At 41.5% G+C, this 70,084-nt stretch overlaps 2 protein-coding genes across 2 annotated transcripts; both read left to right on the top strand.

Moving 5' to 3' along the window:
• Positions 1 to 22,253: 22,253 nt before the first annotated feature.
• On the top strand, positions 22,254 to 24,051 carry LOC110875463 (disease resistance protein RUN1-like). Its single transcript, XM_022123661.1, has 2 exons — positions 22,254 to 22,405; positions 22,929 to 24,051. The coding sequence occupies exons 1-2, from the start codon at positions 22,254 to 22,256 to the stop codon at positions 24,049 to 24,051; spliced, it is 1,275 nt and encodes a 424-aa protein (XP_021979353.1).
• A 2,342-nt stretch (positions 24,052 to 26,393) lies between these two features.
• LOC110874204 lies at positions 26,394 to 41,005 on the top strand. Its single transcript, XM_035976847.1, has 8 exons — positions 26,394 to 26,438; positions 26,941 to 27,006; positions 27,208 to 27,429; positions 27,538 to 28,254; positions 28,358 to 28,597; positions 28,657 to 28,954; positions 29,047 to 29,123; positions 40,787 to 41,005. The coding sequence occupies exons 1-8, from the start codon at positions 26,394 to 26,396 to the stop codon at positions 41,003 to 41,005; spliced, it is 1,884 nt and encodes a 627-aa protein (XP_035832740.1).
• Positions 41,006 to 70,084: the final 29,079 nt, after the last annotated feature.

The raw sequence follows: 70,084 nt of genomic DNA on the forward strand, positions 1-70,084 counted from the left end.
ACTATCCTCGGTTGTGAAGGATACTCACGTAAAACCTACGTGTATTTATACTTACTACTATCCTCGGTTGTGAAGGATACTCACGTAAACCTACGTGTATTTATACTTACTACTATCCTCGGTTGTGAAGGATACTCACGTAAAACCTACGTGTATTTATACTTACTACTATCCTCGGTTGTGAAGGATACTCACGTAAACCTACGTGTATTTATACTTACTACTATCCTCGGTTGTGAAGGATACTTACGTAAACCTACGTAAAGCTTGTACGTACTACTGTTCTCGGTTGTGAAGAACACTTATGTTTACGAATAGTCTAGTGGTTATACACATGGGAAGCCCCCATCAATAGAACGTACTATCGGCCCAGTAGAGCCACATGTTACAAACGAACTTACTATTACGCATATACTTTCTGTGAACTCGCTCAACTAGTTGTTGATCCTCTGTTACATGCCTTGCAGGTCGATAGATACATGGAGCTTGCACAGGGAGGAGCTGGTCGTTGTGGGCTTGGATCGTGATTGTCTTGTTAAACACTTATGACATTTGATACTTTATCATGATGGGTTTTATTTATACGCTTCTGCAAAACAGTGATAACGTACTTATGTTTTGGAACACCTTTCATATTGGTGATTGAATGGCATTTACTTTTATGTATTAATTACATGTTCAATATGATTGGTGGCTTGATCCTGGTCAGTTACGCTCCCAAGCGGTGATACTCCGCAGGTGGATTTTGGGGGTGTGACAGATTGGTATCAGAGCCATTGGTTATAGAGAACTTGGTTTTAATAAGGGGAAAATGTTTTTATTGAAAGCAGACTATAACCAGAACAGTGCTCTCAACGATCCACAACGACGCTTCGCTCCACGTGCAAGACTCAACATCCTAGGTAATAAGGTGTATGTTTATTACCTGCTTGCTAGAATTGCATAGAACTTTGCTCGTAGTATGCTAAGATTTCACTGCTCACTATTTGTTATTGCTTGAGAACACCTACGTGCTTACACTCTTCTATCATCGCATTATTCGCGAACCATTCACACTTATGCTACTTTTACTACTCGATCATGTTTGGACGTGTTAACATGACTCAAGCCAGTTGACGGCTCTCATTAACGAACAAGTTGCTGCGGCGCTTGCAGCCGCACAAGCAGGAGGTATAACCTGCAATTCCAAACCTATCCTAGGATGTTAGAATCCTACTCTCGTGACCCAACTCTCGCGCTTAACCTTGACCTATTTTTCCTTGCACAACGGGTCAGAACGCACAGCAACCTATCTGCAAATTCAATAACTTCATGGACTGTCGTCCAGGCACATTCAGTGGCACAGAAGGAGCTGTGGGACTCCTCCATTGGGTTGAGAAGCTCGAGTCGGTATTCGAGATGTGTGAATGCCCTGAGGCTCGCAGGGTGAAGTACTCCACTGGCACATTAGAAGGAATCGTGCTAACCTGGTGGAACGCGCAAGTTCAGATTTTAGGGTTGGCAGCTGCTAACGCCCCCCCTTGGAATGACTTCAAGGAACTGATTAAGCGTGAATACTGCACTCGGGAAGACATCCATAAGCTGGAGGATGAGTTTTATCAATTGAAAATGACGGGGTCAGAATTTGAAGCTTATACGAAATGGTCGAACGAAATGGCTATCTTGTGTCCAACCATGGTGGACCCTCCAAGCAAGCGTATCGAATTGTACCTCAAGGGTCTAGCCTCAAAGATTCAGAGCCATGCTACATCGGCTAACCTCGACAATATCCAAGACCTTCAGCGTCTTGCTCATCGCCTCACGGATCAGGCAGTGGAACAGAACAGGCTGCCTAGTTGTATCAGCGCTATTACTACCGCTACCACTTCTGCTACTCCCGCTACTCCTAGTGACAACAAGCGGAAATGGGATGGGTATTCCAGCAAGGGTTCCGCTACCGTTCAGTCTCAAGCACAGCAGCAGCGCAAGAATAGTGATCACCAGAGCCGAGTCAGCCAACTTCTGGTGGTCAGGGGCAGGGTGGATATCGGGGAATTCACCCAATGTGTAACAAATGCAACAGACACCACGGTGGTTAGTGCAACGAGGGACGTTGCCAGAGGTGTATCAAGATGGGCCATGAAGCTAAGGATTCAGGAGCCCACGGCCTGCAAATCAGAATCGCCAGCAGCAACAGCAAGCAGAAATCCTATGCAAAGAAAAGATTGTTCGCATTCCTCGTTCTGGCCAAGAACCTCTCGAAGTTCAAGGCGACAAGAGTGGTGCTGTGGTCGGCATCACCTCTTTCTTGAAGGCTCAGAAATGTTTCCGGAAGGGTCACACCGCAATTTTGGCTCTCGTTACTGACGCATCAACGAAAGAAAAGAAGTTGGAAGACCATCCAGTTGTACGCGACTTTCCTCAGGTGCTTCCTGAAGATTTACCTGGTCTACCGCCTCATCTTCAGGCCGAATTTCAAATCGAGCTCGCTCTAGGAGCAGCACCCATAGCTCGCGCACCGTATCGTCTAGCTCCATCAGAATTGGAGGAACTGTCAAAGCAGCTACAAGAGCTCTTGGAAAAGGGCTTCATTCGTCCAAGCTCTTCGCCTTGGGGAGCTCCAGTGTTGTTCGTGAGAAAGAAGGACGGTACCTTGAAGATGTGCATAGACTACCGCGAACTGAACAGGGTCACAGTGAAGAACCGTTATCCTCTTCCTCGTATTGATGACTTATTCGACCAGTTGCAAGGGTCGAGTTACTATGCCAAGATTGATCTAAGGTCAGGGTATCACCAGCTGAGAGTCCGGGATGAGGATGTCTCCAGGACAGCATTCAGAACTCGCTACGGTCACTACGAGTTTCTAGTCATGTCGTTCGGGCTGACGAACGCGCCTGCAGTTTTCATGGATCTTATGAACAGGGTGTGCAAACCCTATCTAGACAAGTTCGTCATAGTATTCATCGACGACATTCTGACCTACTCCAAGAGTCAAGAGGAACACAAGCAGCACTTACGTCTTATCTTGGAACTTCTTCGAAAGGAACAACTGTACGCCAAGTTTTCAAAATGCGACTTCTGGCTTCGTGAAGTCCACTTCTCAGGCCATGTGGTGAACAGGGATGGGATTCATGCCGATCCATCCAAGGTAGATTCGATCAGGAACTGGCCTGCACCGCGTACACCAACGGAAATACGCCAATTCTTGGGTTTGGCGGGGTATTACAGGCGATTTATTAAAGACTTCTCCAAGATCGCACAGCCGCTCACAATGTTGACACAGAAAGGTGTTACCTATCGTTGGGGTAATACACAAGAAACTGCTTTTCAGTACCTGAAGGATAGACTATGCAGCGCACCTATTCTCTCATTGCTAGAGGGCACGGATGATTTTGTGGTCTATTGTGACGCATCGATACAGGGTCTTGGTTGTGTATTGATGCAACGGGATAAAGTTATTGCTTACGCTTCTCGTCAACTCAAGGTTCATGAACGAAACTACACGACGCACGATTTAGAGCTGGGAGCTGTTGTTTTCACGCTCAAGATATGGCGACACTACCTGTACGGTACCAAGTGCACAATTTACACCGATCACAGGAGTCTCGAGCATATCTTCAAGCAGAAGGAATTGAACATGCGTCAACGACGACGGGTCGAGCTACTTAATGATTATGAATGCGCCATCAAGTACCATTCAGGCAAAGCCAATGTTGTGGCTGACGCACTCAGTCGAAAAGACACTTTACCTAGGCGTGTACGAGCTTTGCAGCTCACTATTCAGTCTGATCTTCCTGCACAGATACGAAATGCTCAGGTTGAAGCATTGAAACCAGAAAACGTCAGGGCTGAAGCCTTACGCGGATCAAGGCAACGATTAGAACAGAAGGAAGACGGCGCCTACTATGTAACAAGACGTATTTGGGTCCCACTTTATTGCGGTCTACACGAACTTGTGATGGATGAAGCGCACAAGTCTCGCTACTCGGTACATCCAGGTTCGGATAAAATGTATCACGACATCAGAACTACATATTGGTGGCCTAGCATGAAGGCCCACATTGCAACATACGTCGGCAAATGTTTGACTTGTGCGAGAGTCAAGACAGAGTACCAGAAACCTTCAGGCTTACTTCAGCAACCCAGGATACCACAGTGGAAATGGGAAGAAATTTCCATGGATTTTGTTACTGGCCTACCCAGATCCCAGCGTGGGAATGATACTATATGGGTGATCGTGGATCGACTCACCAAGTCTGCACACTTCCTGGCTATTAAGGAAACGGATAAGTTCTCCACTCTCGCAGACGTTTATCTTAAAGAAGTTGTTTTGAGGCACGGGGTGCCCACCTCCATTATTTCAGATCGAGATGCACGATTCACCTCAGAACTATGGCAAGCGATGCACAAAGCGTTCGGCTCTCGTTTAGACATGAGCACAGCATATCACCCTCAGACGGATGGGCAGTCTGAGCGCACGATTCAAACTCTAGAAGACATGCTTCGGGCGTGTGTTATCAATTTCGGCAACAGCTGGGAAAAGCACCTCCCTTTAGTGGAGTTTTCGTACAATAACAGTTATCACACCAGCATACAAGCCGCTCCATTCGAGGCATTGTACGGACGTAAATGCCAGTCACCTCTCTGTTGGGCAGAGGTGGGAGATAGTCAGATTACAGGTCCAGAAATGGTAGTTGACGCTACTGAACGAATAGCACAGATACGACAACGCATGGCGGCAGCTCGTGATCGCCAGAAAAGCTACGCTGACCTACGCAGAAAACCGCTCGAGTTCCAAGTTGGGGATCGAGTGCTACTCAAAGTCTCACCCTGGAAGGGTGTGGTTAGATTTGGTAAACGAGGCAAGCTCAATCCACGGTATGTGGGACCATTCGAAATCACTGAAAGAATAGGCAAGGTAGCCTACAGACTAAACCTACCAGCTGAACTCGGTGCAGTTCACAACCCTCATAGTTCCTTTTAAGGAACTCACTATCGACGAGCGGTTGCAGTTCGTCGAGGAGCCAGTTGAAATCACGGACCGGGATGTTAAGGTCCTCAAAAGCAAGAGAATCCCTCTTGTTCGGGTTCGTTGGAACTCCCGACGTGGCCCAGAGTACACCTGGGAACGCGAAGACCAAATGAAAGAAAAATACCCCCAGTTATTCGGAACCAATGCATCCACTACTGAGACTGAAGCTACTACTGCGGAATTTCGGGACGAAATTCCAAATCAACGGGGGGATGATGTGACACCCCAGGAAAACCAGTGAACGATACAGCTTACCTAGCTTCCTCAGTGAGTGCGTACCAAATTTCGGGACGAAATTTCTTTTAAGTTGGGGATAATGTGACAACTCGAATTTACAAGATTTCTATTTCGCATTTATTGCACGTTCATTGTTTTTGTAGCTAATTATTTGCACAACTGATTGCTATGGAATTGTATACGTTTTGATGCAATGAATCGTATTGTGTGATTGTGCATGGTTGTTTGTTAATTGTGATAGACTTGTCAAATAGGTGAACTTAGTGGTGAAACAGTGAAATTGTTGTGAGATGGTGTGCTTGTGTAATATATAATAATTCAGGGTGTATAGAGTAATTAGTAAAAATTTAATTATACTTAACCCTAATCCTTCACTAAACCACACAAAAAAATCCAAGCACGTAGTTTACATTCTCTGGCAATCATCATCAAATCATTGGCAAGACATTCATCACTTTGTTTCCACATTCTCTCTCTAGAATCATCCAAGGTAAATTGTTATTGATTGATTGTTGTTTTTATTCTTGATTCTTGATTATATGTTCATGAAAACCCTAGTTCCTTATGTAATATATTCTGTGATTTTGATTTGATTCTGGATAATTGTGATAATGATGATGATGATTGGTTGCATGCTTGATAGATTGTTCTTGTGATGATTGTTGTGATTAAGTATCGGTTGATTGAATTGATCTTGCACTATGAAATCATGAAATTAGGGTTTTCTAGTCATAAGAATGTAACTGTTGAATAAAGAAAACATAACTGCTTCGATTACAGAGAATGAATGATTGAATGTTGTCTGAGTTTGTGATGTGTAAAGGTCCGACTTTTGAGAGACATGGTTAGTGTCCGAGTTTTATAATCAAAGAATAATCAGGCCCGATCTTTATAAAGAATAATCAGGCCCGACCTTCTGAATATTAAGGGGTCCGAGTTTTTACTCCTTAACCTTGTCCGACCTTTAACAAAATAGCAGGGGTCCGAGTTCTCTTATACACAAGTGCTATCCGAGTTTTATTAGGGGACATGAATGTGGTCCGAGTTTGACAAATGACATGGGTTCCGAGTTTCATGAGGAAACCCCATGTCCGACCTTTGTGACCCCTACCCCCCATGTTCTATCCGATCTTTGTGAGTGTGATCTTGTCCGAGTTTTGGTGGGGAGCTCATGGTCCGACTTTTTGTGGTTATACTTGAGGTCCGACCTTTTGAATGAAACAAGATGTCCGACCTTTATGTGTGTTATATCTTGTCCGAATTATTACATGTTAACCTAACCCGAGTTTCATGCTTGAGGCATAGCTTGAACATTATACTTGATGAATGATCTGACGTTGTAGATGAACTGTCTGAGTTTTAAGTTGATTACATGATCCAGAATGTTTGTAATGATACATACTCTAAATTCTGTTTATACTTGAAAAGACTGTGTGATTGTGATGTAAGTTCAGAAATCTGTATGAGAAACAACACACTACTATACCCTACCTGTATGTGATTATATGATACTGTACGTTACTAAATGATACCGTTTGCACGAACGATCCTTATCATATCCTGCTGTACACAATAAACACACGGAACACAATTTCTTGGATATCAAAGATTTACAAACCCTAATTGGATGCAAACACTTACGTCAAATCATGTGCAATGTACATAGGTCGTGAGTAACGGACTTAAACACTAACTAACTCTAGAAGCAATAACATACCGAGCAAACCAAGGTGAGTTCACACCCTTACTAAGGCATGGGATTCCCAGGGTTTGGGAGTGGGATTGAAGGAATAAGGTTGAACAGATTCATACTGACACTACCACTAGACTACCATACCAGCGTCCTCGGTTGTGCAGGACACATACGTAAACCTACGTATGCTTATACTACTTACTGTCCTCGGTTGTGCAGGACACATGCGTAAAGCTCACATATGCATATGCTACTTACTGTCCTCGGTTGTGCAGGACCCCTACGAAAAATCTACGTATACGTATACTTACTACTATCCTCGGTTGTGAAGGATACTCACGTAAACCTACGTGTATTTATACTTACTACTATCCTCGGTTGTGAAGGATACTCACGTAAAACCTACGTGTATTTATACTTACTACTATCCTCGGTTGTGAAGGATACTCACGTAAACCTACGTGTATTTATACTTACTACTATCCTCGGTTGTGAAGGATACTTACGTAAACCTACGTAAAGCTTGTACGTACTACTGTTCTCGGTTGTGAAGAACACTTATATTTACGAATAGTCTAGTGATTATACACATGGGAAGCCCCCATCAATAGAACGTACTATCGGCCCAGTAGAGCCACATGTTACAAACGAACTTACTATTACGCATATACTTTCTGTGAACTCGCTCAACTAGTTGTTGATCCTCTGTTACATGCCTTGCAGGTCGATAGATACATGGAGCTTGCACAGGGAGGAGCTGGTCGTTGTGGGCTTGGATCGTGATTGTCTTGTTAAACACTTATGACATTTGATACTTTATCATGATGGGTTTTATTTATACGCTTCCGCAAAACAGTGATAATGTACTTATGTTTTGGAACACCTTTCATATTGGTGATTGAATGGCATTTACTTTTATATATTAATTACATGTTCAATATGATTGGTGGCTTGATCCTGGTCAGTTACGCTCCCAAGCGGTAATACTCCGCAGGTGGATTTTGGGGGTGTGAAATATCCGGCATTCATCACTTTTGCCACTACCATTCGAGGTCCGGCATGGATACCACATATTCCTTCATGCACTTCTTAGATCAGATAGTTCGCGTCGTCAGCGTCAACACATCTTAGCAGCGGGCCAAGATATGACTTTCGGTACAGTATCCCGTCTGCCATCTGATAATGTTCTGATTTGTATTGGATCTTTCGCGCCTCGGCTTTGTTTTCTGGCAGTATCCCAGACTGTAAGTACGTGATTATCGGTGTTATCCAGGACGTGGTTCCTATCTGGATGACGCTTACTTCTCTGAGTGGAACAGATGGGTTGCTTAAAACCTCTATGCGCACATCCTTTGCTAAGTGCTGGAAACTTGTTGATGCCAGCTTGCTTAAAGCATCGGCCGGCTTGTTTTCGCTTCGATTTATGTGGTGCACCTTGTAGGAATAGAAGGTTTGTAGCAATGTTTTCGCTTGGTTGAGATAGAGTGCCATTATATCGCCCTTGGCTTCATATTGGCCGTTGATTTGGCCTGCTACTAACATGGAGTCCACATGCGCTTCGATGTGTCGGACCCCCATTTTGATCGCCAATCGCAGGCCAGCCAGGAAAGCTTCGTACTCAGCTTCGTTGTTTGTGCTCTTGAAGTCCAGGCGTATGGCGTATGTGAACTCGTGTTTGTCTGGGCTCACTAGCCTTAGCCCCGCGCCTGCTCCGTCTTCGTTAGATGCACCATCTGTGTACAACAGCCATGGCTCTTCTGTTTTGCTTTTTCTCGGCTTTCTCCATCGCCTTACATTCTCTGTCCTTGTCATCTGGGACTTCCGTCATAAAATCTGCTAAGACCTGGCCTTTGATCGATGGCCGTGGTCTAAAAACCACATTATGGCCCCCCAGCTCTATTGCCCATTTAGCCAACCTTCCTGATATTTCTGGCCTTGCAAGGATATTCCCAATCTTGTAGTTTGTTAGTACGTGGATAATGTGATTGGCAAAATACCTGCGCAGGCGTCTTGAAGCGTAGTTTGTTAGTACGTGGATAATGTGATTGGCAAAATATCGGGTCTCTAGATCGGTCAAGGTTTGCGACACATAGTATACTGGTGTTTGAACACCTTGACGATCGACAAGTAGTACAGCCCCGACTGCCCTGTCGGAAGCTGACAGGTAAAGTACCAAAGGTTCTCCCTTGTTTGGTGCGGTTAATGTTGGTAGTTTTATGAGGCAATCTTTCATCTCGCGGAACGCACTTTCTGCTTCCGGAGTCCACTGAAACTGGCTTTTCTTCATGCAGTTGCGCAAGGTTTTGATGAATGGGAAGGATTTTGCGGCGTGGTTGGCTAGAAAACGATTGAGTGCTGCTAATCGTCCTGCTAGTTTCTGCATGTCCTTGATGTTTGCTGGTGAAGGCATCCTTTCTATGGCTTGGACCTTTTCTGGATTTACCTTAAAACCGTCTCTTGTGACTATGAAGCCCAAGAACTTCCCTTCTTCCATTCCGAATGAGCACTTTGCTGGGTTCAGCTTGATACTTACGCTGCGCAGCGTGTTGAAGGTCTTCTGGATATTTGCCAGCATCGCGCTCTCCTTCTTGCTCATGATTACCAGATCATCTATGTACACTTCTATGTACTTACCGATGGCGTCACTGAATGTTTCGTTCATCAGCCTTTGGTATGTTGCGCCTGCATTTTTTAAGCCGAATGGCATCTTGGTATAGCAATACAATCCTGTTGGTGTGCGGAATGCGGTTTTATCTTCGTCTTGAACGGCCATTTGAACTTGATGGTACCCTTTGTAGCAATCCAGAAAGCATTTCCACCGGAATGTTGCCAAAGAATCGATTTTCTCGTCTATGTCTGGTAAAGCGTAGCAGTCACGGGGACATGCCTTGTTCAGATCCTTATAGTCGACGCACATTCTCCAGCTTCCATTTGGTTTCTTTACCATTACTGGGCTTGCTACCCATGTTTGGTACCTGACTTCTCTGATGATTCCTGCATTCAGCAACTCTAACACTTGTTCTTTCATGGCATCGTGTTTGACGTCGCCTAGGTGGCGTTTGGCATGCACCACTGGCTTTGCGTCTTCTGAGACATTAAGGCGGTGTTCTGCTATGTGCCGTGGAACACCAACCATATCAGCTAGTGTCCAGGCGAACACGTCCATGTTTTCGTGCAGTAATTTCTTGAGCGCCGCGCGTGTCAAGTCAGACATGGCGGGTCCCAGGGTGACTGTTTGTTCTGGGTACGCGCTGTTCAATACCCATTTTTCTGCCTCTATGCGCGGTGCTGGTTTGCTTGCTTTTGCTGGCCTGATTTCGTCTGTTGCTAGCACTTCTTTGCTTGCGTATATCAACGCGATGCCTGTTTCGGTTGGAAATCCTACGGCGGAGTGTGGTGCAGAACAGATCATACTGAAATCTCCTTGTGATTCTCTTCCTAGGAGGATGTTATGTCTTGAGTGCGCCGGAAGTACCATGAATGTGACTTCTTTAGTCCTTGAATTTCTTCCGTCTGAAAGCAACACCGGGAATGATATTTGTCCTAGGGGAAAGACGGCTTCGTTGCAAAAACCAGTTAGTGGGTAATCAACTGGCTCTAAGCGCGCCTTGTCCTCTTGATCAAATTGGTTGAAGCATTGTTCATATATGATATCCGCGGTGCTCCCCGGATCAATGAAGATGTAATATGTTTGGTAGTGGCCAATCACCCCTGGAATGACTATTGGTCGCTTTTCTCTTGGACCTCCTCTAACGACTGGGAAGATAACTTGTTTCTCGCGCCATGAATCATCCTGCGCGCGCTTGTTGTAGTTTTTTCTCGGTCTTCGTGGAACTCCCTGTATCATGTGGGTTTCCAGCTTTCGGAGCTTCTTGTTGTCTGGCCCTTCATCTCTTCTTTGTATCTGGAGGTAATCGCGCTTTCCGCCTTTGACTAGGTGAGTGAGCTTTTCGTCTCTTAGGGCTCTTTCGATTTCTTGATTTAAGCTAAAGCAACCGTCGGTTAAATGGCCCGTATCTTTGTGGAATTCACAGAAGAGATTTGGGTCTTGACCCCTCTTGTTGCGCATCTGTATGGGTGGTTTGAACTGATGATTTTCTGTAGCTAGGACTTCAGAAGGTGTTTTGGTCAGTGGAGTCCATTGCTTTTCTCTGTTTTCTCGCTTCACTTCCTTTCGATGGGCTATTTGATTGTTTGTATGGCGTGCGTCTTCCCGTGGAGGGCTTCTTTCTCTATGCGCAGAAACCTTCCAGGGTTGATTTCTGCCTCTTCTGTTGTGTCGGTCATTATGGTTGTGCGCGCGCTGACGGTGATCGTCACCGGTCAACTGCCTGTCTGTCTGCGCAATTGTTTTGGCTACTTCTATGAAGGTTTCCCAATCCTTGGGTCCTCCGTCTCGCCCTTTGATTCTTTTAACCAAGTCGTCACACTTGACCGCTCTCATGAAGTGTGCGCGCATCATCTTTTCTGGTATATCTCCGATTTCTAAACATTCTTTGTTGTACCTTGTGATGAAATCCTCTACGCTCTCGTAGTCTTTTCTCCATATGTTTAAACAGTCACCAGGGTCTCTGGCTTGTCTTCGCTGTTGAGAGAAGTGTGCTAAGAACTTCTCTCGGAAATCGACCCATGATTTGATTTTGCCTGCTGGTAAGTTGTCGAACCAAATGCGCGCCGCGCCGACGAACGTCTGAGCAAACAGGTGGCACCATGTTGGTAAGTTCCATCCGCCTGTCGCCCCTGCGCCCTTAAACACCTGGAGGTGATCATCTGGGTCCGTCAACCCGTTGTATTTACCCACGTTGTGTGGTAATTTCGTTTTGTCGATGGCCGCGCATGCGATTTCTCGGATGAATTTTGAATTTTCAGCCATGTCCTCAGGACGATAGCTCAAGGTGTAATCATGCTCTGCTTGTGGGTTGTACCCCGCGCGCTTGGTTGGTTTGTATGCTTCGTGCTCCGGATGAAGTCTGCTAAACACTGTGGATTCCTCCTTGTAAGTTGGGTCGTCTTCTTCTTCCTCCCATTCCGTATTCATGTTGCGCGCGCCCAAACGGGTTTGGATCGGCCTTCGCTGTAGATTGGAGTTTTGCACGAAGTTGCTCTCTGTTTCAGCATAAGTATCGCGCGTGTCGTGTACGCTAGGTCTTCTTATATTTTGCACTGGTTCTCTTTCTGGGCGTAAGTTCCACGCATTTGTCTGCTGAGCCGTGTGTGTACTCAGAGACCTTGGTTGTGGAGTTGCAAATGCTGATTGGTTAGCCTGTGCTTGGAGCAAGGCTTGTTGTGCGCTGAGCTGCGTATAAACGAGGTTTATGGACGCCATTTGCTCGGCATACCAGGAAGCCAGAGTTTTTCCCTCGGGTAGCCCTAAAAGTGCAGAGTAGTTGAGTTGTGCTTGTTCCGGTGGAGCCGAAGGGCCTGCTCCATGGCTTAGAGCCTGCATCGGCGGAGGTGTTTGGTGTAATATCCCCGTTGGAGTTTGGAAAGCAGCTCCGTTTGTGGTTTGAGTGATGGTTCTTGCTGGTGTTTGGAAAGTGGGTCCAGTTGTGGTTTGGCTAACAGCCCTGGATGCACTTCCAAAGATGGATGGAAAATCGTTGTTCAGCTGACCCTCTTGGATGGTCTCGTTCCTTTGACCCCTTTGGACGTGTGCCGTGTCCGAAACGAGTTCAAAGGAAGAAACTTCTCCGTCGACTGGGTGTGAGTGATTTTGTTCTGCCATTTTCACGAGTGTTTTTTAGAAAAGAAAAGAGGTGAGAATGGTTTTGCAAAAAAACGGATGGCGCCAATGTTGAAACACTGGTTAACACAAGGACAATCAGTGGGGTTGTTTCTTCTAATGGGTTCAACCTCTTCTTCTACTCGTATTGATGGCTCAGGATCTGCAAAACAGTAAACACCGTTAGTCTCGTTAAGAGGGGGAAGGGGGTTTTCCCTCTTAACCAGGCTCCGGCGTGAGAATAAGTACTGTTCTAAGAGTAAATAAATAGTGTGTGCATAGAGTGAATAAGGAGAGTAAAGATCCTGAACCTGAATGATAAAGGGTCCTATTTATAGCCGGAGGGTGAAGAAGGAAGGAGCAGCTGTGCCAGCTGTGGGCGCATGCCAGTTGTCCGACCAAGAGGGAGATCCTTTTGGTCTGCTCTGTCATGGCAGGTGTAGTGGTGTACGTGGCGCTCTTGTATTCGCCCATGCTGGGTACCTCGTACTGGTACCGTCAGCCTTGCTCCCTGATTTGTCGCAGGCCTATATGGCATTCTACTAGTGGTGGAACGTGTTGTCCTTTGTGTCGGTTAGAGCATCTTTGGTGCCAGCTGTAAATCATCCAGAAGCTTCTGGAAGCTTCTGGAGTGTTTCGTTGGCGTGGATGCCTTGTGGGCACAAAGGTGGTGTGGTCCCTGCCATGTAGGCAGGGAATTGGGACCATACCTCTTCAAGTCCCCCCAGTCCAGTGTGCCTTCTAGTTGAGTTGATCGTCTAGGAGGGATTCTGGACTTATGAGAGTGGTTGTTTCTGTGCATCGCGTAGAGTTTGGTAAATGTAAAGTGAACCAAAATGGGCGCGTTGCATGTGGACTGGGGGGACTTGAAGAGGTATGGTCCCAATTCCCTGCCTACATGGCAGGGACCACACTACCTTTGTGCCCACAAGGCATCTACGCCAACGAAACACTCCAGAAGCTTCCAGAAGCTTCTGGATGATTTACAGCTGGCACCGAAGATGCTCTAACCAACACAAAGGACAACACGTTCCACCACTAGTAGAATGCCACATAGGCCTGCGACAAATCAGGGAGCAAGGCTGACGGTACCAGTACGAGGTACCCAGCATGGGCGAATACAAGAGCGCCACGTACACCACTACACCTGCCATGACAGAGCAGACCAAAAGGATCTCCCTCTTGGTCGGACAGCTGGCATGCGCCCACAGCTGGCACAGCTGCTCCTTCCTTCTTCACCCTCCGGCTATAAATAGGACCCTTTATCATTCAGGTTCAGGATCTTTACTCTCCTTATTCACTCTATACACACACTATTTATTTACTCTCAGAACAGTACTTATTCTCACGCCGGAGCCTGGTTAAGAGGGAAAACCCCCTTCCCCCCTCTTAACGAGACTAACGGTGTTTACTGTTTTGCAGATCCCGAGCCATCAATACGAGTAGAAGAAGAGGTTGAACCCATTAGACGAAACAACCCCACTGATTGTCCTTGTGTTAACCAGTGTTTCAACACAGAGACAATGATGAAATCGACAGAGGTCAACAACTCAAGCCCGAAATCGAGATTGCAATAATCGAATCAAGGGCTTCAATAGTTGTGTTGTCGGCGAACTATGCTAATTCTAGATGTTGTCTCGATGAGCTTTGTTTGATCCTCCAGCAAATGAAGAACTGCAATCATTTTGTTTTACCTGTTTTTTATCATGTGGATCCATCAGATGTTAGGAACCAAGCAGGAAGCTTCACTATTGAAAGGTTTGTCTGGACATCTGTTGCTAAATTGACTACCAACTTTTTAAAATGTCTGGCATGTTTGGGAATAGAAGTAAATGAAGAGTCAAAATGGACATAGGATAATATGAGGCGGTGGAAGGGAGCACTAACGGAGGTTGCTAATTTGACTGGCTTCGAGTTTTCACGGTATATATGCTTTCTCTCTATTCATGTCTTTAATTAAAAACAATTTTATCAAGTAATGCTATTAGAATTCATGGTGTCTGATCAATTCTTGCCAGTATAGTTGAAAAGTTCCAAGTCACTAGCATGTATATAAATATAAGTATGTGACCCTCTGTTGTCAAGGCTCACCACTTTTCAACCGATCGTGGTCTTCTCGCTTCTCTAAAAAAGCCCCGCTTTCAAGCACTTAGCGCATTCGATACGATCCAGAAACCAGCTGACCCAAAACCGCAAACCCGACCCGGTCGTAACCCAGCAACCGATTCAGTTAAAAAGGTAGAAAGTGGAGCCCCATGTCCAGCCGCATAAAGAGCAAGACTGTTGGATAATCTTGTTGTTTCGGGTTTGTTACGGGTCAAGTCGGTTAAGGTTAAATGGGTCTTGGAGTTAAATTCGAATGGGTTAGTGAGATAATGGTTAAACTCAATTAATTTGTGCAAGATACAAAGGGAAAATATATAGTACAACAGCAGCTAAAGTCTAGGAGAGAATGTCTCTCTCTAAATACAGAAATGATACAAGTATCACTAGGCTATGATTGAGGAGAGATTGTAGATCTTGATTTATGCTAACACCCACCGTCAATGCGAGCTTTAAGGTCCTAAGCAAAGCATTGTGTGAAACTTTTCAAAAAGCGGCTTCGGTAGACCCTTGGTAAAAATATCAGCCACTTGTTGATCCGTTGAGATGAATTTGGTGTTGAGGCGACCAGCGGTGACTAACTCACGAATGAAATGGTAATCGATGTGGATGTGTTTGGCTCTTTTATGCAAGATAGGATTTTGACTTATGAAGAGAGCACTTTTGTTGTCACATAGAAGCGTTGGTGGTCCCAGTGGAAGAGCATGGAGTTCGCGCAGTAGATGGGTGAGCCACATGATCTCTGCCGCCGTATTTGCCATGGCTCGATATTCCGACTCGCAACTTGATCTTGATACGGTTGGTTGTTTCTTGGCACTCCACCAGACATGGTTTCCTCCTAAGTAAATGCAATAGCCATAGGTAGATCTTCGAGTTTCAATGCATCTTGCCCAATCTCATTAGAGAAACCTAGTAACACAGGATTAGAACGACGATTAAATGTTAGTCCATAAGAGATTGTGCCTTTGATGTATCGAAGGATCCTCTTGACAAGTTGAAAATGAGTTGTGGTGGGGTTTTGAAGGTATTGGCTAGCTTGGTTGACGGCATATGAAATATCATGTCGGGTGATGGTTAGGTATTGAAGAGCACCGACTAGCGAGCGATAGAGGGTAGGATCATGAAAGGGAGAACCGGTGGAGTTGAAGATGTCTTTGGTTGTGAGTAGAGTGGAGACGGGTTTTGAGTCCAAGAGGCCGGCTTTGGTTAAAATATCAAAGGCATATTTTGATTGAGTTAAGAACAAACCGATTTTGGTGTGGGTGGCCTCTAGACCGAGGAAAAAATTTAGTGGACCAAGGTCTTTAATTTGGAACTCCTTGTGAAGGTCTTCGGTAAAAGAGTGAATGAAAGTTTCATTGTTACCGGTGACGTTTATGTCATCAACATAAACAAGAAGGTAAACAAGGGTGCCATTGTGATGATATATGAACAAAGAGGGGTCTGCCCTGCTACATTGAAAGTCGAGAGTGATGAGAAAAGCACTTAGTCGATGAAACCAAGCGCGTGGAGCTTGTTTTAGGCCGTAGAGGGCACGATTCAGTTTACACACATGGGATGGATGGGTGGTACTTACAAAGCCGGGAGGTTGTTCCATGAAAACAACTTCATTGAGATGACCATTTAAAAAAGCATTGTTCACATCTAGTTGCCTTAGAGTCCATTGTTGAGAAGTGGCAAGACTTAGGACCACTCGAATTGTTGATGATTTAACTACCGGGCTGAATGTATGTGAGAGTCGATACCCGGTACTTGAGGGAATCCTTGTGCCACTAGACGGGCTTTGTACCGGTCAACTGAACCATCAGATTTGTATTTGACACGATAGATCCACTTTGAACCGATAACATTTGTGTTTGATGGACGGGTAACAAGGCTCCAAGTGTTGTTGTTATGCAACGCTTTTAATTCTTCATGCATCGCATGATTCCATTTGGGATCTTTGAGAGCGGTTTTGATGCCTTTGGGTGGATGAGATGTGTGAAGAGATTTTTGAAGTTTGTTTGTGGAGAGGTGAGAGAGATTAGCATAATGCTTAGGTTTAAAAATGTTATTTTTGGATCGAGTCATCATAGGATGCTGATTTTTGGGCTGAGGTGAAGGAGGAATAGATGTCGAGTGGTGTGTGGCGGATTGGGTGGGATTTGGGCTCGGGGGTGGACTGGGAAGTTCCGAAGAGTTGGACAGGTTTGGTGTCAGTGGAGGAGTGGAAGGGAGTGGGGTCGATGATGGGCTGGAGACTGGAATGGGTTGGTTAGCGGCTGTTTCAGAGGTGGTGTTTGCAGTGGGCTGGACGGGTAATGGGCTTGGGATGGTTTGGTCAATGGGCTGGACTGTTTGAGGAAGGAAGGTGGGACAGTGGCTACACGGTTGGTGGGAGGGAGATGTGGAAGAATTGTGTTGTGGTGTAGTTGATGAGATGATGGGTGGTGTCGGTAAAGTGTCATCAAAATTGGTCATTGGAAGGATGTTTGTGTCGGATGAAGAAAGACTTTCTTTGAAGGGAAGAATGTCTTCATCAAATTTTGCATGGCGAGTAGTGTAGATGCGCCCATTTGTTGGATCTAGACACCTAAAACCTTTGTATTTAGGATATCTCCAAGAAAAATGCAAGGTGTACTACGCGGGAGGAGTTTATTTTTATTGTAGTCCCGAAGGTATGGGAAAACTCGACATCCAAAAATTCGTAGGTTTGAGTAAATTGGTGGTTGATGAAATAAAATTTCATATGGTGATTTGTTGTTAAGTATGGTAGTGGGAAGGCGGTTTATGATATAGATAGCAGAAGTGAAAGCATCGACCCAAAGTTTTGGTGGGGCATTGGCGTCGAACATCATGGCTAAACCGGTTTCGGTTAGATGCCGATGTTTGCGCTCCGTTCTACTGTTTTGTTCCGGTGTGTAAGGGCCAGACAAACGGCGATGTATGCCATGTTGTAAAAAAAATTGTTGCACCCATTGATTTGTGAACTCGGTGCCACCATCGGTTTGGAAAACTTCAACTTTGCACGAAAATTGATTTTGTACAAAATTTAGAAAAGCGATTAGGGTATTATAAAAATCCGATTTGGCTTTCAAGGGGTAGAATCAAGTAAAACGGGAATGGTCATCGACAAATATTGCATAATATAGATAACCATCCGTTGACGTTGACATGACGGGTGCGGGTCCCCAAAGGTCACAATGGATGAGGTCTAAGACATGTTGGTCACGTTTTGTGCTTTCATGAAAAGGTAAATGCTTCTCTTTAGACATTTCACAAGAAGTACATAAACCGTGTTTAGGCAATAATGAGGTAACAAAAACATGACCTCGTTTATTTAGGTTCGAAATAGTATCGAAAGACACATGTCCTAAACGACTTTGCCATTTATTAAAGGAGGCACGAAGGTGTGAAGCGGAAAGAGCGGCAACGAGCGACTTGTGACCTTGGGTGAGAATGTAGAAGCCATTCTCACAGATGCCTCTAGCTAGAACTTGACTCGTTTTTCGTCCTGTATATAAAAATAATTATTAGAAAATAATACGTCAACAGGTGAGTCGTTTGTAAGTCTACTAATTGAAAGTAGATTTTTGGTGAGATTAGGAACAACAATGACGTTTTGTAAAGTTATATCATTGTTTAAGTTTGAGTTACCGACATGTGTAACGGGTAATGATTGACTATTACAAAATGTTACATGTAAGTTACCATATTGTGGTTGAAAATTATTTAAACCGTTTTCATGACGAAGCATGTAGGTCGTGGCACCTGAGTCGGCAGTTCAATCCGGGATGTCCGAGCCAATGGTGCATTGAGCATTGAAGATGTGGGCTAGATTGGCATGAAGAGGAAGTTGTTTTTGAGCAAAAGAAACAAGGCTCGGACATGTGGTGGCATAATGCCCTTCTTTTCGGCATAATTGGCACATAGGAGGTCTTTTAGTATAGCTTCTTCCTCGGCCCCGAGATGACGAAAACCTGCCACATCCACGAGAGGAGCTGGTGGAACGGCTGCGAGTGGACTGATTGGCATAGAAAGCAGCTTCAGGAGGAGTGTTTCCATGGAGTTGTTGGACAAAAATCTCCTGATTTTCAGCATTTGCGAGAAGGTCACGGAAAGTCGGGGCTGGATGAATTGTTCTTTTGGAGGTAGAAAAGTTCTCATAGGAGGCACCAAGACCACATAGGAACCAGTGGCCTTTATCCTCGTCGCTTACGGGGTGCCCGATAGCGGCGAGTTGATCCGCAATGGCTTTAAATTTTTGGCCAAATTCGGATACGGTTGAGGTTCCATTTTGAAGGGTTCGAAGAGCATCTTTAAGATTGTGAATTCGCTCTGTTGATGCAGATTTTGTGTCCGATGCTTGTCGAATAGATTAGTTTTATTTTATGCTGAATTTGTAATAGTTAGTGAAACGGTCAAGCGAACGTGTATAGACCCGCTCGTTTGAAGTGGTCAAACGAGAGGGTTGTTGGTTTGACTGTGTGTGTGTGTTGCTAGACAAAGTGGCTGTGTTGTTATTGGTGTCGAAGGATAAGGCATCGAAGGATTATGAATATCCTTCGATGAGCTCGAAAGATACCCATCGAAGGATGGACCTCGAAGGATATCATTCGAGGTATGTGTGTATCTTTCGAAGACTGTCTGATCGAAGGATGATGTTTCGACCAGACAGTCTGATCCTTCGACCTGCAGCCTGTGTTTTGGTATAAATACCAACACTTTGTCATTTGCAACACAAGAGTGAGAGCACAAGTGTGTGCTAGAGAGAGAATGGAGGTCTGAGACCTCACCGGGAGAAATCACCACTTGGTTTCTCCCCGGATGTATACTTCTTTGGTATTAGTTCGGTTGTCATGTAACCGGGCCGACTTGTAATGTTTACTACCGGATTAATACAAAGTTTGTTATGTTTATCCTCTCTTATCTCTTCCATCTATGAACATGAACACGAAAATCATGGGTTGGATCCCGAAACTGGACCTACAATTGGTATCAGAGCCATGGTGCCCGATTTAGTAAAACTAACCGTTTACTAAGTCACATGTGCTCTAGATCTGTGATTTCTGTGGGTTTTTGTTCAAGATGTAAAAAAGGTGAAAATGAGAAAAACCCAGATCTGGACCCGGATATCCAGATCTGTGCTAAACCGGGTGTTGGGTTTTATGTTTTTCTCTAAAATACTCAAGTTTTCTTCATCAAAACAACGTGTACAAGTGTTTTCGTCGGATCTGCAGATCTCACCGTCACCGTGTTCTTGATGTTCTTGACAGCTTCAAATTTTCGAAAGATGCTGTTTGTCCTCGAAAGATTGAACAGTTTTTCGAAGGATGAAACAAAATTCAAAATTCAAATTTTCATGCTTCGAAATGTGCGAAAGTTGGTCACCTACCACATCAACTTTTCACCAACCTGTCGTACTTTCTGTCCTTGTGTCAGAACCATCGAAAGATAACTTTCGACCTCGAAAGATCATCCTTCGATCAAGGAGATTCGAAAGATGAACAGGAGTGCTCGAAAGATCATCAGTTCTTCGAAGGATCAAAAAGACTTCGAAGGATCAACTCTGAAGTGTACGAAGGATCAGCCATGTCCAACTTCGAAAGGTGTTCGAAAGATCTGTGACATGTGCTCGAAAGATGCTCGAAAGATATGTGACATGTGCTCGAAAGACTTCGAAAGATCATCTTTCGAAGCTGTCTTGGTGTTTATCTTTCGTTTGATGCAGGTGTTTCGAAGGATCCAGATGTTGTGGAATTTTATGAACTCAGACAGTGTGTTGGGGTTAATCATTTAATTCACTTGGAGTCGGGTCGGGTGTTCGCAAGGATTATTCATACCGGGCTTCAAAGTTTCAACATCAAAATTCGTACGGGATTTGGGAACACGCGGGGTGATGCAGCATGATGAACACAAGAGATGATGAAGACTTGATGTTTGAAAATGTGGGGTAGTCACGGTTACCGATGCAATGACAAACATGGTAACGTGACTATTATGGGCCAAACACAACAGTTCCGCTTGGTGGAGGGAATTGGTGAATATTTGACGACAGTTTCTTTGAAGTGGAAAGAATCTGTTAAGGTTTAGAGATTTTGCCAAAGAAATGGGGGGATAAAAATTTTTTCATTTGTTGAATTTCTTCGGCAAAATTCTAAACGCAATCTCAGGTGGTAGAGTTTATGATCTTCTGGTGATTCAAACGGTTCAGCGTGGAATGTTTTGCACAGACACTTGAAGATCAAGACTTGATGCAGTTGTTTAAGAATGGAACCTTTTATCATATGCCGGTTGGAGTTTTGGAAGATCAGCGGAAGATCGGTCAATTGATCCTTTTGAGGAAATTGCACAACACTCAACACGGATACGCGTACTTTGAGGGGGAAATCTTATACAATGAGCATCAGGATACTACTTACCTGGATCATCGGTCAAGGGGGAATTTGTCTACACAGAGAAGATGAATACTTGGCTGAAGATTGATTGCAATTGCATTTTCAGCATTCGACAGCAACGGACAAGGGGGAATTTGTTGATGCAGATTTTGTGTCCGATGCTTGTCGAATAGATTAGTTTTATTTTATGCTGAATTTGTAATAGTTAGTGAAACGGTCAAGCGAACGTGTATAGACCCGCTCGTTTGAAGTGGTCAAACGAGAGGGTTGTTGGTTTGACTGTGTGTGTGTGTTGCTAGACAAAGTGGCTGTGTTGTTATTGGTGTCGAAGGATAAGGCATCGAAGGATTATGAATATCCTTCGATGAGCTCGAAAGATACCCATCGAAGGATGGACCTCGAAGGATATCATTCGAGGTATGTGTGTATCTTTCGAAGACTGTCTGATCGAAGGATGATGTTTCGACCAGACAGTCTGATCCTTCGACCTGCAGCCTGTGTTTTGGTATAAATACCAACACTTTGTCATTTGCAACACAAGAGTGAGAGCACAAGTGTGTGCTAGAGAGAGAATGGAGGTCTGAGACCTCACCGGGAGAAATCACCACTTGGTTTCTCCCCGGATGTATACTTCTTTGGTATTAGTTCGGTTGTCATGTAACCGGGCCGACTTGTAATGTTTACTACCGGATTAATACAAAGTTTGTTATGTTTATCCTCTCTTATCTCTTCCATCTATGAACATGAACACGAAAATCATGGGTTGGATCCCGAAACTGGACCTACACGCTCAACGGAACAGTGGCTGTATGCGTTGGCTAGGGCTTTCCAGACGGAGTGAGCCGTGGTGTGTCCGATGGTTTCGGACATTGCTTCTTCGGTAAGTGTTGAGTTTATCAGCAATAGAGCTTTCTGATCAGCAGCTTTCCAGATCGTGTATGCAGGGTTCACGACTTTTTGGTCATCTTTTGTGATTGTTTCGGCTGGACAGGAAGTTGTGCCATCGACATGGCTGAGGAGATCGACATGGCAACGATCTGTTTTTCCCAGGTTAGGTAATTTTGAGAGGAGAGTTTTATGTTGACAAGGTGGGTCAAGGAGTGAAGAGGAATGGCAGATGAGTCTGTAGCCATGGTGCTGATCAGAAGAAAAAGAGAAAGAGGAATGGCAGATGACTCGGACAGAGAAGAAAAAAAAGAAAGAATAGAGAAGGATGCGGACAGAATGAAGGAAGAAAGAGGAGGGGTGGGTGAGGATCTCAGGCTGATCCCATGAGTTTGATGAGTAATTAATAATTATGGCTTAAAGTTTGCATTTGAGGGGTCTAAGTAATAAAGTGTCATGTGATCATGCACAGTACACATAACTTTGATCATGCACACATTTGCCATAATAGACTAATAGATGTCTCTTGTTATAGTTTAATAATAAACATTCCATCTTTCACTTGTTAGGAAGAAATAGCTTAATATGTTATTTAGCCATTTTCTCTCTTATGCATATAATTTGATATATATTTTTCCTTTAACATGGTGTCTAAACTTGCTCCAAAGTTGTATTTGATTCGGTTTTGTTGTAATTGAAATTTTTTTAGTAAGAGTAGAGGACAATACCCTGACAAATCTAATTGATTTTAGGACTTAATCATACTCTAGTACATTTTTTAAGTGTAGTACCAGGGATTTTTAGTGCTCTAAATACAGTTACATGGATATAATATTACTGCATTTGCTACAATTTCTTTTTTAGTTTACTGAATGTGCTATAATTTTGCGTTTTCTTCAGTTCCAGGTCTGAGACAAACTTTATCGCAGAAGTGGTTGAGACAGTTGAGTGTAAACTAAATTTGAGACAACAGAGTACTCCTGCCCATTTAACTGGAATGGAGGCTCGTGTTGAAGTCATAAATTTGTGGTTGAAAAATGAGCAATACAATGCTATAGCAATTTGTGGTATGGGAGGTAGTGGGAAGACAACAGTTGCCCAATATATTTATAACTTAAATAAGAAAGATTTTGAAAGCAGCAGTTTTATTCCAGAGATTGGAAAACAAGCTGATGGGTTGCTTGTGGTACAGAAACAACTACTCAAAGATGTTTCGGGTGGAAAGAAAATAAGGATATCCAACACTTATGAGGGTACACATAAGATGGAGTTGGTCCTACAAATGAAGCGGGTGCTTATTGTTCTTGATGACATTGATAAAAACGAACAGTTAAGCATTTTACTTGGCACAAAGGCGTTGCATACAAAAAGCAAGATCCTAATAACAACAAGGCTACTAGATATAACGCCGTTATTTGGGTCCATTTCTTGGAGGTGTCAGGTGCACAAAATTAAATTGTTAGATGATCTTGAATCATTAGAACTTTTAAGCTGGTATGCGTTTCGAACCAAAACACCCATGAAAGGTTTCAAGGAGCTTGCAAAACAACTAGCTCAGTATTGTGGAGGTAATCCGCTTGCTCTTAAAGTATTAGGTTCTTCTCTGTTTGTTAGTGATGAAGACCCATGGAGAAGAGATACCATGAAAGATATTTGGAGAAGTAGAATGAATTCACTTAATTCATCCAAAGGAGATCTTGATTGTAACATCCAAAGTGTATTACGGAGGAGCTTTGACTCCTTGCCACTTCGCAGTCACAAAGAGTTGTCTTTTCATATTGCTTGTTTCTTTGTCGGTGAAGACAACTTTGTCATAAAATTGATAATGGAGGATGAATTGTATGCTAAATCTGGGATCTTGACCCTTATTGATAGATGCCTTCTTACCGTTTCAGATGCACCAACTGCTTCAAGATATGGGAAGAAGTATATGTTGGTATCAGAATCATCAGACACCCAGGACCATTCGGGACGGACCGGGTTGTTACCGCATACACAATCATACTTCGACCAACCGCAATAATCACAAGACTTCATCATACATAAACTAACAGAAAGAACTTGCTGAATAATAATAACTAACCGAAATAAACTTCTGAAATATGATAACAGAATTCAGCGTTACAAACAAACTAATCGTTCAAGGCTATTTATAACAATGAACCGGTACGTCTACTTGCAGTCGCGTCTTTCTGATGTAGGGGTACGAGGATGAACATAACCGCCATGTGAAACGTTGCGTCTGTTCTGCATGATAACCGCTGTCGGCGGTTATCCTTTTATCTCCTGCAACTTTCAACCAAATGGGCATGCTGCACCAGGCTTGTTCTTGTGATCCAGATCCAACCCACATATTAACAATACCTAAGACTCTAAATGGTTCGACCCAACATAATGTTTCTGGCCTACGGCCCAACGAACATAAACAAATAAAATAGTTTTTGACCCACTACTAATTTAAACTAAACGTAAACGTAAATGCAGACCGAACAAGAAAGTCGTGATTATCTTCTTGGTCTTCAATCTCCCCCTTAAGCACGAGCTTTCTTGACCCGCAACATTCTTCAAGCATCTTCATCATCGGTGACCACGAACGTGATCACCAAATCCGCATCATCTTCCATCTTGGCCTCCTTGTCTTGAGCATCCTTGTTTCCATCTTTCTCTTTAGCCTTTGCGTTCGTATCACCCTTTTCCTTCATGTAATTAAAGTACCATTCAGATAGCTCGATGTAGTGAACATACGAGACCTTCATCTCAAACCCGTCATCCTTCTCGTATCCATACTCTAATGCAACTTCAGCCCACGAGTCATCTTCCATAACCTTTTTAATTCCACCCTTGAGACTCACAATCCGGTACAAAAGAAGTAAATTCACATCCCTTCCGTCTATCAACTTGGGTGGCATTTCTCTCGGTTTAACAATACCGAGGAAGCTTGGCAGAAACCATATCAACACTTCATCAAAATTTGCATCATAAAACTTAACATATCCGGCCAATTCCTCGTGCATCAAGAGCAAATCCAACGGCTCTAAACAACTATCCATAATCAAGCCGTTCTCGATCACGTCATCTTCATCTTGGGAAAGGACCACCGCCCTCTCACGTAACTCTTGCTTCGATTGGCGAGGGTTATCCTTCATGCCCTCGTAGTAGATCATAAAACAAACCTTTTGCTTCCTTGAAAACACAAATTCATCCTTCTTGGTTCCCGATGTACCTTCACCGTTTGCTTTCTTCTTTTCTTCACGCTCCTTCTTAAATTCTTCTTCATAAAAATCTTCTATGTATTGTTTAAGTTTCTCCTTTTCCACCCGGTGACCGTTATCGACATCAAACCGATCATAGAATCGATTCAAGTACTCCTCTTCTAAATCAACATTTGATTTTTCTTCATACACATCGAAATTCTTAACTTGTGCACCGAACATTTTCTTCAACATACACTTGTCACCCGTGGTGACCGTCTCGATCCCTTGGAACAACAGTTGTTCCAAACTTAGAACATTCTTCTCCATTCTCGGTACGTAATTTACACACGAAATCGTTTTCTCTTTTCCATCGACCGGTATTCTCACTTCACCAATGCCATGAACAAACGAAAAATTCTTCTTTTTCTCGTTCGTGATTACCCCGAAATGCCTCTTGAACCGTTTGAACAGACTACGGTTCCCGGTCATGTGTGTCTTGAAACTTGGATCAACGACCCACATTTCGCTAAACAAACCACCGCTCGTACCATCGACTAAGTAATCATCTTCTTCCGGTAACGGGCCCAAATTGATGTATTTACTAGGGCAAATAGAGGCTATGTGCCCATATTGTTTACAAACAAAACATGTCACCCCGGCCTTCCTCGGCCGTCCAACCGGTGCCTTTCCTTTGCGGTTAACTTTCCTTCCAGCGGCTTTGTGAACCTTCTTCTTCGCATGATCCTTCCCGGACGACTTCACCGAACATTTGGTTGGCTTCCCCTGCGCAACTCTTTTCCCAAGGTTGCAGCCCCGGCCGCACTTTCCAATGTTCCCAACATTACTATTTCCGATATCTACCGCTTTTCCTTTACCGCGAGGACAAACATCATCACGATCACAACCCTTTCCGTTTCCCTGTGAGCCTTTGGCTCTGATACCAATGTTGGTATCAGAATCATCAGACACCCAGGACCATTCGGGACGGACCGGGTTGTTACCGCATACACAATCATACTTCGACCAACCGCAATAATCACAAGACTTCATCATACATAAACTAACAGAAAGAACTTGCTGAATAATAATAACTAACCGAAATAAACTTCTGAAATATGATAACAGAATTCAGCGTTACAAACAAACTAATCGTTCAAGGCTATTTATAACAATGAACCGGTACGTCTACTTGCAGTCGCGTCTTTCTGATGTAGGGGTACGAGGATGAACATAACCGCCATGTGAAACGTTGCGTCTGTTCTGCATGATAACCGCTGTCGGCGGTTATCCTTTTATCTCCTGCAACTTTCAACCAAATGGGCCTGCTGCACCAGGCTTGTTCTTGTGATCCAGATCCAACCCACATATTAACAATACCTAAGACTCTAAATGGTTCGACCCAACATAATGTTTCTGGCCTACGGCCCAACGAACATAAACAAATAAAATAGTTTTTGACCCACTACTAATTTAAACTAAACGTAAACGTAAATGCAGACCGAACAAGAAAGTCGTGATTATCTTCTTGGTCTTCAGTATAGTTTGTGAAGAGTCCAAAGATCCTACTAAACGTAGTAGAGTATGGAATGATACTGAATCTTATCATGTGTTGAGAAAAGGATATGTAAGATGCTTCTTATGTGTATCTTTAAGCTTATTATCGTTGCACAACCTCCCATTTCCACTAAAATTCTCAAATTTCATGTCTTTTCCATTAGGGTTCAGATACAATTGAAGGTCTAGCACTCGATATGCGAAAGGTTGAGCAGGGGATGAGATCAAAGGTAAGACAAATAAAGTAAATTAGGAAGCATTAATGTCTCCTCTAATAGTTCTATTAAGCTAATGGTTATTCCCTTTACATGACATATAGGGAATTTCTCATCATGTCTTATTTCGATAGTTATGGAATTTACCTTCATTTTTAGCGCATTTAACTCAAGATCGAGGCTTCCTAATTATTTTACATCATACTAAACTTGCAGGCATTAGAGCTTAAAACAAGTTCCCTTGCAAATATGGACAAGCTGAAACTTCTCCAACTCAAAAACGTGAAACTCACTGGGTGCTACGAAAATTTTCCAGAGTTTATATGGTTGTGCTGGCATGGATGTCCTTTGCAAATAATGCCCCCTGGGTTATTGATGAGCAGCTTGGTCGCTATAGATATGAGTGATGGTCACTTGGAAAAGTTTGAAGCACCCACGGTATAAGTAATTCAATCTTTTGTTTATCACTTGGCCCTTTAGCTTCTCTGTTTAAGACCGTTCATTCAAATGTACAATCATAATTTGAACTTGTTATTCTTGGAATAGGGACTTAATTCACTCAAGTACCTAAGTCTTAAAGGTTGTGACAAACTTGTCAGCATCTGCAATCTCTACCGGCTCCCTAAACTTGACACTTTGATCCTCTGGAACTGTAGTAGTCTGACTCATCTTTGTAAATCCACAGGCGACCTTGAGTATCTTGATTTTTTGGATTTGACAGGGTGCACTAAACTTTTGAAATATGTAAAACAACCTGAAACCATGATGGTTCCACAAAAACCATTGCTTTCCTTACCCCGGTCACTAATGTTGTTGGATCTCATAAACTGTGACATGGATCATAACAATGATGTTTATGTTGCATTCCATGCCCGATCATTGTTTGTCCTGTGTTTAGCCGTTAATCCATTTGAGTACCTGCCCAGTAACATTAATCTTAAAATGCTCCGCATACTCAACTTGTATTCTTGTCCAAACCTGAAGTCTATCTCATGTATCCCAAGTACGCTATTGGAGTTGCATATAGATTGGTGTATATCACTGGAGAGAGTAACATTCCAATCGGGTCGTTTCACTCTACAGGGGTGTGCTTATGAGTGTTGTTTCAAACTGTCAGAAATTCAAGGCCTTTTTAAATTAGTGTCCGTAGCAGAAACTGAAGAAGCAGAACTTGGTCACATGCAATGGATCAAAGCATATGAAGATCATAAGGTGGAACTGGTCGGTGACGAGATTACTAAAGGCAAAATTTGGCATACTCAGGTTATCTCTCCTAAGTTCTATCAAATGAGCACACAAAAAAACAAGCCTATATCCTGCCTCCAATATTTTTAATATACAACTAACCAAATTTTATGCGATCTAGGTGTTGTATGAATATGGTATAATGAGCACCTATCTGCAAGGCATAGATTATCGAAGCATGATGACATCTGAGTATACGTCATCATCCTTATTCTTATTCTTTTGTGTGCCTTTTCATCATGAGAAGAACAGGATCCAAGGATTAAACGTAAGTTGCTTATACAGATTATCAGGATCCAAGGATAATGATGAGTTGGGTTTGTTGGCAAAAATCAGCAACAGAAGCAAGGGTCTTACATGGGTATACAACCCTCTAGTGTATTGCAAACCCAAAGTTGATGAAGATGTTGTGTGGTTAAGCTACTGGCCAATCGGAACATATTAGATGCTGGTGATGCAGTCACTGTGGGTATAAACGCGGATGAAGCGGTGATGGTAAGCCAATGTGGTGCCAGCCTGGTGTATGTGGATGATAGTGAAGAAGATGAAGAAGAGAACTTTGGGACTAACACTATGAAAGAGGAAGAAGAGATTGGAGGAGATCTGTCTGAATTCGAGGTGACCACAGGAGGCTACTATCTTTCACGCCGTGATTTATTTGGTCCGGAAACCTCTTATTGGTTAAAATGGTTGTTCGGTGATAACGTTCACTACACAGGTATGTTCCTCATTTAGATGTGTACGAATTTTTAGATGATATTAAACCAAAAATAGTGACAAAGACCCTAATGGCACAAATTCTCTTATCAGATTCACATGGATGGAGGAAAAGTCATCAGTCGAAGTTATCTTGGATGGTGAGAGATTTTGCAAACACCTTCCTCAGAGTATGTATATACCTTAATCTTTCTCTATGATACAAACAAAATTTATATGTTAAATTGTAGGTCCCTTTTCGCGGAGGATTACGAACCTAAACCTTGTTATACAAACCTACTAGCGAGTGCGGAATCCAAGCTAGCAAGCAAACCGAGTTAGTAGCAAGTAGAGAAACAAACACACAAGTTCACCGATTAACACAACTTGTATTAATGCAATGAGGGTTCGGTTACAAGCTCAATGTTTACAGAAATGTTCTATAAACTCTCAAAGTATGTGTGTGTGAGTTCTGGACAGAAAGCTCTCAAACCTCTCTATCTCTCGGATGTGCAAAATGGCAGAACTCCCTCACACTCAACACATGCATGGGTATATATACCCAGCTCAGCAGGTCTTCTCGAAGGATTCGATAGATGGTCCGAAGGATCATCTATCGATCACAACATGTTCGAAAGATGAACATTGACCTCGAAGGATCATCCTTCGAGGTCTAATCAGTCGAACCATATCTTTCGTGCACCTCGAAGGATCAGGTGTATCCTTCGAGGCTATCCTTCGATCAGAACATCTTTCAACTGTTGTCCAAGTCAAACCGGAGGATGGTTGACTTGGTCAACTTACAACACAAACCAGGACATCGTTTATACCAGACCGAATACAGACAAAGTACAGACACAAGTGCACCAACAAACTCCCCCTTGGCTGTAGCTTTGTCTTTGTCTTCCAATAAATGTAGACTCGTCTTGAACTTCGACGGTCTTTGGTCTTCAAGTTCTCAAAACTCTGATGTCCTTTCCAGTCTTCAATGTCGGAGGATCTTCAAAGTCTTCACGTCTTGAAAGTAGAAAGTGTATCAACAAACTACCCGTATCATGTAGGAAGTGTGTTGACAAACTCCCCCTTAACATAAGCTCCCCCTTGAGTTATGCTCGTGAAAAGACTTTATCTTTATGAAGTGAGATCCTTGTGGTGTTGACGATGGCCAGCGGCTACTCGATCATCTTCATCTTTTGAGCGCCTTCTCGTCGTGTCTTCATTCCAGAGCTTGTCATCGACCATGTTCTCCTAGCCTTTAGAATCTGCACATGCAAGAAATCTAAACGCATAATGAGAACAACTGCTTGGAATATAGTATAAACAAATGACGCACGGATGACCATGTCACAATCAAACACCGTCCGACAGTTTGAAAGTTTAATAAATTTGTCAATTTTAAGTCTTTAACTTTCAAAACATGCAAATTTCGACCGTTTATGAAGATTTAGTCAGTTCGGTTTTCATTCAGGTTTCAGGTAACGAAGACTCGAGCTCCAACATCGTACGATCGAAAATAAAGCAGAAATAAAATCTTTTTGGCATTTATAAAGTTTATATTAAAACACGCCTAAAATCTTTTTGGTATTTTTGAAAGTAAAAGACAACAATTTAAAATCCTTTGAGTGTTATCAAACGACATCACCGCTAATGTCATGCTGATATGCACCAAACGACGAAACTGTTTAAAAGAAATAATAAAAGTTAAGCAGTACATAAATATATACAGACATTCTTTTTGTGAGTTTCGAGGGTAAGAGAATCATATCAGTGTACGGTCATGCCAAAACACTCTTGTTGTTCAGTTAGTTAACATTAAGATAAGCATCCTATAACAATTATCGGTATTATTGTCCACTTAAGCTCAACTTATCAGATGTAATCATGTTTAGAGGATACGTTAATGTATGATTTATACTTACCGACCGGTGTTCATCCACATCACGACACATTCCCGTATCAAGGTATGTACGAGGGTTCATCTTACCGGTGAGTATACCGATTATCATCTGTTTGACCGTATAAATTGTGAGATACTCACTTATTTTGAATTGAAAACAAGCCCTATGTGATATAATCACTTATTGATGAGGAACTTGATTTTCGTATGCATGAGGGCACAGGGGCAAGTCCGTGAACAGGTCAGTACTTCCGTACAGCAGAGAGACGAACTTGACACCCGGATAAATGTGATATTTTATCACTTATTTGATTTGGACATGTGATTGTTTATCACTTATTGAGGTCGAATGCAGTATGTAAATATGTACACGTATGTATAGTATCATGGAAGATCTAGACTTGCGTCCCCGTTATTTTTCGGTAAAAGATACAACCATGATACCCAGATGATAAGCAGCATAAAGACCGAATATCTCAGAACCTCGGCAATCTATCAAACGAAATTTCGGTACTAAGACCATATGCCAATGAATGGTTCCCACCTGGTCTTCAGTCGATTAAGATTTATATCACCCTGCACACTTTAAAATGATTGTGAGCCTACCGATACATCTTATATAGAGCTGCTTATCGTTTTTCAGTTTAGGTTTAAAGAGGTTTGGATAGACCACTGATGTACTATCATTTTCTCTTTTGCTCACCAGGAAACTCATTTTTGTTTTTCTATTGTTTTTGTGTTTTTGAAATTTTTCGATGTTTTTGTATTTTCCGATTTTTGGATTTACTCCCCCTAAAATCAATAAACTAAGATAAATTTAAAAACACACAAAGATATTTACAAAAATGATTTTCCGATGTTGGTTTTACTCTTGCTTGACCTTAATGCCGTTTACCAATAATAAAAAGTCAAATCTTGATTTGTCAAATGCTTTGGTAAATAAGTCGGCACGTTGGTCATCGGTGTGGACCTTAACAACATCGATTAGCTTTTTCTCAAAGCAATCACGTATGAAGTGATATTTGATTTCGATGTGTTTGGTCTTTGAATGCTGCACAGGATTTCTAGTGATATCTAAAGCAGCAGAATTATCAACGTAAATAGGAGTAGTTAGGAATTCAAAACCGTAGTCCCGCATTTGTTGTTGGATCCAAAGAACTTGGGAGCAACAACTTGAGGCAGCAATGTATTCAGCTTCGCATGTTGAGGTAGCTACACACGTCTGCTTCTTGCATTGCCATGTAACTAGGCGATTTCCTAAAAACTGACATCCAGCCGTTGTGGATTTACCGTCGATTTTGCATCCGCCAAAATCAGAATCACTGAAAGCTACCAATTCAAAGTTATTATCCCTAGGGTACCACAGACCGGTGTCAGGGTACGCCTTCAAATAACGAAAAATCCTTTTAACAGCAGCAAGATGTGAGGCCTTCGGATTAACTTGATATCTGGCAAGCAGGCACGTCGGGTACATTATGTCTGGCCTTGATGCTGTGAGGTACATAAGAGATCCGATCATAGCGCGATAGATTGAAGGGCTAACAGCTTCTCCCTTCAAGTCTGGAGTAATTCCGTGATTAGTTGGCAATGGGGTACCAATGGGCGTTGCATCAGACATCTGGAACCGGCTCAAGATGTCACCAACATATTTAGTCTGATGGATGAATATCCCAGACTCCGTTTGTTGTACTTGTAGGCCCAAGAAGAAAGTCATTTCCCCCATAGCACTCATCTCGAATTTATCCTGCATGATGCGCTCGAATTCCCTACACAAGACATCATTAGTAGAACCAAAAATAATGTCATCAACGTATACCTGTACCAGAAGAAGATCTCCATCTTGTTCTTTGATGAAAAGAGTACAGTCGATAAGACCTCTACGAAAACCGTTCTCCAGCAGATAGTGTGATAAGGTTGCATACCAAGCTCGTGGTGCTTGATGAAGACCATAAAGAGCTTTGTTGAGCAACCAAACCCGATCGGGATGGATAGGATCTTCAAAACCTGGAGGCTGTTCGACGTACACCTCTTCTTCAACCACACCATGTAAAAATGCACTTTTCACGTCCATCTGATAAACCTTGAATCCTTTGAAGGACGCATAGGCTAGAAAGATTCGAATTGCTTCAAGACGTGCCACTGGTGCATAGACTTCGTTGTAGTCGATCCCTTCAATCTGACGAAAACCTTGAACGACTAAACGAGCTTTGTTTCGGATAACAACTCCGCGGTCATCCTTTTTGCATTTGAAAACCCAACGGGTACCAATCTTCTTGTATCCAGCAGGTTTCTCTACTAGTTTCCAGACACCCAGCTTCTGGAATTGTTGCAGTTCTTCCTGCATTGCTTCAACCCAAGCATTATCTTTCAAGGCTTCTTTCCACGTTCTTGGTTCTTCTTGTGAGACATAACACGCGAAGGACCAATCGTTTTGTTGCCCGGATTCTCGAATAGCTGCATACAGGCCTGCATTGTTGTTGTTTCGCAACATGTTTCTTGTTTGTACGCCACTCTGCACATTTCCAATGATGTTTTGTTGAGGATGGGTATTATGAATCCTTGTTTCTGGATTATCTGGAACTGGAACATTTATACCCAGATTGTTGAGATTAAGATCAACAACCAATTCAAGACCCGGAATTGACGAAGAGGATGATGCAGTAGTCTCAGCTGTTCTATGTGTATCCACTGGAGGAGTACCCTCTGAAGTACCATGAACTGCTGTTGTAGGAGCTTCTTGATCTGCATCTAGAAATTCATCATCCTCTGAAGATTCGTTCAATTCGTTTGCATCATGAAAATCCTCATTATTGAGAGTATTATTGTTCACCGAAGAAGATGGTTCTTGATTAACAAGAATTGGACGAACCACCGGTGAAACTGTTGCATTGTCACTCTCGAAAAACATCCTAGCCGCGGCATTTTCTTCAACGGCTTCAACATTGATCGAATTGAAAAAGTCATCGTACTCAAACATCCAAGGTTGACCCGGATTTTTGACTGGCAAGGTGTGCCTTTGTACTCTGACCTCAGACCATTCCTCGACCCTTTTAGTCTCTAGATTCCAGACTCGTAAGTTAGGGGTGGCATACCCAAGAAAGTATCCATCAATTGCTCTTGCCCCAAACTTTCCATTAGGATCGATGATTGTGCATGGAGCTCCAAACGGTTCTAGATAAGACAAATCTGGTTTCCGTTTTTGAAGAAGCTCAAAGCAGGTCTTGTTGTGTCTTTTGACTGTAAGGACTCTGTTCAATGTGTAACATGCAGAGGCCACAGCTTCAGTCCAGAATGGAATGGGTAACTGTGACTCTACCAACATTGTCCTAGCAGTCTCGATCAATGTGCGGTTCTTACGTTCAGCGACACCATTCTGTTGAGGAGTATAAGCTGCACTAAACTCATGAAGAATACCCTTTGAAGTGCAGAACTCCGCCATGGAATGATTCTTAAATTCAGTACCATTGTCGCTACGTATCCGCCTAACCTTCAACTTATACAAATTCTCAATCTGAATGATCAAGTTTTTGATAATGCCAAAGGTTTCACTCTTGTGTGCCATGAACGCAACCCAAGAAAATCTTGAATAATCATCAGTAACCACGAGGCAGTATTGGTCACCTCGAATACTCTTGTGCTTGACAGGACCGAACAAATCCATGTGCAAACGTTCAAGAGGAACTGCCACTGTGTTGATCTTCTTTGTAGGGTGCTTCTTCTTTGTTTGCTTTCCTTTCTGGCACGAAACACAGATGTCTTGAAGATGGAAATTTTTGAGGGGAACACCATTCACCAATTCATTTGAAACTAAATGATTCATTTTTCGTAAGTGAATGTGACCCATTCGTCTGTGCCAAGAGATAGTGTCTTTTTCTGTGGCTTTGGAAACGAAACAAGTTGCTTGTGCAGACGTAGTAATAGCTTGGCTCATGTCAAGGACGTACAAATCATTTATCCTTGGAGCCGACAAGAGAATCCATTCCTTTGGAATTTTGAAGCCGGGTTTCAGCACATAACATCCATTAGCATCAAAGTGTACTGAAAATTTCTTGTCACAAATTTGAGAAACACTAAGAAGATTGTGATCAAGTTGTTGCACAAAATTGATCTTGTCAAAACTGACAATCCCGTTAGATATCATTCCTTCACCCGTTATATATCCACCTTTATCTCCAGCAAAAGCAACATAACCTCCTCTAATAGATTTAACGTCGTAGAGAAGCTTCATGTCGCCTGTCATGTGCCTGGATGCCCCACTATCAACAATCCAGTGACTACTGATAGTTCCTCCTGAAGCACCCTGCACATGAACTCAAATGAATTAGTTGGAGATGGGGACCCAAGCCATTGTGGTCTTGGGTCTTCCATTTTCATCAATGACAATAACTTCTTGTCTTTGATGGTTGGTGAATTGTGATGGTCCCCCTGATTCAACAACCGTTTTTGGTTTCCAAGTCTGTTTGGTTTCACCAGTGTTTTTCTTTAAAATTTTAACTTCTTGATGATTTGAAGTTTTAGAATTTTCTGGTTTTACAGCAACAGATTGTTTTTGAACCACATCAGTTTTAATTGCCTTTTCAATTTTCTTGACCTGTTGCCGTTTCTGTTTCTTTTCCCTTTCTTTTACAAGGCGGGGATCTTGTTTTGTGGAAACAGTTGGCTTACGGTCAGTTTTGCCACGGGGATCATCAACCTTTCCTTTTTGTTTATGAAGATATGGGCAGTTTCTAATAATGTGCCCAATGGTTCCACACTCAAAACATGATCTTCGTTCTACAAACCCCGAAGAATCATGTGATCGTCTAGCCGATGATGTTGAACTTTGTGAACCCGAGGTACTAGGTTTTGAACTGCTTGGTTCATTTCTTTTCTCGACAATAGCTTTCTTGACAAAATCTAAGTTAGATTGATTTTCAAACTTTTCAATTTTGTCTGTTCCCGTCGATTTCACAAAGTTAACATTCTTCTTCTTCTTTTGATTCGGCTTCTTTTGCACTGGAGTCGGTGCTTTACCTTTGGGTTTGGTGTGATTTTGCTGTGTTGGCACTGTTGGCAATTTCTTGTTGCCAAATTGCTTTCGAACTTCAGCCTTTGGGATTGGAGGACACTGTGTGACTGTAACTTTAGGTCCTGCCTTTCCCAAGAACTTACTTGTCGAATTCTCAAAGACTTTGCAGATTAAGGATTGATTAACATTCTTAATGGGAAAATCTTTGTCTGAGTAAATTTTATCATCACCAACTAGAGTGTACAGCAAATTCACACTCTCCAGCTCTTCTGCAGATGAGGACTCAGTTGCAGCAGTCTTAGCGGGTTGAACAGGGGGATCACATAGGATGTGATTCTCAAGAGGTATGTCCTCATTTTTGGCTACCGCATCAGACTTAGCTGGGACAGTATCATCAGATTCATCATCAGACGAATCAGCATCCTCAATCACAACTGGAGGATCTTGATTCTGTTCAGCACTCACAAATGTATCTGCTGACACATCTGAATCTGAGGATACTTCCTTTTGGTATCCGAGTCCTGCAGCAAATTCCTTAACATCTAGAGGCACAGAAGGTTCAAAGAATACCCTGTCCTCTTCATCAGGCATGGCGTCATAATTATGTCTCACTGGTGGTGGACACTTCTTGTAGCCTATGCATGTGACATCTCTCTTTTCCTTCTGAACGTCAATGATGTGATCTAACACATAGCTAGAGCTCAAATAACTGTCTAGCTTGAGTTTGATCGCATCACTTTCGGTTTTCACACAGGCCATCTCTTTTTGCATTGTTTCAAGACGAGAGATATACAAATTAATGTCCGTCTGTTTTCTTGAAACCATTTTTGTCAATTCAGTTTTATCTTTCTTTAATGTTTCAATCATTGACTTAAATTCTTTTTCATGGTTTTCATGAAACATGTTGGCTTCTGTGCATTTTGAGAGATCCACAGTCAATTTCTGATTGTGGAGAAAGGTCACATCATATTTTTCTTGCAAAGCGTCATGCTTACTTTGCAAGTCACTCAAATTCTCATTCACAGTAGTATGTTTGTCTTGCAAGTCAAACAAATTAGCTTGTAAAGCATCATGTTTGCCTTGCAACTCAGACATACTTTTCTCCATTTCAGCACATCTAGCATGCAACCTAGCACATTCATCACAATTAACAGCAGTGGGTTCATCGACACATACCTGACTTGATGAACCGTCGACATTAGCCATAAAGGCTGAATGGAGAGAAGACGAAGTATAAGCAGCTTGATCCACCAGAATAGATCTTCTTTGAGTTTCTGCTGCAGCTTCCTCCAATAGTTCATCAATATCTGCATCGATTACTGCATTCGATGTCTCACCCACATAATCATCACCAGAATTGGATGATTCTTCATCAGTACTCCTGCTATAACCAGAAGAGTCTTCATCTTCAGACGATTCACCACCACTGGCAGAAGATTCTCTACCACTGGTGTGAACTAGCTCCTTCACAATCTGAGCAAAACATGCTGTTTCATCAGGAGCATCACCACCCAACTGGATTGACCAGTCACAACCTTCATCCACCTGAACTGCAAGAGCTCGGTTGGTTTGGTTATTTGCAGGCACCAATGAACGCTCAGTGTTTCTGTTCTGATTCTGCTGGTTGCCTCGGTTTCTGAAGGGATTTTGATTCCCGTGCTGTGCTGGCTTTGTACATTCCCTTTTAAAATGGCCCCGTTCACCACAGTTGAAGCACTTAACAGCCTGCTTATCAAACCCATACTTGGTGTCTCGCTTACTTTCCAAGCTGGTTCTGCCAGTACTTTCCATCCAATCCTTTGCTCTTCTCACAGCACTCGCAAAGGCCCACTTGATGTCCATCAAGTCCATCTCTTCCTTATCAATCTGCCTGTAATCTTCTTGTGTCAGATTAATGTTTCCAATCTGACCTTCTATCAACCCACAGTACGCGCTCACTACAGTGTTAAGTAGCTCCATGTGTTCCTTAGCTACTTCTACACTGATTTTAGAGAAGCTTGACGTGTCGAGCTGTACTGTACTTGACTTTGATTGTTGACCTGCAGCAGATGATGTTCCTCCATAACACGCATATTTTGGTTGTTGAGCAGGAGGAGGAGGAGGTGGTTGTATTGGATTTCCATACAGATCTGTGGTTGGAGGCGGCTTTACAGGAACTTGCACTGGATTGCCATACATATCCGTGCTTGTGACAAACGCCGTTTGAAGTGGAGCATGTGAACCGGCTTTTGCAGATGAAGAATTGGAGGTGCCATAATACATCTCTGGATTCTGTGGCACTGCAACTCTCTTTGCCTTCAACGTTTCTTCCTGATCCTTGTTCTCCAGAAGCTGCACGAAATCGTTGATATTTGTGGTTTTCAACGTTCCGTTGTACTTCAAGATTTCCAGGAAGTTATTCCATTGAGGAGGCAATGCATCGGCAAACTTCTTTACCACCTCTGTTGGAGTCGTTGTGACTTCAAAGTTGGTTAGCTCAGTAAGCAGGTGATAGAATCGGCTTGTCATATCTCCCAAGGACTCCTTATCCATACATGTGAAGCCATCGAATTCTTTCTTCAGTAGATCTCGTCTTAGTTGACGTGTGGCTTCATTACCTACTCCTCTTGTTTTCAATGCATCCCACAGCTTCTTCGTAGTCTTGAAACTGACGAACTGATGATAAATATCCTTGCTCAGTGCTTGAGTGAGAATAGCGTATGCTTTCTTTTCTAAGTCATACGTCTTCTTTTGATCCTCAGGAAGATCGGCAAATGTAGCTGTCGAAGAAGCAGCAACCTCGATAGTTTGATCGAATTCCGTAGTGAATCGCAACCACAACTCTGTATTTTGACCAAGAATGTATGTATGGAAACGATCAACCCATCCCGGATATTCATTAAGATGCATCAACTTTGGAGGCCTGTTCAAACTTCCGGTTTCACTTTCGCTTAGTAGAAGACTTTGAATACTCGGAGTTTGATTTGAAACAAACGCCCATTGACCAGCTGGAGTGGCATTTGTTTGTGAGGATGTAGATACTGGCGATTCGGCCCATGATGGAGATTGACTAGTATTCATGTATTTTCCACTGTCTGGAGCCGGACTTCCCCACCAACTCGGATTCATGATAGATAAGCAAAATAAATGCTAAGTAAGAATGATCCGAAAGATACACAACCGAAAGATCCTGGTCGAAAGATCTAAAATCACAGAAAGTTGTTAGCAATAAACAGATCACAATCGAAAGATATAATCTTGTTCGAAGGATCAACAGTACTCGAAGGATTACTGTTGACTCTCGAACAATGATCTCGAAAGACTCAAGAACACGAAGGATTCCCTTTTGAAAGATCCTTATCTTTCGTGTTAAATCCTTATCTTTCGATCAACAGATCTCGAAAGATTCACCAATACGAAGGATCCTAATCTTTCGGACACTAGTCTTTCGAAAAGATTCCTTTCTCGAAGGATATGTTTCAGACTTCGAAGGATGGGTCGAAGGATATAAATCTTTCGAGCCCTCCTTGATCGAAAGATATCGAAGGATGATCTTTCGATGTCGAAAGATATCTTTCGAGAGGCTCTGACACAACTGACTTTGATGTGATAGGTTGGTGAAAAGGTGATGGGTTGGTGTACCAACTTTCGGCAGAATGGATGGTTCTGCAACAACTTTTCACCAAACTTTTTGACTTTCAAAAATTTTACCAAAATAGGCAAACCATATCCTCAAGTCCAGTTCACCGGAATGATAACCGGAATATGGCCGGAAAAATCAAAGTTTCACAAACACGATTTTTATGTTACCCAAACCGACCCTGAACACTCCCGATAGGTTTAGACACGTTTTTACTCAACGAAAATGCAAGAAAACAAGTAAAAACAGGTGCAAAACCAAGTGTTTCAACACACCAAAACTTGTAAAAACCCGGTTTTAAACAAGGTAAAGAGCGAGGCTCTGATACCACTTGTAGGTCCCTTTTCGCGGAGGATTACGAACCTAAACCTTGTTATACAAACCTACTAGCGAGTGCGGAATCCAAGCTAGCAAGCAAACCGAGTTAGTAGCAAGTAGAGAAACAAACACACAAGTTCACCGATTAACACAACTTGTATTAATGCAATGAGGGTTCGGTTACAAGCTCAATGTTTACAGAAATGTTCTATAAACTCTCAAAGTATGTGTGTGTGAGTTCTGGACAGAAAGCTCTCAAACCTCTCTATCTCTCGGATGTGCAAAATGGCAGAACTCCCTCACACTCAACACATGCATGGGTATATATACCCAGCTCAGCAGGTCTTCTCGAAGGATTCGATAGATGGTCCGAAGGATCATCTATCGATCACAACATGTTCGAAAGATGAACATTGACCTCGAAGGATCATCCTTCGAGGTCTAATCAGTCGAACCATATCTTTCGTGCACCTCGAAGGATCAGGTGTATCCTTCGAGGCTATCCTTCGATCAGAACATCTTTCAACTGTTGTCCAAGTCAAACCGGAGGATGGTTGACTTGGTCAACTTACAACACAAACCAGGACATCGTTTATACCAGACCGAATACAGACAAAGTACAGACACAAGTGCACCAACATAAATCCCTTAACAAACAGTTCTCATTTGCAAAAACGTGACTAAAACATAAAGATAGGTAAAGTATGTTTACACATTACTTGGCTACTTGCATTAAGATTTTATGTTGATTTTTTTATAATATTAAAATAAATTTCTTAAGAGGTTTGGTAATATAAGTTTTAGATATACGATTTATTATAACTTTTGGTTCCATGTCACTTGATTATGCAAAACAAAAAGAAAAGGAAAAAAAAGAAAAAGATCGCATTGACCATAAAAATAAGTATCGAGTATTTTGTTTGGTTTTTATGCATCAATGAAAGACAGAAATTATCAGTTAGCCATAATTCTACAAAACCATGGCTGTTCTAATGCCTTTGTTACATTTCAGATAATTGAGTTGGGAGTTAGCTTTAACAATCAAAGTGAAATCTACACTATAGAGAAGGCGGTATCTAGTCTTGTCGGCATTGAATCTGTGTCCACTCAAAAAGATACAGAAAGACTAATCGTCGTCGGATGCGTTGATCCTATTGAAGTTGTAAGCTGTGTGAGGGAACTAGGCAACATGGCGGTGAAGGTTTTATCTGTTAAATACAAAATTGAGTAAAATAAGTTACAAAGTCTAGTTTATAATATAACATGAATAAAGTTGGATAGATGTGGGTTCGTTCCTGATTCCGAAGAAAAGTTGTACATTTTGCATCACATGTATTAGGGAATGTGCTCAGAAACTTATATGTTTTGCTTTATGTTATGAGTGTTGACTTTCATCTTGACTCAAAGTAGTTGAGAACATTTGAAGAGTCTTACAATTTTGATTGCTACTGTAAGATTGTTAAGTTGCTTTTGAGATTGTAAAGACCTTTTAGTTGTATATAAGGTTATTGCAACTGATAATTAGGAAAATGACTAGAACTTTAACTTTTGTTATAAGATTTTACTTTTTGAATTTTGTGATCAGAAAATGCTAAAATAGTAACTTTCGCTATAATTCACATCCCTCATCATTTTTGCAGGTTTATTTTATATTATTTTTTACCTGATTCATTTTTACCTGTCACCATTTGCGATCGGTATAATCTATATAATTAGATTCTGAAAACTGGTATCGTACCATTTGCGACAAAAGTAATTAGAGCATCCTCATCGCTTAATTCTGGACTAGGTCCAGAATCCAGATTTCAACACTGGATGGCACGTGGGCATTGGAGGAGAAGGTGAGTTGCGGTCTGGTCTGGTGCACTTGACTCAATTCGAAGAGGGTGGTGGGTACCACTGGACCGTTGAGCATTTAAAAAATATCAACCGGCAAAATTTTAAAATAATAAAACAATTAATTTAAACTTTAACCAACCGGCTATATATACACACAATTTGATCGAGCACATTTGGACCCATATACATAGTTATTTGTAGTTGTGTTCTTTTTTTAAATTTAAATGTTGCATGTTGTTTTTATTAATTTTAAATGATATTTGTGTTTTTTCAACCTTTAATGTTTAATTTGTTTTATATAAAAGGATTTAATTATAACTGAAATACTAAAAGTATTATATTATGAAATAACTAAATTAGATATAGAGAGAAAAAAAATAGGTGATGAGGTACATGGTGAGGTGAATGTTTGGGTTGGGTTAGCATTTGAGGAAAAACATAGTTTTTTAGGTAAAGGTTTAGAATGTTATGGTGTGCTGAGGTAACAGGTCTGAAAATCAAACCCATCTTAGCATTAGAGATGCTCTAATAACCTTACATGTAACTTTAAACATATCCATCACTATGCCCCCCCCCCCCCCCCAAACCTCTTAATACAATTTAAACGTGTTTTGAAGACAATCAAGATTCATAACACTGACGCACAAATGTCAAGCAATTATATATAATTCACTTTGGTGGGGAAGGTGAGTTGGCAGGAGACCATGAATTCAACCCATCAATCAAGAACAAAATAACAATTGAACAAAGAACAAGAAGAGAGGGATAAACCCTAATATGCAATTGTATTAATAAATGAACAATAGAACCTGATTGTTACAAGATGCAAGATACAAGATTCCAGGATACAATAACAAATGAAAATCCTAAACTATTTATAGACTTCAATGGGTGCGAGTGTAGAGTCGTGTCCTTTCACGAATAGTCACGTCTCTAGAATATGTGGATGAGAATGAAACTTGAAGAGGTGTGTCTTTACATCCACAAGTCGCATCCCTTGATCCCTTGTATGCAGCCAATCGCGAACAAACATGTCCTCACGGACATACCCTTTCGATTAGAGGAGAAGTTGCCAACTTCCAGATTGTCAACTTTAGTCCCCATATTTTATAACTACCCTGTAACCGCCATCTAAATAACTTTAAACTAATTCATAATCAACCCTTGCACTTCTAGTCAAACTTTGATCACACAATTAAGTCCAACATTCACCCCCCCCCCCTAATTGTTGATCCAAGTTTGATTCTTGAACTTTGCATGCTTCTTCCTGGGCAAGCTTTAATCCTGGTGTCATGCGTCACACACTACACCAAAAACTTTGCGGCCTCATCCATGTCTACATATGACTGTGCAAACCATTATGTTCCCGCTATGATTCCATCAACAATCTTCAACCCTGCAAGTCCTTAGGGAATTCTAACACGAACACCGTCTCTTGCGATTGATCTTTGTGATGGCATCCTCTCTTCCTTCTCAAACCGATCCATGCACACCCCTAGTATGTATTCCTCCTTCCTGGGCAATCTCTGAACCCAATATTTTAACTGTATGCGAATCTGGGATCAACTTCTTGGGAGACTTTTAAATTGGTGATTTCCATGAACGAAGGATGGCTTCCCCTGCGCGTACTGTTCACCTTTTCCGCTGCCCGGCTGCTCTTTCCTCCATTCAGACCCGTACCAACATGCTCGGTTCCCCCGACGATTTCCTTCCTTCCCTCAGATGATTCTTCGGAACGCGAAACCCTTGCCTTGATTGAAGAATTGAATCCATGATCTTGATTCTTTGAGCCTTGGCTCTGATACCAATATAGATCCCAGGAGACCATGAATTCAACCCATCAATCAAGAACAAAATAACAATCGAACAAAGAACAAGAAGATAGGGATAAACCCTAATATGCAATTGTATTAATAAATGAACAATAGAACCTGATTGTTACAAGATGCAAGATACAAGATTCCAGGATACAATAACAAATGAAAATCCTAAACTATTTATAGACTTCAATGGGTGCGAGTGTAGAGTCGTGTCCTTTCACGAATAGTCACGTCTCTAGAATATGTGGATGAGAATGAAACTTGAAGAGGTGTGTCTTTACATCCACAAGTCGCATCCCTTGATCCCTTGTATGCAGCCAATCGCGAACAAACATGTCCTCAGGGACTTCGATTAGAGGAGAAGTTGCCAACTTCCAGATTGTCAACTTTAATCCCCATATTTTATAACTACCCTGTAACCGCCATCTAAATAACTTTAAACTAATTCATAATCAACCCTTGCACTTCTAGTCAAACTTTGATCACACAATTAAGTCCAACAGTGGTACCCACTGGACCGTTGAGCATTTAAAAAATATCAACCCGCAAAATTTTAAAATAATAAAACAATTAATTTAAACTTTAACCAACCGGCTATATATACACAATTTGATCGAGCACATTTGGACCTATATACATAGTTATTTGTAGTTGTGTTCTTTTTTTAAATTTAAATGTTGCGTGATGTTTTTATTAATTTTAAATGATATTTGTGTTTTTTCAACCTTTAATGTTTAATTTGTTTTATATAAAAGGATTTAATTATAACTGAAATACTAAAAGTATTATATTATGAAATAACTAAATTAGATATAGAGAGAAAAAAAATAGGTGATGAGGTACATGGTGAGGTGAATGTTTGGGTTGGGTTAGCATTTGAGGAAAAACATAGTTTTTTAGGTAAAGGTTTAGAATGTTATGGTGTGCTGAGGTAACAGGTCTGAAAATCAAACCCATCTTAGCATTAGAGATGCTCTAATAACCTTACATGTAACTTTAAACATATTCATCACTATGCCCCCCCCCCCTCTTAATACAATTTAAACGTGTTTTGAAGACAATCAAGATTCATAACACTGACGCACAAATGTCAAGCAATTATATATAATTCACTTTGGAAAATCACATATTACTATTTTTTAACCAAGGCCAACCCGGCAGGTTAGACGACATGTAAAAAATGATTCAGGTATAGAATGGGTCTGATCAAAATATGTTTTAAACGAAATAACTTTGGGTAAAAACAAGAAGTATTAAAAAGTGACAATTTGATTTGGGTCAAAATGAGCTATCACAAAAACGTGTCTTGGGTTGAAATCTGACGTTTTAGAAAAAAAAATATAGCCAAGTGACTAGAATATTAATTTTTCAGTTATTTAAACGAGTTAAAATCAATCGCCAAACCTTCAACCCATTGGGTTGTTCTGGTTTCTAATTTCAATCTCTTGAGTTCAATTGACTAGCATATTAAATTTCTTTTTTTGGAAAAACAAAATTTTATCCCAAGCTAGCAAGAAGCTAGATAAAACAAGATTACAAATTGAAATTATTCTACATGTGCCGATATAAACTTTTCATCCTAGCCGTATGTTTGAGCTAGAGAAGCAAGTTGGACATAAAGTTATCTTACACCTCCTCCCAAGACATTATTCTCCCCGAGAAAGTTATAGCATTTTGAACCAACAACAGACACCAAGAGTAGTCATTTACACTAGCCGAATGATTTTCTTGATAGCAGCCAGCAAAGGGAGATCCGACGGCACCACTAGAGTCTCTTGAAAAGTCCCTGAAATGAATATACCTACCTTGCCCCATTGGTTTACTTTAGACCAAATGATTCCAGCCAACCTGCAATTTATCAAGATATGGTCCAAAGTTCTGGCAACTCGTCACAGTCTGTACAATGAACCTCCATTACCATCCCTCTTTTCAAGAGCTCAAACTTAGAAGGAAGCCGATTTTGCAAAGCCCTCCACACCAAAAAGTTATCTTCTTTGGAACCTTGTTTACGTATATCATGTCACAAATTTGAGACCATTTTTAATTCAATCTCCCATCTTAAATCCTTAACCAAGAACGGACCTTCAGCTGACCCCATCTCCACACAACTTTTCACATCGCCCGATCTCTACCTTTTCCAAGCAATTTAGGATTGCCTTCTTCCAGTTCCACCTAACCGAGATGCTATCTGTAACTTTACACTCCTTGAAAACTTCAAGAGCAAATAGATATGGAACTTTCACCTTTTAAGGAGTGACTTGTGTTGGTGCACTTGTGTCTGTACTTTGTCTGTATTCGGTCTGATATAAACGATGTCCTGATTTGTATTGTAAGTTGACCAAGTCAACCATCCTCCGGTTTGACTTGGACAACAGTTGAAAGATGTTCTGATCGAAGGATAGCCTCGAAGGATACACCTGATCCTTCGAGGTGATCGAAAGATATGGTTCGACCATGGTTCGACCATTAGACCTCGAAGGATGATCCTTCGAGGTCCATGCTGATCTTTCGTGTGAACTATGATCGATAGATGATCCTTCGGACCATCTATCAGATCCTTCGATCCAGACCTGCTGAGCTGGGTATATATACCCATGCATGTGTTGAGTGTGAGTTAGTTCTGTAGTTCTGCCATTTTCACACACCCGAGAGATAGAAGCTTAGAGAGCATTCTGCCCAGAACTCACTCACACACTTAGAGAGTTTATAGAACACTTCTGTAAACATTGAGCTTGTAACCGAACCTTCATTTGCATTAATACGACTAGTGTTAATCGGTGAATCTTTGTGTGTTTGTTTCTCTACTTGCTACTAACTCGGTTTGCTTGCTAGCTTGGATTCCGCACTCGCTAGTAGGTTTGTATAACAAGGTTTAGGTTCGTAATCCTCCGCGAAACAGGGACCTACAAGTGGTATCAGAGCCTCGCTCTTTACCTTGTTTAAAACCGGGTTTGTTCAAGTGTTTGGTGTGTTTGAACACTTGGTTTAGCACCCGTTTTTGGTGGTTTTTCTTGCTTGTTTAAACTGAAAAACGGTTTCTAAACCTTCGGGAGTGTTCAAGTTTGGGTTGGGTAACATAAAAATTGGTTTTTAGAAAACTTTGTGTTTTCCGGTGGTATTCCGGTGTGTTTCCGGTGACTGAACTTGAGGATAAGGTTTTGCCTTTTTGGGTATAATTTTTGAAAGTCAAAAAGTTTGGTGGAAAGTTGTGCATAAACATCCCTTCTGCCGAAAGCAACTTCACCAACCCCTGTCACCTTTTCACCAACCTTTCACATCAGATCAGATTGTGTCAGAGCTCTCGAAAGATATCTTTCGACATCGAAAGATCATCCTTCGATATCTTTCGATCAAGGAGGGCTCGAAAGATTTATATCCTTCGACCCATCCTTCGAAGTCTGAAACATATCCTTCGACAGAGGAATCTTTTCGAAAGACTAGTGTCCGAAAGATTAGGATCCTTCGTATTGGTGAATCTTTCGAGATCTGTTGTTCGAAAGATAAGGATTTGGCTCGAAAGATAAGGATCTTTCAAAGGGAATCTTTCGAGTTCTTGAATCTTTCGAAATCATTGTTCGAGAGTCAACAGTAATCTTTCGAGTACTGTTGATCCTTCGAACAAGGTTATATCTTTCGATTGAGGTTTGTTTATTGTTAACAAGTTTCTGTGATTTCAGATCTTTCGACCAGGATCTTTCGGTTGTGTTATCTTTCGGATCATTCTTACTTAGCATTTATTTTGCTTATCTATCATGAATCCGAGTTGGTGGGGAAGTCCGGCTCCAGACAGTGGAAAATACATGAATACCAGTCAATCTCCATCATGGGCCGAATCTCCGGTATCTACATCCTCACAAACAAATGCCACTCAAGCTGGTCAATGGGCGTTTGTTTCAAATCAAACTCCGAGTATTCAAAGTCTTCTACTAAGCGAAAGTGAAACCGGAAGTTTGAACAGGCCTCCAAAGTTGATGCATCTTAATGAATATCCGGGATGGGTTGATCGTTTCCATACATATATTCTTGGTCAAAATACAGAGTTATGGTTGCGGTTTACTACGGAATTCGATCAAACTATCGAGGTTGCTGCTTCTTCTACAGCTACATTTGCCGATCTTCCTGAAGATCAAAAGAAGACGTATGACTTAGAAAAGAAAGCATACGCTATTCTTACTCAAGCACTGAGCAAGGATATTTATCATCAGTTCGTCAGTTTCAAGACTACGAAGAAGCTGTGGGATGCATTGAAGACCAGAGGAGTAGGTAATGAAGCCACACGTCAACTACGACGAGATCTACTGAAGAAAGAATTCGATGGCTTCACATGTATGGATAAGGAGTCCTTGGGAGATATGACAAGCCGCTTCTATCACCTACTTACTGAGCTGACCAACTTTGAAGTCACAACGACTCCAACAGAGGTGGTAAAGAAGTTTGCTGATGCATTGCCTCCTCAATGGAATAACTTCCTGGAAATCTTGAAGTACAACGGAACGTTGAAAACTACAAATATCAACGATTTCGTGCAGCTTCTGGAGAACAAGGATCAGGAAGAAACGTTGAAGGCAAAGAGAGTTGCAGTGCCACAGAATCCAGAGATGTATTATGGCACCTCCACTACTTCATCTGCAAAAGCCGGTTCACATGCTCCACTTCAGACGGCGTTTGTCACAAGCACGGATATGTATGGCAATCCAGTGCAAGTTCCTGTAAAGCCGCCTCCAACCACAGATCTGTATGGAAATCCAATACAACCACCTCCTCCTCCTCCTGCTCAACAACCACAATATGCGTGTTATGGAGGAACATCATCTGCTGCAGGTCAACAATCAAAGTCAAATACAGTACAGCTTGACACTTCAAGTTTTTCTAAAATCAGTGTAGAAGTAGCTAAGGAACACATGGAGCTGCTTAACACTGTAGTGAGCGCGTACTGTGGGTTGATAGAAGGTCAGATTGGAAATATTAATCTGACACAAGAAGATTACAGGCAGATTGATAAGGAAGAGATGGACTTGATGGATATCAAGTGGGCCTTTGCGAGTGCTGTGAGAAGAGCAAAGGATTGGATGGAAAGTACTGGCAGAACCAGCTTGGAAAGTAAGCGAGACACCAAGTATGGGTTTGATAAGCAGGCTGTTAAATGCTTCAACTGTGGTGAACGGGGCCACTTCAAAAGGGAGTGCACAAAGCCAGCCCAGCACGGGAATCAAAACCCCTTCAGAAACCAAGGCAATCAGCAGAACAGAAACAATGATCGTACATTGGTGCCTGTCAACAACCAAACCAACCGAGCACTTGCAGTACAGGTGGATGAAGGTTGTGACTGGTCAATCCAGTTGGGTGGCGATGCTCCTGATGGAACAGCATGTTTTGCTCAGATTGTGAAGGAGCTAGTTCACACCAGTGGTAGAGAATCTTCTGCCAGTGGTGATGAATCGTCTGAAGATGAAGACTCTTCTGGCTATAGCAGGAGTGCTGATGAAGAATCATCCAATTCTGGTGATGATTATATGGGTGAGACATCGAATGCAGCAATCGATGCAGATATTGATGAACTCTTGGAGGAAGCTGCAGCAAAAACCCAAAGAAGATCTATTTTGGTGGATCAAGCTGCTTATACTTCGTCTTCTCTCCATTCAGCCTTTATGGCTAATGTCGACGGTTCATCAAGTCAGGTATGTGTCGATGAACCCACTGCTGTTAATTGTGATAAATGTGCTAGGTTGCATGCTAGATGTGCTGAAATGGAGAAAGGTATGTCTGAGTTGCAAGGCAAACATGATGCTTTACAAGCTAGTTTGTTTGACTTGCAAGACAAACATACTACTGTGAATGAGAATTTGACTAACTTGCAAAGTAAGCATGACGCTTTGCAAGAGAAATATGATGTGACATACATCCACAATCAGAAATTGACTGTGGATCTCTCTAAATGCACAGAAGCCAACATGTTTTATGAAAACCATGAAAAAGAATTTAAGTCAGTAATTGAAACATTAAAGAAGGATAAAACTGAACTGACTAAAATGGTTTCAAGAAAACAAACTGATATCAATTTGTATATATCTCGCCTTGAGAGTATGCAAAAAGAGATGGCTTGTGTGAAAACCGAAAGTGATGCGATCAAACTCAAGCTAGACAGTTATTTGAGTTCTAGCTATGTGTTAGATCACATCATTGACGTTCAGAAGGAAAAGAGAGATGTCACATGCATAGGCTACAAGAAGTGTCCACCACCAGTGAGACATAACTATGACGCCATGCCTGATGAAGAGGACAGGGTTTTCTTTGAACCTACTGTGCCTCTAGATGTTAAGGAGTTTGCTGCAGGACTCGGATACCAAAAGGAAGTATCCTTAGATTCAGATGTGTCAGCAGATACATTTGTGAGTGCTGAACAGAATCAAGATCCTCCAGTTGTGATTGAGGATGCTGATTCGTCTGATGATGAATCTGACGATACTGTCCCAGCAAAGTCTGATGCGGTAGCCAAAAACGAGGACATACCTCTTGAGAATCACATTCTATGTGATCCCCCCGTCAAACCCGCTAAGACTGTTGCAACTGAGTCCTCGTCTGAGAAGGAGTCGGAGAGTGTGAATTTGCTGTACACTCTAGTTGGTGATGATAAAATTTACTCAGACAAAGATTTTCCCATTAAGAATGTTAATCAATCCTTAATCTGCAAAGTCTTTGAAAATTCGACGAGTAAGTTTTTGGGAAAGGCAGGACCTAAAGTTACAGTGTGAGTATACCGAATATCACACCAAACCCAAAGGTAAGTTTTTGGGAAAGGCAGGACCTAAAGTTACAGTGTAAGTTTTTGGGAAAGGCAGGACCTAAAGTTACAGTCACCCAGTGTCCTCCAATCCCAAAGGCTGAAGTTCGAAAGCAATTTGGCAACAAGAAATTGCCAACAGTGCCAACACAGCAAAATCACACCAAACCCAAAGGTAAAGCACCGGCTCCAGTGCAAAATAAGCCGAACCAAAAGAAGAAGAAGAATGTTAACTTTGTGAAATCGACGGGAACAGACAAAATTGAGAAGTTTGAGAATCAATCTAACTTAGATTTTGTCGAGAAAGCTTTTGTCGAGAAAAGAAATGAACCAAGTAGTTCAAAACCTAGTACCTCGGGTTCACAAAGTTCAACATCATCGGCTAGACGATCACATGATTCTTCAGGGTTTGTAGAACGAAGATCATGTTTTGAGTGTGGAACCATTGGGCATATTATTAGAAACTGCCCATATCTTCATAAGCAGAAAGGAAAGGTTGATGATCCCCGTGGTAAGACTGACCGTAAGCCATCTGTTTCCACAAAACAAGATCCCCGACTTGTAAAAGAAAGGGAAAAGAAACAGAAACGGCAACAGGTCAAGAAAATTGAAAAAGCGATTAAAACCGATGTGGTTCATAAACAATCTGTTGTTGTAAAACCAGAAAATTCTAAAACTTCAAATCATCAAGAAGTTAAAATTTTAAAGAAAAACACTGGTGAAACCAAACAGACTTGGAAACCAAAAACGGTTGTTGAATCAGGGGGACCATCACAATTCACCAACCATCAAAGACAAGAAGTTATTGTCATTGATGAAAATGGAAGACCCAAGACCACAATGGCTTGGGTCCCCATCTCCAACTAATTCATTTGAGTTCATGTGCAGGGTGCTTCAGGAGGAACTATCAGTAGTCACTGGATTGTTGATAGTGGGGCATCCAGGCACATGACGGGCGACATGAAGCTTCTCTACGACGTTAAATCTATTAGAGGAGGTTATGTTGCTTTTGCTGGAGATAAAGGTGGATACATTACGGGAGAAGGAATGATATCCAACGGGATTGTCAGCTTTGACAAGATCAATTTTGTGCAACAACTTGATCACAATCTTCTTAGTGTTTCTCAAATCTGTGACAAGCAGTTCTCAGTACACTTTGATGCTAATGGATGTTATGTGCTGAAACCCGGTTTCAAAATTCCAAAAGAATGGATTCTCTTGTCGGCTCCAAGGATAAATGATTTGTACGTCCTTGACATGAGCCAAGCTATTACTACGTCTGCACAAGCAACTTGTTTCGTTTCCAAAGCCACAGAAAAAGACACTATCTCTTGGCACAGACGAATGGGTCACATTCACTTACGCAAAATGAATCATTTGGTTTCAAATGAATTGGTGAATGGTGTTCCCCTCAAAAATTTCCATCTTCAAGACATCTGTGTTTCGTGCCAGAAAGGAAAGCAAACAAAGAAGAAGCACCCTACAAAGAAGATCAACACAGTGGCAGTTCCTCTTGAACGTTTGCACATGGATTTGTTCGGTCCTGTCAAGCACAAGAGTATTCGGGGTGATCAATACTGCCTCGTGGTTACTGATGATTATTCAAGATTTTCTTGGGTTGCGTTCATGGCACACAAGAGTGAAACCTTTGGTATTATCAAAAACTTAATCATTCAGATTGAGAATTTGTATAAGTTGAAGGTTAGGCGGATACGTAGCGACAATGGTACTGAATTTAAGAATCATTCCATGATGGAGTTCTGCACTTCAAAAGGTATTCTTCATGAGTTTAGTGCAGCTTATACTCCTCAACAGAATGGTGTCGCTGAACGTAAGAACCGCACATTGATCGAGACTGCTAGGACAATGTTGGTAGAGTCACAGTTGCCTATTCCATTCTGGACTGAAGCTGTGGCCTCTGCATGTTACACATTGAACAGAGTCCTTACAGTCAAAAGACACAACAAGACCTGCTTTGAGCTTCTTCAAAAACGGAAACCAGATTTGTCCTATCTCGAACCGTTTGGAGCTCCATGCACAATCATCGATCCTAATGGAAAGTTTGGGGCAAGAGCAATTGATGGATACTTTCTTGGGTATGCCACCCCTAACTTACGAGTCTGGAATCTAGAGACTAAAAGGGTCGAGGAATGGTCTGAGGTCAGAGTACAAAGGCACACCTTGCCAGTCAAAAATCCGGGTCAACCTTGGATGTTTGAGTACGATGACTTCTTCAATTCGATCAATGTTGAAGCCGCTGAAGAAAATGCTGCGGCTAGGATGTTTTTCGAGAGTGACAATGCAACAGTTTCACCGGTGGTTCGTCCAATTCTTGTGAATCAAGAACCATCTTCTTCGGTGAACAATAATACTCTCAACAATGAGGATTTTCATGATGCAAACGAATTGAACGAATCTTCAGAGGATGATGAATTTCTAGATGCAGATCAAGAAGCTCCTACAACAGCAGTTCATGGTACTTCAGAGGGTACTCCTCCAGTAGATGCTCATAGAACAGCTGAGGCTACTGCATCATCCTCTTCGTCAATTCCGGGTCTTGAATTGGTTGTTGATCTTAATCTTAACAACCTGGGTATAAATGTTCCAGTTCCAGACAATCCAGAAACAAGGATTCATAATACCCATCCTCAACAAAACATCATTGGAAATGTGCAAAGTGGCGTACAAACAAGAAACATGTTGCGAAACAACAACAATGCAGGCTTGTATGCAGCTATTCGAGAATCCGGGCAACAAAACGACTGGTCCTTCGCGTGTTATGTCTCACAAGAAGAACCAAGAACGTGGAAAGAAGCCTTGAAAGATAATGCTTGGGTTGAAGCAATGCAGGAAGAACTGCAACAATTCCAGAAGCTGGGTGTCTGGAAACTAGTAGAGAAACCTGCTGGATACAAGAAGATTGGTACCCGTTGGGTTTTCAAATGCAAAAAGGATGACCGCGGAGTTGTTATCCGAAACAAAGCTCGTTTAGTCGTTCAAGGTTTTCGTCAGATTGAAGGGATCGACTACAACGAAGTCTATGCACCAGTGGCACGTCTCGAAGCAATTCGAATCTTTCTAGCCTATGCGTCCTTCAAAGGATTCAAGGTTTATCAGATGGACGTGAAAAGTGCATTTTTACATGGTGTGGTTGAAGAAGAGGTGTACGTCGAACAGCCTCCAGGTTTTGAAGATCCTATCCATCCCGATCGGGTTTGGTTGCTCAACAAAGCTCTTTATGGTCTTCATCAAGCACCACGAGCTTGGTATGCAACCTTATCTCACTATCTGCTGGAGAACGGTTTTCGTAGAGGTCTTATCGACTGTACTCTTTTCATCAAGGAACAAGATGGAGATCTTCTTCTGGTACAGGTATACGTTGATGACATTATTTTTGGTTCTACTAATGATGTCTTGTGTAGGGAATTCGAGCGCATTATGCAGGATAAATTCGAGATGAGTGCTATGGGGGAAATGACCTTCTTCTTGGGCCTACAAGTACAACAAACGGAGTCTGGGATATTCATCCATCAGACTAAATATGTTGGTGACATCTTGAGCCGGTTCCAGATGTCTGATGCAACGCCCATTGGTACCCCATTGCCAACTAATCACGGAATTACTCCAGACTTGAAGGGAGAAGCTGTTAGCCCTTCTATCTATCGCGCCATGATCGGATCTCTCATGTACCTCACAGCATCAAGGCCAGACATAATGTACCCGACGTGCCTGCTTGCCAGATATCAAGTTAACCCGAAGGCCTCACATCTTGCTGCTGTTAAAAGGATTTTTCGTTATTTGAAGGCTTACCCGGACACCGGTCTGTGGTATCCTAGGGATAATAACTTTGAATTGGTAGCATTCAGTGATTCTGATTTTGGCGGATGTAAAATCGACGGCAAGTCCACAACGGCTGGATGTCAGTTTTTAGGAAATCGCCTAGTCACATGGCAGTGCAAGAAGCAGACGTGTGTAGCTACATCAACATGCGAAGCTGAATATATTGCTGCCTCAAGTTGTTGCTCCCAAGTTCTTTGGATCCAACAACAGATGCGGGACTACGGTTTTGAATTCCTAACTACTCCTATTTACGTTGATAATTCTGCTGCTTTAGATATCACTAGAAATCCTGTGCAGCATTCAAAGACCAAACACATCGAAATCAAATATCACTTCATACGTGATTGCTTTGAGAAAAGGCTAATCGATGTTGTTAAGGTCCACACCGATGACCAACGTGCCGACTTATTTACCAAAGCATTTGACAAATCAAGATTTGACTTCTTATTATTGGTAAATGGCATTAAGGTCAAGCAAGAGTAACCAACATCGGAAAATCATTTTTGTAAATATCTTTGTGTTTTAAATTTATCTTAGTTTATTGATTTTAGGGGGAGTAAATCCAAATATCTGAAAATCCAAAAACATCGAAAAATTTCAAAAACACAAAAACAATAGAAAATCAAAAATGAGTTTCCTGGCGAGCAAAAGAGAAAATGATAGTACATCAGTGGTCTATCCTAACCTCTTTAAACCTTAAATGAAAAACGATAAGCAGCTCTATATAAGATGTATCGGTAGGCTCACAATCATTTTAAAGTGTGCAGGGTGATATAAATCTTAATCGACTGAAGACCAGGTGGGAACCACTCATTGGCATATGGTCTTAGTACCGAAATTTCGTTTGATAGATTGCCGAGGTTCTGAGATATTCGGTCTTTATGTTGCTTATCATCTGGGTATCATGGTTGTATCTTTTACCGAAAAATAACGGGGACGCAAGTCTAGATCTTCCATGATACTATACATACGTGTACATATTACATACTGCATTCGACCTCAATAAGTGATAAACAATCACATGTCCATACAAATAAGTGATAAAATATCACATCTATCCGGGTGTCAAGTTCGTCTCTCTGCTGTACGGAAGTACTGACCTGTTCACGGACTTGCACCTGTGCCCTCATGCATACGAAAATCAAGTTCCTCATCAATAAGTGATTATATCACAAAGGACTTGTTTTCAAATCAAAATAAGTGAGTATCTCACAATTTATACGGTCAAACAGATGATATTCGGTATACTCACCGGTAAGATGAACTCTCGTGCATACCTTGATACGGGAATGTGTCGTGATGTGGATGAACACCGGTCAGTAAGTATAAATCATACATTAACGTATCCTCTAAACGTGATTACATCTGATAAGTTGAGCTTAAGTGGACAACAATACCGATAATTGTTATAGGATGCTTATCTTAATATTAACTAACTGAACAACAAGAGTGTTTTGGCATGACCGTACACTGATATGATTCTCTTACCCTCGAAACTCGCAAAAAGAATGTTTGTATATATTTACTTATTTACTGCTTAACTTTTATTGTTTTCTCTTAAACAGTTTCGTCGTTTGGTGCATATCAGCACGACATTAGCGGTGATGTCGTTTGATAACACTCAAAGGATTTTAAATTGTTGTCCTTTAATTTCAAAAATACCAAAAAGATTTTAGGCTTGTTTTAATATAAACTTTATAAAAGCCAAAAAGATTTTCTTTCTACTTTATTTTCGATCGTACGATGTTGGAGCTCAAGTCTTCGTTACCTGAAACCTGACTGAAAACCGAACTGACTAAATCTTCATAAACGGTCGAAATTTGCATGTTTTGAAAGTTAAAGACTTAAATTGACAAATTTATTAAACTTTCAAACTGTCGGACGGTGTTTGATTATGACATGGTCATTCGTGTGTCATTTGTTTATACTATTCCAAGCAGTTGTTCTCATTACGCGTTTAGATTTCTTGCATGTGCAGATTCTAAAGGCTAGGAGAACATGGTCGATGACAAGCCTTGGAATGAAGACACGACGAGAAGGCGCTCAAAAGATGAAGATGATCGAGTTGCCGCTGGCCATCATCAACACCACAAGGATCTCACTTCATAAAGATAAAGTCTTTTCACGAGCATAACTCAAGGGGGAGCTTATGTTAAGGGGGAGTTTGTCAACACACTTCCTACATGATACGGGTAGTTTGTTGATACACTCTCTACTTTCAAGACGTGAAGACTTTGAAGATCCTCCGACATTGAAGACATGATAGGACATCAGAGTCTTGAAGACTTGAAGACCAAAGACCGTCGAAGTTCAAGACGAGTCTACACTTTTAGAAGAACAAGACAAAGATTAGAGATCAAAGACAAAGCTACAGCCAAGGGGGAGTTTGTTGGTGCACTTGTGTCTGTACTTTGTCTGTATTCGGTCTGATATAAACGATGTCCTGATTTGTATTGTAAGTTGACCAAGTCAACCATCCTCCGGTTTGACTTGGACAACAGTTGAAAGATGTTCTGATCGAAGGATAGCCTCGAAGGATACACCTGATCCTTCGAGGTGATCGAAAGATATGGTTCGACCATGGTTCGACCATTAGACCTCGAAGGATGATCCTTCGAGGTCCATGCTGATATTTCGTGTGAACTATGATCGATAGATGATCCTTCGGACCATCTATCAGATCCTTCGATCCAGACCTGCTGAGCTGGGTATATATACCCATGCATGTGTTGAGTGTGAGTTAGTTCTGTAGTTCTGCCATTTTCACACACCCGAGAGATAGAAGCTTAGAGAGCATTCTGCCCAGAACTCACTCACACACTTAGAGAGTTTATAGAACACTTCTGTAAACATTGAGCTTGTAACCGAACCTTCATTTGCATTAATACGACTAGTGTTAATCGGTGAATCTTTGTGTGTTTGTTTCTCTACTTGCTACTAACTCGGTTTGCTTGCTAGCTTGGATTCCGCACTCGCTAGTAGGTTTGTATAACAAGGTTTAGGTTCGTAATCCTCCGCGAAACAGGGACCTACAACTTGAACATCCCGAAATTTTATTGAAACTCGAGACCAAGACAAGACCACCTATAACAGTGTACAATTCGTATATGTTGTAAGGCTTAGACTATTCACACACCTAGGCTGCCTATTTGCACACTTAGGGTTTATATACGCTCCGTATAGCTCTATACGCAGCATATAGGGTTATACCTATACGCTGCGTATGGAGCTATACGCAGCGTATAAACGGCATAGATTTCAGGACCTGTCCAACAATCATTGGCACAGACAACCAGGGTTTATATACGCTGCGTATAGAGCTATATGCAGCGTATATAACCCATCAGCATTTTGTTTACTTATTTTGATGTATTTGTGGTATAAATACATACCTGGTTCCAAGGTTATATCGCTTAAAATATATAATCGTTAATGTTTGTTGATGCACTTTTGTGTCTGTAACTAGTTTTGTATTTACGATGTATCTTTTACGGTCTTTTGTCGTTTATCGAGTCTGTATTTGCCGTCGACCAAGTCGGATATCCTCCTATCCGCTTGTGTCCGACTTGTTTGTCTCCTTTTGGCATGTAATGATATATGAACGATGCATGTTGCATATAAGGGTATTTCTGTCATTATGTTTGTGTTTGTTTGTGGTTTGCAGCAAACAGATCACAAAATGCAGCCTTCGACGAAACACTCTGTTTCGTCGAACACATAACGACGAAACGGAACTTGTCCATGTCACTTTGTTTCGTCGTCATCGATGACGAAACTGAGTTGTTTCGTCGTCTGATTGGGCTTCTTCAGGCCCAAGCCCAGTCTGTTTCGTCGAGCCCATGTTGGTTTCGTCGATGCTCTTTGCCCACGCTGCTATATAAACACCCTGTGTTTCACTTTGAAACCAGAGATGAGAGAATACCCTTAAAGTTACTCTGTCAAAAATGTGTTTGTATCAGCTGTGATTCTCATCCCGTTTAATCAATTGATTGCGTTTCGTTGGTTAAACCGTGTTGTTACTTTATTATATGTTTGATTTGGCATAGTTACGTGGATTCCGCACACGTAACTTTGTTTGCTATAAACAAGGATTTGGTTTTGTTATCGATCCTCCGATTTCGGGACCTACAAGTGGTATCAGAGCATTAGGCTCTTATCCTTGTTTAAAATCAAACATAGTTCGGTTTTTATCAAGTGTTTGCGGTTGATTTTCAGAAAAAGTGTTCTTGAAAACTTATATTTTCCGGAAAAGTTCTTTAAAATCTGCTTGAATATTGTTGTTTGCTAAAGAGTTTTATCAAAAACCTTGTTAGATTGATTGTTCTCGTGATAAACCGGGTTTTTAGTGAAAGTTATGTGCAATTTCGCGTTTCGGAAAATTTGTCGGTGACCGGAAAACTCATATTTCTGGGTTTGTTCTTCATATATTCAAGAAACCTTCAAAGTGTTCTTGAATATTCATTGCATTTAAATTTAAAAGTTAAAACTAAAAAGAATTAACATGAATTAAAAAATTGTTTGCCATACTTGGTTGGTGGTCTAAGCATGGTGTGAGTTGAAAAAGTCGTGTGCATTGTCGGATTGAGGATAAGATTTGAACTACTTCACCAACTCTCTGATTACTTTTTCGACGAAACAGTCAAACGACGAAACCAAAGTGTTTCGCCGATAGCAATCTTCGACGAAACACATTGAGTTTCGCCATAAGCCATTGACGAAACACACTGAGTTTCGTCATAAGGCATTTCGACGCAACAGAAGTTGTTTCATGGAAAGCATTTCGTCGAGTGTGTTGTCATTTTTAAACAGAAGGTTTGTAAAAGTGTCATAACATTGTGTTTTCAAGTATTTGATCAGGTACTTACTTGTATACATCAAAGATTAGTTGCACAAGTCCGTGGGATTGGAGTATGGACCCACAACCAGGTCAAGATCAAAGTTCCACAGCCGTGTGGGCAAGAAGTATGTTTCCTCAACCATCCATAAGTGCAAGTCAATGGGCACTAGTATCGAATCAAAATCAAAGCATTCAGAATCTTTTGCTTAGCGAGAGTGAAACGGGAAGCAACAATCGCCCACCAAAGTTGAATCACATGAACGACTTTCCATCATGGAAAGGTCGTTTCCACACATACGTTCAAGGGCAAAGCACCGAACTTTGGACATGTTCACTAACGCATGCAACCCTGCCCTCGAAGTAGCAGCATGAATTGCAGCGGGTTTTTCTAACATGCTTGAAGATGACAAGAAAGCCTATGACTTAGAGAAAAAGGCGTTTGCTATTCTTACACAAGCGCTTAACAAATAAATCTATCATCAATTCTCTTACTGTAAAGACACGAAAACATTATGGGATGCCTTGGTAGCGAGAGGGGAAAGAAATGCAGCTACTAGAAAGTCACGCCATGATCTGTTAAAGAAAGAGTTTGAATCATTTCAGTTCTTGGAAAATGAAACCCTAAATGATATGACTACACGTTTTTATCATTTGATTAGTGAAATGTTTGCATATGGGGTTTTGGCAACTCAACAGGAAATGGTTGCTAGGTTTGCTAATGCTTTACCCCCAAAATGGAGTTCGTTCATTGAGTTGCTAAAGCATACGGGTACTCTAGATACTATCCATATCTATGAATTCATTCAGAAGCTGGAACACAAGAATGATGAAGAAATCCGGAAAGCTAAACGAGCTCCTGCTCCTCAAAATACTGAAATGTACCTTCCAGGTTTCGAATCTTTAGCCACATCCAGTGCAGCTCAGCAACCAAAACTGCAAACGGCGTTTATGTCCAATACAAGCTCCTTTCCATTTCCTCAGTCAGCTCTTCCTCCGGTTTTCGATCTGAGGGCTTATATTCCAACACCTCAACCTCCACCTCCAGTTAATACTACTCAACCTCAGTTCGATCCGAGGGCTTGCATTCCTGTTCCATCACAACCACAAGTTCAACCACAACAACAGCAAGCTCATTATACCAATAATCCTCCACCCCTAAACCCTAACACGATCCGTGTCGATACTTCAAACCTCTCACAAGTTAGCATCGAAGTAGCAAAGGAGCATATGGAACTCATTAATACAATGGTCAGTGCTTACTGCGGTTTGGTCGCAGGTCAAATTGGAAACATCAATATGACCAATGAAGATTATCAACAGATCGAACGTGATGAAATGGAGTTAATGGATATCAAATGGGCATTTGCAAGTGCGGTTAGAAGGGCAAAGGATTTCATGGCTCGAACCGGAAGAACAAGCTTGGAAGGCAAAAAGGATACGAAGTACGGGTTTGATATAAATGCAGTTACATGTTTCAATTGTGGCGAAAAGGGACACTTCAAACGTGAGTGCACCCGACCAAGCAAACAAGGCATTCAGAACCCATTCAGAAATCAGACGAGTACTTCCAATGTCAATGCCCATCAAGAGAATCGTGAAGGGAGGATGGTAGCAGTGAACAACAATCAGAACCAGGCTGGACCATCAAACCCCAATCAAGCATTGACCGTTCAAGCTGACGAAGGGTGTGATTGGTCTATACAATTTGGGGAAGGCGATCAAGGAGGAGGAATAGCGTGTTATGCGAAGATCATCAATCACATCAAGCACGTTCACAAAGAAGAATTTTCTGAAAGTGACGATAGTTCGGGTTATACCGGGAGTTCCGATGAAGAAAGTTCTATTTCGGGTGATTATCATTCTGAATCTGATGTGAAGGAAGAAGCAAGTTCTGATGTTGATGACTTATTAACTGAAGCAGAGGAGTTGAAATGTCAGAAATCAGTTTTGATCAAGAAGGCTGCTGTAGCATCTAAAGAAATGGAAAAGTTCTTCTCTGAAGATGGATCTTTTTCTTTTCAAACTGCCTTTATGGCAAATGTCTCAGCCTCTACGATTCAGGTAAATTCTGAAACTCATGCTCCTAGTGTTTGTAAGTCTTGTATAGATTTGAAGCTTGAATCCGAAAAGCTTGATAGTCATAATCAAAGTTGGTTATTGAACTGTCTAAGTGCAAAGAGGCAAATATGGCTTTAGTTAGAAATGAAAAGGAATTTAAATCTGTAATTGAAACCTTAAAGAAAAGTGTTTCCGAAGTGAACAAAGTTGTTTATCATAAACAAGTTAGTATTAACGATTACATTAACATCGTTGAGGAAACCAAAAAGGAACTAGCCATTGCCAAATGCGAGCATGATGCAATCAAGCAAAAGTTGGAGAGTTATTCTAACTCACGATTTGTGCTTGATCACATCATTGACGCTCAACAACTGAAAGGAAACAAGAAAGGCGTAGGGTATGAGAAGTGTCTGCCCCCTTTAAGATATAATTATACTCATATGCCTGATGAAGAGGATATGCCTCGGTATGAACCCAGTGTGCCTCTTGATTATGAGGAATTTTCTGCTGGCCTAGGGTTCAAACCAGAAAATTACTCAAGTACATCATCTGAGCAACCATAAACTTCAACATCTACGAAACAAAGTCCTCCAATCATTAAGGACTATGAGTCGTCTGATGATGAATCAGAATCAGATGTTAGTGATCAGGATAAATCACTGGACAAGATGAAAGGAGTAGAAATTCCACTTGAGAATCATATTCTTTGTGATCCTGCTACTCCTGCTGTTCAACCAGTTGTCAAACAAGTGATAGATCCTGTCAAGAATGAGAAGACATCTGTGTCTACCATTAAGAGTAATAATGTGTTATACACTTTGGTTGGTGATTCCAAAATTTATTCAGATCACGATTTTCCAATCAAAAATGTCAATCCATCTTCGATTGATAAAGTTTTTGAAGATAATACAAACAAATTTTTGGGAAAGACAATTCCAGGAGTCATTGTAACTCAATGTGACCCAATTCCAAAAGTTGAAATCAGGAAACAATTTCGAAATAAAAAATCACCAACAAAGCAACAACCTATTGCTTCTAAGGGTAAACAACCAGAAAGGCGAGCTCAAAAGACTAACGTTTCTCAATCAAAATTTGAAACAAAAGGAGCTTGTTATCAGAAGAAAAACAGTAATGTCAGATTTGTAGCATCAAAGGGTATGGATAAAATTGAGACTTTTGAAAACAAATCAAACACCGATTTTGTACAACAAGTCAAGATTTTAAAACGTAACAGTCAAAACAATTACACTCAACATACAAACGGGTGTGACGAGAAAGCCAGTACCTCAGGTTCTACGGGTTTGACATCTGTTGGTCGATCTGATTCTCCTAAGTTTGTGGAAAGGAGAACCTGTTTTAAATGTGGGGAGTTTGGGCATATCATTAAGAACTGCACAAACACTCCAAAAGATAAATTTGTTGAGAAAGCACCACCTGAAAAGGTTCACCCTCAACGTCGTCCTGTTTCACCAAAACATGATAAAAGAACTGTTAAGGAACAAGAAACGAAACAACGACGTCAAAACATCAAAGCTGTTGAAAAGGCTTTAAAATCTGAAGTCAAAACAGTCAAAAGGGAACCAAGTTCTTCACAACCTGGTAAACAAAAACAAACTTGGAAACCTAAGACGGGTGATAGTTCAGGGGGAGCTGCTGTTTTTGAAAATCATCAAGAAATTGAGATCACTTTTCGTGATGCTCAGGGACGACCCAAGACCACTAAGGCTTGGGTCCCCATCCTCAACTTATCTTTGAATGATATGTGCAGGATGTTCCAGGAGGAACTATTAATAGTCATTGAATTGTTGATAGTGGAGCATCTAGGCACATGACAGGCGACTTACGGCTTCTATATGATGTGAGAAATATTAGAGGAGGCTATGTCGCATTTGCTGGAGACAAAGGCGGATAAATCACCGGCGAGGGAATGATCTCCAATGGTGTTGTATGTTTCGATAAGATCAATTATATTCGACAAATTGATCATAATCTTCTCAATGTTTTGCAAATCTGTGATAAAAATTCACCGTGCATTTCGATGATGCCGGTTGTTATGTGCTTAAACGTGGTTTCAAAATTCCACAAGAATGGATTCTCTTATCGGCTCCAAGAGTTAATGATCTTTATATTCTTGACATGAGCCAAGCAATTACGGCCTCTGCACAAGTAATATGTTTTGTCTCAAAAGCCACAGAGAAGGAGTCTATATCTTGGCACAGAAGAATGGGGCACATTCACTTGAGGAAGATGAACCATTTGGTGAAAAACAATCTTGTAAAATGGTGTGCCTGTTAGAAGTTTTCATCTACAAGATATCTATGTTTCGTGCCAGAAAGGGAAGCAAACAAAGAAGTCTCACCCTTTGAAGAAAATCAACACTGTTTGCATGCCTCTAGAACGTCTTCATATGGACCTTTTTGGACCTATGAAACACAAGACAACATACGGGGATGCTTACTGTCTGGTGGTTACTGATGATTATTCTAGATTTTCTTGGGTATCTTTTATGGCACACAAGAGTGATACTCCTGGCATCCTCAAGGATCTTCTTACAATGTTGGAAAATCTCTACACGTTGAAAGTTTAGAGGATCAGAAGCGACAATGGAACTGAGTTCAAGAACCGTGTGATGGATGAGTTCTGTACTTCTAAGGGCATTCTTCATGAATACAGTTCTCGCTACACTCCACAACAAAACGGTGTCGCGGAGAGGAAGAATCGGACGATAATTGAAACTGCAAGAACGATGTTGGTAGAGTCGGAACTCCCTGTTCAATTCTGGGGGGAGGCTGTGTCGACTGCTTGCTACACTTGAAACCGAGTTCTTACAGTTAAGAGGCATGGCAAAACTTGTTTCAAACTTCTATAGAAAAGGAAACCGGATCTATCTTATTTAGAACCTTTTGGCGCTCCATGTACTATGATTGAGCCGGATGGAAAGTTTGGCGTGAAAGCTATCGATGGTTTCTTCCTTGGATATGCAACTCCAAATTTTCGTGTATGGAATCTGGCAACCAAAAAGATTGAACTATGGAGTGAAGTAAGGGTTCAAAGGTACACAAGTCCTGTTAGAGCTCCGGGTGATCCTTGGATGTTCGATTACGATGGGCTATTTGACTCCTTTAATCTGCCAACCTTTGACGAAGAATCTGCAGCTGCTAGAATGTTATTCGATAGTGACAACGCTGCTGGTTCACTATTGGTTAGACCTGTTATCGTTAACCCCCAAGGTTCTAATTCGGTTAACAATACGGTACAAAATGAGGTATTTGAAGATGCTACTGATTACAATGAGTCATCGGAAGATGATGAATATCATGATGCAGCAGAAGGATCTTCAACTCCTCAAGTGCAGAATGTAGATACTACTAAAGGGAACGCATCCACTTCTACACATATTCCCGGTGTGGAGTTGGTTGTTGATCATAATCTTAACAATTTGGGTATCAATGCTCGTGTTCCTGAAAATCCTGAAATGAGGATTCACGATACCCATCCTCAGCAGAACATTATAGGAGATGTCCAACACGGTGTGCAGAAGCGTAATCAGTTGAGAAATAACCAGAATGCTGGTTTATATTCAGCCATTAGAGAATCTGGTCTTCAAAATGATTGGTCCTTCGCGTGTTACGTTTCACAAGAAGAACCGAAATCTTGGAAGGAAGCCTTAAAGGATAATGCTTGGGTTGAAGCCATGCAGGACGAACTGCAACAATTTCAAAAGCTAGGTGTTTGGAAGCTTGTTGAAAAGCCGGAAAATTACAAGAAAATTGGCACACGTTGGGTTTATAAATGCAAGAAGGACGATCGTGGAGTAGTTATTCGTAACAAGGCGAGATTGGTTATTCAAGGATTTTGCCAGATTGAAGGCATTGACTACAATGAAGTTTATGCACCTGTTGCACGTCTGGAAGCTATACAGATCTTTCTAGCTTATGCTTCGTTCAAAGGATTCAAAGTCTTCCAGATGGACGTCAAAAGTGCTTTTCTTCACGGTATAGTTCAAGAAGAGGTGTACGTCGAACAACCTCCAGGTTTTGAAGATCCTATTCACCCCGATCGGGTCTGGTTGCTCAACAAAGCTCTTTATGGTTTACATCAAGCACCTAGAGCTTTGTACGCAACCTTATCCAACTATCTTCTGGAGAATGGATTTCGACGAGGTTTATTGATTGCACTCTTTTTATCAAGGAACAAAATGGAGATCTTCTGCTGGTGCAGGTATACGTTGATGATATAATATTTAGTTCTACTAATGATTCTTTGTGCAGGCAATTCGAACGTATTATGCAAGAAAAGTTCGAGATGAGCGCTATGGGGGAGATGAATTTCTTTTTGGGCCTACAAGTTCAACAAACCGAGTCTGGGATATTCATCCATCAGAATAAATATGTTGGTGACATCTTGAGCTGGTTCCGGATGTCAGATGCAACGCCCATTGGTACCCCACTTCCGAAGAATCATGGGATTACTCCGGATTTGAAGGGTGAAAGCATCAACTCCTCATACTATCACGCTATGATCGGATCTCTCATGTATCTCACTGCTTCGAGGCCTGACATCATGTATCCAACGTGCCTGCTTGCAAGATATCAAGCCAACCCGAAGGCCTCTCATTTGTCAGCTGTTAAAAGAATTTTTCACTATTTGAAGGGATGCCCGGACACCGGTCTTTGGTACCCTAGGGATGATAGCTTTGACTTGACTTCATACAGTGATTCTGATTTCGGTGGTTGCAAATTTGATGGCAAATCAACAACAGCATGATGTCAATTCTTAGGAAATCGCCTGGTTACGTGGCAGTGCAAGAAGCAAACGTGTGTTGCTACATCAACTTGTGAAGCAGAATACATTGTTGCCTCCAGTTGTTGCTCCCAAGTGTTGTGGATACAACAACAAATGCACGACTACAGTTTTGAAATCCTATCTACTCCTATTTTTGTTGATAACAATGCTGCCTTACAGAGCACTAGAACTCCTGTGCAGCATTCCAAGACCAAACACATCGAAATTAAATATCACTTCATACGTGATTGTTTTGACAAAAGATTAATCGATGTCGTTCATGTCCCTACCGATCACCAACGTGCCGACCTGTTTACAAAAGCTTTTGATAAATCACGTTTTGATTATCTACTTTTGGTCAATGGCATTAAGATGATACCCGAGTAAACTTCTTTGGCTAATAATGAGGTAACAAAAACATGACCTCGTTTATTTAGGTTCGAAATAGTATCGAAAGACACATGTCCTAAACGACTTTGCCATTTATTAAAGGAGGCACGAAGGTGTGAAGCGGAAAGAGCGGCAACGAGCGACTTGTGACCTTGGGTGAGAATGTAGAAGCCATTCTCACAGATGCCTCTAGCTAGAACTTGACTCGTTTTTCGTCCTGTATATAAAAATAATTATTAGAAAATAATACGTCAACAGGTGAGTCGTTTGTAAGTCTACTAATTGAAAGTAGATTTTTGGTGAGATTAGGAACAACAATGACGTTTTGTAAAGTTATATCATTGTTTAAGTTTGAGTTACCGACATGTGTAACGGGTAATGATTGACTATTACAAAATGTTACATGTAAGTTACCATATTGTGGTTGAAAATTATTTAAACCGTTTTCATGACGAAGCATGTAGGTCGTGGCACCTGAGTCGGCAGTTCAATCCGGGATGTCCGAGCCAATGGTGCATTGAGCATTGAAGATGTGGGCTAGATTGGCATGAAGAGGAAGTTGTTTTTGAGCAAAAGAAACAAGGCTCGGACATGTGGTGGCATAATGCCCTTCTTTTCGGCATAATTGGCACATAGGAGGTCTTTTAGTATAGCTTCTTCCTCGGCCCCGAGATGACGAAAACCTGCCACATCCACGAGAGGAGCTGGTGGAACGGCTGCGAGTGGACTGATTGGCATAGAAAGCAGCTTCAGGAGGAGTGTTTCCATGGAGTTGTTGGACAAAAATCTCCTGATTTTCAGCATTTGCGAGAAGGTCACGGAAAGTCGGGGCTGGATGAATTGTTCTTTTGGAGGTAGAAAAGTTCTCATAGGAGGCACCAAGACCACATAGGAACCAGTGGCCTTTATCCTCGTCGCTTACGGGGTGCCCGATAGCGGCGAGTTGATCCGCAATGGCTTTAAATTTTTGGCCAAATTCGCATACGGTTGAGGTTCCATTTTGAAGGGTTCGAAGAGCATCTTTAAGATTGTGAATTCGCTCAACGGAACAGTGGCTGTATGCGTTGGCTAGGGCTTTCCAGACGGAGTGAGCCGTGGTGTGTCCGATGGTTTCGGACATTGCTTCTTCGGTAAGTGTTGAGTTTATCAGCAATAGAGCTTTCTGATCAGCAGCTTTCCAGATCGTGTATGCAGGGTTCACGACTTTTTGGTCATCTTTTGTGATTGTTTCGGCTGGACAGGAAGTTGTGCCATCGACATGGCTGAGGAGATCGACATGGCAACGATCTGTTTTTCCCAGGTTAGGTAATTTTGAGAGGAGAGTTTTATGTTGACAAGGTGGGTCAAGGAGTGAAGAGGAATGGCAGATGAGTCTGTAGCCATGGTGCTGATCAGAAGAAAAAGAGAAAGAGGAATGGCAGATGACTCGGACAGAGAAGAAAAAAAAGAAAGAATAGAGAAGGATGCGGACAGAATGAAGGAAGAAAGAGGAGGGGTGGGTGAGGATCTCAGGCTGATCCCATGAGTTTGATGAGTAATTAATAATTATGGCTTAAAGTTTGCATTTGAGGGGTCTAAGTAATAAAGTGTCATGTGATCATGCACAGTACACATAACTTTGATCATGCACACATTTGCCATAATAGACTAATAGATGTCTCTTGTTATAGTTTAATAATAAACATTCCATCTTTCACTTGTTAGGAAGAAATAGCTTAATATGTTATTTAGCCATTTTCTCTCTTATGCATATAATTTGATATATATTTTTCCTTTAACATGGTGTCTAAACTTGCTCCAAAGTTGTATTTGATTCGGTTTTGTTGTAATTGAAATTTTTTTAGTAAGAGTAGAGGACAATACCCTGACAAATCTAATTGATTTTAGGACTTAATCATACTCTAGTACATTTTTTAAGTGTAGTACTAGGGATTTTTAGTGCTCTAAATACAGTTACATGGATATAATATTACTGCATTTGCTACAATTTCTTTTTTAGTTTACTGAATGTGCTATAATTTTGCGTTTTCTTCAGTTCCAGGTCTGAGACAAACTTTATCGCAGAAGTGGTTGAGACAGTTGAGTGTAAACTAAATTTGAGACAACAGAGTACTCCTGCCCATTTAACTGGAATGGAGGCTCGTGTTGAAGTCATAAATTTGTGGTTGAAAAATGAGCAATACAATGCTATAGCAATTTGTGGTATGGGAGGTAGTGGGAAGACAACAGTTGCCCAATATATTTATAACTTAAATAAGAAAGATTTTGAAAGCAGCAGTTTTATTCCAGAGATTGGAAAACAAGCTGATGGGTTGCTTGTGGTACAGAAACAACTACTCAAAGATGTTTCGGGTGGAAAGAAAATAAGGATATCCAACACTTATGAGGGTACACATAAGATGGAGTTGGTCCTACAAATGAAGCGGGTGCTTATTGTTCTTGATGACATTGATAAAAACGAACAGTTAAGCATTTTACTTGGCACAAAGGCGTTGCATACAAAAAGCAAGATCCTAATAACAACAAGGCTACTAGATATAACGCCGTTATTTGGGTCCATTTCTTGGAGGTGTTAGGTGCACAAAATTAAATTGTTAGATGATCTTGAATCATTAGAACTTTTAAGCTGCTATGCGTTTCGAACCAAAACACCCATGAAAGGTTTCAAGGAGCTTGCAAAACAACTAGCTCAGTATTGTGGAGGTAATCCGCTTGCTCTTAAAGTATTAGGTTCTTCTCTGTTTGTTAGTGATGAAGACCCATGGAGAAGAGATACCATGAAAGATATTTGGAGAAGTAGAATGAATTCACTTAATTCATCCAAAGGAGATCTTGATTGTAACATCCAAAGTGTATTACGGAGGAGCTTTGACTCCTTGCCACTTCGCAGTCACAAAGAGTTGTCTCTTCATATTGCTTGTTTCTTTGTCGGTGAAGACAACTTTGTCATAAAATTGATAATGGAGGATGAATTGTATGCTAAATCTGGGATCTTGACCCTTATTGATAGATGCCTTCTTACCGTTTCAGATGCATCAACTGCTTCAAGATATGGGAAGAAGTATATGTTGGTATCAGAATCATCAGACACCCAGGACCATTCGGGACGGACCGGGTTGTTACCGCATACACAATCATACTTCGACCAACCGCAATAATCACAAGACTTCATCATACATAAACTAACAGAAAGAACTTGCTGAATAATAATAACTAACCGAAATAAACTTCTGAAATATGATAACAGAATTCAGCGTTACAAACAAACTAATCGTTCAAGGCTATTTATAACAATGAACCGGTACGTCTACTTGCAGTCGCGTCTTTCTGATGTAGGGGTACGAGGATGAACATAACCGCCATGTGAAACGTTGCGTCTGTTCTGCATGATAACCGCTGTCGGCGGTTATCCTTTTATCTCCTGCAACTTTCAACCAAATGGGCCTGCTGCACCAGGCTTGTTCTTGTGATCCAGATCCAACCCACATATTAACAATACCTAAGACTCTAAATGGTTCGACCCAACATAATGTTTCTGGCCTACGGCCCAACGAACATAAACAAATAAAATAGTTTTTGACCCACTACTAATTTAAACTAAACGTAAACGTAAATGCAGACCGAACAAGAAAGTCGTGATTATCTTCTTGGTCTTCAATCTCCCCCTTAAGCACGAGCTTTCTTGACCCGCAACATTCTTCAAGCATCTTCATCATCGGTGACCACGAACGTGATCACCAAATCCGCATCATCTTCCATCTTGGCCTCCTTGTCTTGAGCATCCTTGTTTCCATCTTTCTCTTTAGCCTTTGCGTTCGTATCACCCTTTTCCTTCATGTAATTAAAGTACCATTCAGATAGCTCGATGTAGTGAACATACGAGACCTTCATCTCAAACCCGTCATCCTTCTCGTATCCATACTCTAATGCAACTTCAGCCCACGAGTCATCTTCCATAAC

The sequence above is a fragment of the Helianthus annuus genome, chromosome 9 (assembly GCF_002127325.2).
Source record: "Helianthus annuus cultivar XRQ/B chromosome 9, HanXRQr2.0-SUNRISE, whole genome shotgun sequence".
Taxonomy (NCBI): Eukaryota; Viridiplantae; Streptophyta; class Magnoliopsida; order Asterales; family Asteraceae; genus Helianthus; species Helianthus annuus.

Coding starts and splice junctions, on each gene's coding strand:
- LOC110874204 (XM_035976847.1), top strand. CDS start 26,394: ATGAACCGGTACGTCTACTTGCAGTCGCGTCTTTCTGATGTAGGG. Junction 28,255..28,357: donor GCAAAATTTGGCATACTCAG/GTTATCTCTCCT, acceptor TATGCGATCTAG/GTGTTGTATGAATATGGTAT. Junction 29,124..40,786: donor TTGCAAACACCTTCCTCAGA/GTATGTATATAC, acceptor GTTACATTTCAG/ATAATTGAGTTGGGAGTTAG.
- LOC110875463 (XM_022123661.1), top strand. CDS start 22,254: ATGGCAGATGAGTCTGTAGCCATGGTGCTGATCAGAAGAAAAAGAGAA. Junction 22,406..22,928: donor GGGGTGGGTGAGGATCTCAG/GCTGATCCCATG, acceptor CGTTTTCTTCAG/TTCCAGGTCTGAGACAAACT.